General features: G+C 42.1%; 1 protein-coding gene across 1 annotated transcript; it reads right to left on the reverse strand.

Annotated features, from left to right (window-relative positions):
- Window positions 1-10,682: 10,682 nt before the first annotated feature.
- On the reverse strand, window positions 10,683-38,644 carry LOC308295428 (uncharacterized protein; the record flags this gene model as incomplete). Its single annotated transcript, XM_080738482.1, has 7 exons — window positions 37,950-38,644; window positions 29,934-30,009; window positions 29,062-29,213; window positions 26,093-26,351; window positions 22,946-23,038; window positions 21,961-22,087; window positions 10,683-10,834 (listed from the first exon to the last, which is right to left on the reverse strand). The coding sequence occupies exons 3-7, from the start codon at window positions 29,154-29,156 to the stop codon at window positions 10,683-10,685; spliced, it is 726 nt and encodes a 241-aa protein (XP_080594608.1). The 5' UTR covers window positions 29,157-29,213; window positions 29,934-30,009; window positions 37,950-38,644.
- Window positions 38,645-72,089: the final 33,445 nt, after the last annotated feature.

Genomic DNA, 72,089 nt, shown 5'->3' on the forward strand with positions numbered 1-72,089 from the left:
ATAGCTGAAGAATACGGGCCACGGCAGCAGCAACTCAACCCCGTGGAGTGGTGGTTATATATATTATCAGGGGGCGTCACAAGCGGGGGGGAAAAGTGGGACTGAGTTACTAGGGCCCAAGGTGGAGGGGCCTTCATTATTTTATACTTTAGGCTTTAGCTATTGAAAAATAACAGATCTACAAGCTCACAGCGCGGCACCGAGATGGGCGCGCTGCGAGCTTGTAGATCTGCTATTTTTGAAAAGTCGTGAAAATGTGTGCAAATCTTTGAATATATGTATTTTTTAAGCGAACATTTGTAACTCATATTTTGCTTCTGGGGGGGTCCCTGGAACTAATTATTTTGACTTGAGATGGGGGGCTGTGGCCAAATACATATAATTTTGGGGGTCCTTGACATGAAAAGGTACCACTGACATTAGAAACATAATAGGCTTTTCAAAAAACCTTAGAAGGATCTGAAATATTCAAAGACTTTTTGAGCGATTTTTCAAAAATAGCAGATCTACAAGCTAGCAGCGTGGCACTCTGTACCGCGCTGTGAGCTTGTACATCTGCTATTTTTCAATAGCTAAAGCACAAAATAATGTGTTCCCAGTTTAAATGGGTTAAACCCCCTTCCCCTGTGAAGAACATTCATGGGTGGGCCCTGCAGTGAATCCTTGTACCCAGGGCCCAGAATTTGATGCGACGCCCCTGTATTATTATGACTGATGGAGCAGCCATACGTTTAGGGCAAACATCTGCTCTGTGTGGAATCAGCTGTGTGTGTGTGTGTGTGTGTGTGTGTGTGTGTGTGTGTGTGTGTGTGTGTGTGTGTGTGTGTGTGTGTGTGTGTGTGTGTGTGTGTGTGTGTGTGCGCGTGCGTGTGTGTGTGTGTGTCTAGACTGCACTCTAACCCCAAGTCGTGACACCACCTCCGCAGGTTAAGATTGGACTGCATTCCTCATACCAGTGTCCTTAAAAACCTCCGTCCTCCTATAGTACACTTCAGTCATCACTCTTGCCAACGGTATACTCTGAAGAATGCCTCCATTGACCCCCATACTGTAAAACCTAACTTATGCTTTGAGAAAAGCGATGGCATATGTCGTGGTTTCGCCGAAAATACAGATCTGGATACGGAAGAAGAGATTTGGTGTAGAGGGAAAGAATTGTGGCACAAATACAGAGCTAACTCCGGTCAGCTTTATTGCGACCGACCGTAGGGATTGTCTTTGCATGATTTATTCTTGTGACGCACACTCAACGTGAATAATGATCTAAATAAAACATGTAGCGCATTGGAGTTTTGTCTGTGGAGAGGACCAGGCTAAAGCCGCGTAAGTAAATCAACCTGCGGGTCGAGACCCCCTGACGGTCGCCCATCGCCATCATGGTGTGTTACTGGTAAGTACAGATAGATAAGTGTAAGAGTCCAAACAGACAGTTAATGGTTAACATTCACCAGGTTAGCATTCACCAGGTTAGCATTCACCAGCGTTGGACCAATGGATCTACGGGAGGTTGTCTCCTCTCCACCTTAACCGAGGTGCTTTTTTGATACACTCGGACTGAAAGACCTGCCAAAAAAGTGACTCCCGAAAATAGGGCCCTATAAGTGCAAGAATGTGCAATTTGGAGTAGATCATAAGTGGTTCACTTCATCCTCAGTATGCAACATGAACGCCGCTGAGTCAGCAACGGAGGGGTCCACACCGCTCTGCTGGCAGTGTTGCCAGCTTGTGTGAGAGAAATAAGACTATAGGCCGCATGAGAACTTTAAATCTAAATGCAGCGGCTGGTTGAAAATAGACGATCTACAAGAAAAACAAAGGTGAAAAATTATGTGAGATGAAGAACAAAATATTAGAATGTAGGGTCACGTATGAAAAGAAATGAACAGTTTTATTCCAAAATGACATACCCCTCTGTGAAAATAAATGGCCACACATTGTACTCTGTTCTTCTATCAGCCACAGTCTGTCACTGTTCTATTCCAAGAGGAATCAGTGAGTTCACAACAGCCACTTTAAGCATTTTATAAGGCCAACCATGTTTTTAGAACAAAAATGACTCTCCAGATGATGTTTGGTTAGCCGTCAAAGTGACTGGAGGGCAGACCATGCTAACTAGCCACAATTAACAGCATTTTGAATTGAATGGTGGTTGGTTGGTGGCTTGTGGTGACATGAAAGTCGAGCACATTATGGGCTACTGTCAAAAGAACACATTAAAGTACCCTCACGCATGAAGCTATCAAAGTGCTCATCTGAAGAACTCCACTTCCAAGGAGAGTTGTTTTTGAGGGCAGAATCGTGTGTACATATTGACCGAGTTTCAGTTTACACATTTGTCTTTCATCCAAAATGGATGTTTTTCATTTTAGAATGAAACCCTTGAAATAACCATACATTTCTTGTAAACATTCTTACCAAGTAGTAGCTACACTAGTAGGCTACTAGTAATAGTTATACCAGTAAGACTCCCTAATCGGGAGATAAGCGACCGTTGGTCGCTTATCTCCACAAATAGGCCAAAAGTTTGTTTTACCAATTATCAAGACATACGGGCAGTTGACAGTTTGCCATGGTTACTCATTGAAGTTGAATCTCCATATATGGAGATAACCTACGCATCACACTAAGTCTGACCTCACCAGCCCATATTTGGGCATGAGCAACTTATGTCTCCATATATGGAGATATGATGACATCACAGTCCTCAGCCGATGATGTGGCGTGATGTCATACAATACACAAACGAGCCCTACAGTATAAAGGGGCAATTCTTGCCAGGAAAGAAGCATTTCTTCGACTCAGACCTTATCGCCAGGGTTGGCTTATAGCAGCTGTCGATAGGACCATATATGGATTCTGTTAGTGTGGATCTCCTAACAGGGCATCATCTGGGATACAATCCCTTTTATGCCCATATATGGAGATCCCTAACAGAATCCCTTTCATGCCCATATATGGAGATCCCTAACAGAATCCCTTTTATGCCCATATATGGAGATCCCTAACAGCATCCCTTTTATGCCCATATATGGAGATCACTAACAGCTAACAGAATCCCTTTTATGCCCATATATGGAGATCCCTAACAGAATCCCTTTTATGCCCATATATGGAGATCCCTAACAGAATCCCTTTTATGCCCATATATGGAGATCCCTAACAGAATCCCTTGTATGCCCATATATGGAGATCCCTAACAGAATCCCTTTTATGCCCATATATGGAGATCCCTAACAGAATCCCTTTTATGCCCATATATTATGGAGAAATCCCTGCTCTGAGTATCTGACATCAGTGTGATGTCACCTGTTTATGCCCATATATGGAGATCCCTGCTCTGCGTATCTGGTTGCTATGGTAAACAGTTGGTTGCTAGGGTAAAAAAACATGGATGCTATGGTAAACAGTTGGTTGCTAGGGTAAACAGTTGGTTGCTAGGGTAAAACCATGGTTGCTAAGGTGGTTGCTAACGTACACTAACAAACCAGCAACAGCAGACTGTTGCCACAGCAACGTACACAAAGGTTTGTGTACACATGTGGTGTGATGTCATACTGATGCAGAGATATGAGCAGGGCAAAGGTGTGACGTGTGACGGACGGACGGACGGACGGACGGCCGGTGGAAGTTTTCATAGTAAACTGCTCCCTTACGGTCGCAATTAACCAGTAAGACTCCCTAAATCGGGAGATAAGCGACCATCAGGTCGCATACACAAACTTTAGAAGGCAATGGTAGCCAATCAGGAGGGAATATGGGAAATGGGACAGAATCAGATCCATGTTGATGACATGACTTTAGAGATACTGTGTGTGTGTGTGTGTATCGCTTTGCGTGATTTTAGGGCAAAATCTGTAGGAGCAGTGTCCAAAAATGTGTTTTGCAAAAATCAGTCTGATGGTGGCGCTTGATGGGACAGATGCATGTTGATGACACGACTGTAGAGATACTATGCTTTGCGTGATTTTAGGGCAAAATGTGTAGAAGCAGTGTCCAAAAATGTGTTTTAAAAAATGCGCCTCATGGTGACGCTAGAAGAGGGCCATGTGAGAAATGATCGGTGGAGGTTGTGGTTTGCTAGCCAAGGATTGTGTGTGCAAAGTTTGGCATCGAAAGGGGCAACGGTGGCGGAGCTATGAGTAGGGCAAAAGTGTGACGTGTGACGGAGAGACAGACTGACTGACTGACGGACTGACTGACAGTCAGTGGAGGTTTTGATAGTAACGGTCGCAATAAATCATGCAGTGATCAGATCCAATATGGACGCACTGATCATAGTTGAGATTTCTCATCATATTTAATTCCGATCCATCTCCTATAGCTCAACTAACCTTTGAACCAGCAAAGCAGAGAGACATAGATGGAATGCTGCTGCCAACACTGCATGTTTATGGAATATTTAACGGCACCCGAAAGACTCAGTCTCTCCAGCTGTAAGCATCCCTCCCCAGCCTGGCCATGGCCTAATACTTCTGACAGCTACGTTGACCACTTTAACCCTGGTGTCCCAACGTTGGGCATGTCATTAACCCATTTAGAATTATTGAATGCTTTAACCAGTGAAAAATAGAAGATATACAAGCTCACAGCGCGGCACCGAGTGCTGCGCTGCGAGCTTGTAGATCTGCTATTTTTGGAAAAAGTCGTGAAAATGTGTGCAAATCTTTGAATATATGTATTTTCCAAAGCGAACGTTTGTAAATTTTGCTTCTGGGGGGGTCCCTGGAACTCAATATTTTGAGATGGGTGTCCGTGGCCAAATAAATATCAGTTTGGTTGGACCTTCACATAAAAACGTTTGAGAACCACTGACATAGTAGTCTCTCAAGAACAGACTAGCTGAGCTCCATTTAAGTGAAAAGGACCTTTTCTTTGACGATGGCTGGCCAGATTGCTGACATAGAAACATTGGTTTTTCAAAAAGAAGGATTCAAAAGTTGAGAGAGAGATGAAGCAGGGACCCCCACAACCTGTTCATGAATTCCATATAGTTTCATTGTTTGACAGCAGAATTATCAGTGTGTGTTGGATTCATGTCAGTTGTGTTTTCAGATATTTAACCACTTGAACCGTAAATACTTAATAAACTTGACTTTTCACTCTGTACTAGTCTGCTCTTTTTCCCCAATACACCAAAGCTATTTGCCAAAAAAGATCTACAAGCTCACAACGCCTCGTACATTTCTCAGAATATGGACACTGTGGTTCAAGTGGTTAATTTCTATCACTCAAAGATTTGGAGGACCCCCTGTAGTAACTCTGAGGACCCCCTAGCAGTCCCGGACCCCCTATTGAAGACCCATGGTTTAAGGCACGGATGTGCATCAGGTTATGTTGCTATATAGCCACTGGTTCTCAAACCTTTTCATGTCATGGCCCCCAAATTGACAAGTACTTGGACACAAACCCCCATCTGAAAAACATTTTTGGGTCAGGGATAACCCAAATGTACAAGCTCGAAACGAGGTACAAAGCGACACGCTGTGAGCTTGTATATCTGCAATTCTTTAAATATAGTAGTGGCTAAATGATTGGGAAACTGGGAAGTTTCCTGATTCATTATCTACCAGGTGCTATACCTACCAAGAACATGCCACCAGTGTTGATTTTGTCGACTCAAATTATGACGAAAAATGTTTGTCGTTGCGTTTTTTTCACTGACGAAAACTAAATAAAAACTAAATAAAAACTAAGCTGTGATGACTAAAACTAAGACTAAATATTATTGACAATTTTGTCAACAAAATAAAAACTAGACAAAAATGTTGGGGAGGGACTAGTGCTGAAGAGAGTCATTTTATGTTTTTTTTTTTTTTTTTTCTCAGGTGTTGCATGCTGAAAATAGCATATCGACAAGCTTGTGAGCTTGTAGATCGGCTATTTTCAGCACACAACCAAGTGTAAAATCGGTCATTACGATGCCATCAAGGCCTGCCAAAATACATTTTAGTTGACTAAATCAACTGTAGATTTAAGTCGCCATAAAATCGTATGATATTTAGTCGACTAAAATTAGACTGAAACTAAAACTTTTCAGGTGACTAAATTATGGCTAAAACTAAATGAGATTTTATTCAAAAGACTATGACTAAAACTAAATCAAATTTTGCTGTCAAAAACAACACTGCATGCCACAGTGTCCATCCATGATGAGCTAATTTATACTTGTCACATTTCAAACGAACTAGGGTTCATGTGGTCAAATGACACATGGTAACATGACATTTGATGTTATTTTCTCAACAATTTTATTTGGCAAATTACCAGATTCGACCAACCGATGCATTCCTGAAAGGCATTGTTTAGCCAAAATGGACCATTTCATTAACTTTTAAGAACCTAAAAGACCCTCCAAGACTTCACACCCCCAGAACTTTCCAGGGATTCAAAGAGTCCTTTGAACGAGTTGGACTCAAGTTGAATATCAGAGCAAACAACCTCGCCTAATTTTAGATGGCACAACACTGAATATTTGTCATAGGGTATTACCGCGTCGCCGTGAGCTGCTAAAACAAGCAAATGATCTTTGCTAGTTTGCAGAAGGAAATGAACGCCTGCAGTGAACTCGCGCGAACGTCGCAACTACTATTCGGGGGACACTTTAATTTACCCATGATGCAGTTCATATAATACCCACTGTGCTGCAATTTACTCAATCAAGACTTTAAGTAACATAATTTCCATTTTACAGTGAGATTTACGGTACTTCATGGCCTCCGGCAGGTATAGTGAGCTTTATGTGTTTGTGTCCCCGTTCCCTGTTGGCCGGGCCCTGGAACGTTTTTCTGTTTATGGCCTGCACTGCGATAACATTTTCCCCTCTGAATCACAGGAGAAGCTGTGTAACCGGTGCCACCCGGCTCAGCCCCCTCTCCCCTCGCCCGCAAACAGGACACTCTCTGTCAGTAGGGGCTATGCAGGCAAGCTCCCACACTAAAGTCCCTTTGAAATGCCAGTTTGTTTATTCTGGTGTACTTAATATGCAGTGTACAGCTTAAGAAACCTCAGATTCACGGGAAGGAAAGGCAACATCTTATGCGACGGTCCCGGGCCGGCCCATCACTTTTAGCCAATTGCTACTAAAGGTCTACCGCTGAAAGAGAGTGATGTATTTTTCAAATATTGTGCTCGACATCGTGTACATGGCTTTGAGTGTTTCCAAGTAGGGCTCCTTTGTTGGTTGTGTACGGTATGCAGGGTTTGATTTGCAGGGGGGGGGGGGGGGGGGGGATTGAAGCTTCCTCCTTTGATATCCTCTGGTCTTCAACAGGGGGTCCGGGACCCCTAGGGGGGTCCTCAGAGTTACTAATAATAATAGTACAGATATCTACTTCGTCCCGAGGGGGAAATTAAGTATTTTCAGCCAACTGATTCGCTATGCCCACAAGGAGCATGTGAGCAATTAGGGGACAGTCTTCTCAGGGACACACATCGACATTGCTACCCTGGCCTGGAATCGAACCTGGGACAACCAGAGGCTCTGGTTCCCCAGGTGGGCTCCCTAACCATTCAGCTATGCTGCCCCTACCACAGGGGGGCCTCCAAATCTTTGTGTGAACCACATCCTATAGAGCATCGCAGTTGAAGCCCCACCCCGTCCTCACTCTGGTGTCGGAAGCGTTTTCCTCATTCATTTCCTCCATAGACATTTCATAAAGTATTTATTTAAACATTTTTTTGCCTCGGACAAAGCCACCTCGGCTGGAGAGGAATCATGACAATATTAAATTTTTTTGACTGTGTACATCATTATTTTAAAAATTGCGGAAACTACACTCCCAGAATGCATTGCGAATGACACTTGTTTCCTGAAATATATCCCTTAAATCACGCTCAGTTTAGTTATCCAGGCCAGCATATGGCTTGACATGTAGTGACTTTCATCTCTGTGGACGCTCATATCGTCATCTTTAACACAGTGCATCATATTTGTAAAAGAAAAACACTCGTTCACGGAGTTCTGCTGAAGTGCAATAATCTGCCGGGCAGACAGGGAGCAGTAGCTACTTCCGTGGTAACCGCAAGACATGTGAAAGAAGAAGAAGCTAGACCAATCACAGACGTCGATTTCACCGGATGTACATGTTTAGCTGTATGGGAAATGCAGTTCTTCTCCGTGCGATCTTTAAAACGTGTTTTTACTAAAACTAGAGTGATTGCATACATACTCGGGGGTTCTACAGGAACATATAGAACCATTTTACAACCACCAGCCTAGTGGTAAGTGTACAATGAATTGCTACGACTTTGTGGCTGATAATGAAAAACCCTATGGTAAATATGAATGGCCAGCTTGCTTCCAACACCTCACTGTGATGCTCTATAGTGTCCATTATGAGAACTTTAGCCAAAAATATTCGGCAAAGAACTTTGGCGTAGAGGGGGAAAAGAGCAGACTAAGAGTGACATTTCAAGTTAAGTATTGACGGTTCAGGTGGTTAAATGCGTATCTGAAAACACAAATTGACATGAATCCAAAATACAATGATGATTGTGCTGTCAAACAATGAAACTAAATGGAATATATAAAAAAAAGTTGTGGGGGTCCCTGCTTCATCTCTCTCTCAGCTAGCCAGAAAATGTTGAAGACCGGTGGGGATGTGTTTTTATCCCCAGCTTGTGGTCAGACTCAATTAAAACATGTGCATTTCCTGTGTAAACCGATCTGTTTTTTGACATTTAATAATGTCAAAGTTTAACAATTAATTAAAAGGAAATACTAACCAATTTTAACAAGCTGAACCCCCATTTTGGGCAAAATGTAAAAAATAGCACAAAAAAAAAGAAAAGAAAAAACAGATCTAAAAAATTAAATAGCACATCTAACAAGCTCAAAACACATTGTGTGTGTGATATGACACTTCTTGAGCTTGCATGGGCTCTTTCCTCATTTGTCGCACAACAAAGTATATATAGGGCTAAGCAGGGGCGTCAATTGGGTATGGCAGGGGTATGCAGCTGCCATACCCTGGGTCCAGGGGGGGAAATTAAAAGTTACTTTTAAATATAAATCCATGAATGTCTCTTTGTCTCAAATGCAAAATAAAAAAAATGGTCACTTTAACTCAACCTCTGCCAAAAAACTACCCCTTTGTACCCCTTCTCTGCCATGCCCGAGGAACCCGAAGATTTAATAAGCTTTAATTAAAAAAAATGTTTTTATCGAAGCGGAACTAAAATAGGCCGGAACTAATGCTCCGTGATCGGTTTCTACACGGACACATTATTGAGCGGACCAGTTAACATTGAGACCATAAACCGGAAGCGGATGGTCCGTCCTCTATTTTGGCCCGTTAGCTTTCTGTGTAAACACCGCGGCTTACAGACGGAGAACTTATTGATCAATTGAAAAAAATTAAAAGGATTTGAGAAGCTGATGGAATACGCGAACACACGATGCATAGCAGTGTCCGATCACGCACGATGGGAACTGGATGAGCGCCCGCGTTAACAGGTAGGAGAAGCCAGCAGTGAAAGACATAGAAAAATCTTCGGGCTCCTCGGCCGTAAACTACGAATGAGTTAACAAGGTATTATAATTATATTCTCCACACTTGTATTCTCCCCATCTTGACAAAATGGTATATTCCCAGGTTCCGCAGGTCAGCTGCACAGGTGCAATGCATTATTGTTAATTGTGGCACGTTTACTAACATGCCAAGTTTAGCTGCACTTGAACAACCGTTCCAGGCTGCCATATCCAGCCCAAGAAACCGCAGAAACCTGGGTAAAACAACACAGACAAAATCAGTTTTCGCGAGGACTCCCATCTTTGCCATACCCTAGCTTTAGCTGAACTGACGCCACTGGGGCTAAGTGGTTAAGAAAATCCCTCCTTCCCCTTTTTTTTACACAAATCTAACCCTGGTGGTCTTGTGAACATCTTCGCTGCCAAACCCTAGTGTTTTGCCATGGTCTTGTAGAGCCGCGCTGTACCGTGACTCCTTCCAAATCCTTCTGACTGTAAAAATGCCTTTCCATGCAGGGGCGTCACAAGGGGAGGGGTGGGGGGGAGGGGGGTAAAAGTGGGACTGAGTTACTAGGGCCCAAGGTGGAGGGCCCTTAATTATTCCATACTTTAGCACCGAGTGCCGCGCTGCGAGCTTGTAGATCTGCTATTTTTGAAAAGTCGTGAAAATGTCGTGAAAACCTTTGAATAATGTATTTTTTTAAGCGAACATTTGTAACTCAAATTTTGCTTCTGGGGTGGTCCCTGGAACTAGATATTTTGAGGTGGAGGTTGGTGGCCAAATATCATTTTGGGGGTCCTTCACATGAAAAGGTTTGAGCACCACTGACATAGAAACATAGTTTTTTCAAAAAAAAAAAACTCACGATTTAAAAAAAATAGCAGTTCTACGAGCTTGTAGATCTGCTATTTTTCCAATAGCTAAAGCACAAAACAACGCAGTGAATCCTTGTACGCAGGCGGGCCCAGAATTTGGTGCGACACCCCTGCATGGCAAGGAGGAATCCAGATCCCCCCTCCCAAGACATGCGTGGGTGTGCGTATAATACAGCCTAGCCTGGCCATGGTGATTCAGCAGTAGTTTTGGGTTACACGTCGGGGAGGTTATGCAGCTTGCAGGTAGTTATCTCGGGCCCTGTACATACCTACCGCCTCTCGGGGGTTATGTCCCTCCTCCTCCGAATATACCTGCGCTGCCTGCATGCACACCTGCTCATGCCAGCCGCACAATGGCCAGGTTATTGCTCCGCGCCGCGGCGAGCTGTGCCGTGGGGGTCTGCGTCCCGTGCCCCCTTCTGTCATCGCCGCTATTATGGGTGGGTTGGTGGAATGCGCGGGCCACAGGTTTGCCTCTCGGCGGCTCCCCTGCTTGGGCAAGACGCCAGGTTAAACCGCTTAGGACGCCAACGCATTATTACGCGTTATTACTTTGACCATTGTTTCACACTTTAACTATTGAAAAATAGCAGATATACAAGCTCGCAGCGCAGCACCGAGTGCCGCGCTGCGAGCTTGCAGATCTGCTATTTTTAAAAAGTCGCGAACATCTGTGCAAGTCTTTGAATATTTTTGACCCCGATTCTATGAATGTCTTCTAAATCCTTACTGAGGTTTTTGAAAAACGCGTGATTCTACGTCAGTGGTTCTCAAACTTTTTTCATGTCAATCCCCATTTCAAAATAGTATGTGTCAGGGACCCCCCCCCCCCCCCCCCCCCCAGAAGCAAATATTTTGAGTTACAAATGTTTGTTAAAAGATTTGCACAAATGTTCCATGATTTTTTCCAAAATAGCAGACCTACAAGCTCGCAGCGCGGCACTCAGTGCCGCGCTGTGAGCTTGTAGAGCTGCTATTTTTTTAAATAGTTAAAACATTAAACAATGGTCGAAGTGGTTCAAATCTAGAGTGACCCGGATGTCTAAATGCAGCTGCCATACCCTCAGTCCAGGGGGGAAAATAAAAGTTACTTTTAAATATAAATACATGAATGTCTCTTTGTCTACTGTGCTGGTTATTACAGTATGTTGTTAAATTACAGTAAAATAACTACAAATGCAAAATTTCACAACATGGTCACTTTAACAAGGTATTATAATTATATTCTCCAGACTTGTATTCTCCCCATCTTGACAAAATGGTATATTCCCAGGTTCCGTAGGTCAGCTGCACAGGTGCAATGCATTATTGTTAATTGTGTCACGTTTACTAACATGCCAAGTTTAGCTGCACTTGAACAACCGTTCCAGGCTGCAATATCCAGCCCAAGAAAACGTAAACGGTTAAAAAAATAGAATGTACTTCTTAAAATAAATGTATCATTCCTGTTGCTAAGGTATGGCAACATGACTGGTGTCTTGCACGCGCACCTTCGCACGCGTGCAAGACACCAGTCATGTTGCCATACCTTAGCTTTTTCTGAACTGACGCCCCTGGTCTAAATGGGTTAAATGAGTCTCTTTTGTATGCGGGTGTAGGGCGGTCACACCTGCAGGGGGCCACGCTGGTAACAGTTCTCAGTGTTTTTTGGATTGTGTGCAAATGTGGTAATTTTTGTACACTCTCTGAGTTACCAGTAAGACTCCCTAAACGGGAGATAAGCGACCACCAGGTCACATGTATACACCGCTTTGCGTGATTTTAAGGCAAAATCTGTAGGAGCAGTGTCCAAAAATGTGTTTTAAAAAATCGGCCTGATGGTGGCGCTAAATGGGACAGATCCATTTTGATGAAAGGACTGTACACATACTGTGTGCCGCTTTGCGTGATTTTAGGGCAAAATCTGTAAATAGGAGCAGTGTCCAAAAATGTGTTTTGCAAGAATCGGCCTCATGGTGGCGCTAGAAGAGGGCCATGTGAGAAATGAGGGGTGGAGGTTGTGGTTTGGAAGCAAAGGAGTGTGTGTGCAAAGTTTGGCATGGATAGGGGCTACGGTGGTGGAGATATGAGTAGGGGAAAAGTGTGACGTGATGTGTGACTTGACTGACAGACAGACAGACTGACAGACAGCCTTTGGAGGTTTTGATAGTAACTGACGGTCGCAAAAAAATTACATTTCACTGTACTGTACATCAGAGGTCTTCAATGTTTTCAGGCCAAGGCCTAGTTGGCCTAGTTGAGAGAGAGATGAAGCAGGGACCCCCACAACCTCTTCATAGATTCCATATAGTTTCATCTTTTGACTGCACATTAAATCATCAGTGTATTTTGGACTCATGTCAATTTGTGTTTTCAGATATTTAACCACTTGAACCGTCAATACTTAAAAAACTTGACCTTTCATTCTGTACTTAGTCTGCTCTTTTTCCCCAATACACCAAAGCTCTTTGCCAAAAATAGCCGATCTACAAGCTCGAGCTTGTAGATCTGCTATTGTTGGCTAAAGGCTATTTTTGGTTAATATAAAAAAGGAGAAAAAAATGTTTCTATCACACAAAAGATTTGGAGGACCCCCTGTTGTAACTCTGAGGACCCCCTAGGGGTCCCGGACCCCTGCTGTACATGCGTCAGCAGCCCACAATGTATCAGCGGGATTCACTACAGGACTGGACAGAGTGGAAATACTTTTTCAAATGATTTTCATGGTTTCCAAAATAACTTGGGTAATTCTTTGGAAACTTTGGTAATTGCAAGAAACAAAAAAACTATTGTTACTCAGTCCTGATGATTCAGTGTTTAAAGGTGTATATAAGTGATATTCTTTTGTAAAATAAAAGAGATTATTTTGATTGAAAGTTAATATATTCTGATAGTAACCATCTGCTGCCATAAAGAAATAAATCATTCATATGTAAAAGGAACAACATCTCTAGTAACAACGTTGAACTACAGCAATATTTTATCAGATCATTTCCTTCTTAAGGGTTTATCAGAGTCTGCGGTGAAGAGCTATCACCTCAACTTTTAGGTGATAAGCTATCACCTAAAAATGTGATGGCCATCATAGTCACGGACTCACAGTGAAGTCCTATCACCGCGCCTCTGTGCCTCTAAAACCAGGGGCCACACTGATTGGTCTAGATCGACCAATCGGTGAACGGGGTGATGGGGAGATGTCTGAAAGTAAAAACAGAGGAGAGATGTGGCTAAGGACGTAATGTTGTAGTTTTCTGTATTTAAAAGACTACACCGCGGTGATAACCCATCACAGCAGGCTACACTATGATAAGGCCAGTATAGGTCTGCTCTATTACTACTTATGAATTAATTGAAAGGTAACTTTGACACCATTTCACATCCTTTATAGTTGTGCGGGCGGCGTGCACAGAACATTGTAGCCATGTGTTATGAGTTTGTATATCTGCTATTTTAAGTAAGTAAAAGTAGCAATACGACAATATAATAATGCTCTGTTACAAGTAAAAGGCCTGTGTTCATCATTTTACTTGAGTAAAAGCACAAAAGCATATTGTGTTCAAAATACACGTAAATACCCAAAGTAAAAAATACACATTATTCATGAATGTGCTCAAAATGCGACGCATGGTGAGCTTGTAGATCGTCTATTTTCAAATGTATCAACTATAATATCGTCACTGTCTGGCCAAAACCTCTTAACTATTTTTTTTTGTTTTTAGATTTTTTTGGCATAAATCAAGGCTATTGAACACCCTTCACACTTTCTGCCGACAACTCCAACTCCACCCGATTGGCCCTCTCTTTTTTCATAAATATGTGCTATTGAACATCCTTTACGTCTGTGTGTTGGTTTAAATAGTATTTAACCAATGAAAAGTAGTAAAAAGCCCTTTGGTCAAAACCTCCTAACTCCACTTGAGCTCATTTTGAACATTTTGGAGTTAGGAGGTTTCGGCCCGACAGCAGAGATATAGGGCTTAAGTGGTTAATGCATATTAAGTAATAATAATCTGAAAAAGTCTGAAAAGTAACTTATAACTACAGCTACAGCATCTCTCTGTCATTTTAGATGTTAGCTATACCAGTAAGACTCCCGAATCGGGAGATAAGCGACGGTCAGGTCGGCAACTTCATGGTGGCGCTGGAAGAGGGGCATGTGAGAAATCAGGGGCGGAGGTTGTGGTTTGCCAGCCAAGCACATTAGTAGGCCACTCAAAAATAGCAGTTATACAAGCTCATAGCGTGGCACAAAGTGACGCACTACGAGCTTATAGATCTACTATATACATACAATGTTGGGGGTCCCGACATGGAAAAGGTTTTGAGCACCACGGATATAGCAACATATTTTTTGCAAGAAAACTGTTAGGATTTAGAAGACATTTGTAGCATCGGGTCCTTAGGTCTTAATACAGGGGTCTTCAACGTTTTCAGGCCAAGGAACCCTTAACTGAGAGAGAGATGAAGCAGGGACCCCCAGATTCCATATAGTTTCATCGTTTGACAGCACAATCATCAGTGTATTTTGTATCAGATATGTATCCACTTGAACCGTCAATACTTACTAAACTTAACCTTTCAGTCTGTACTTAGTCTGCTCTTTTTCCCCTCTACACCAAAGCTCTTTGCCGAAAATAGCCGATCTACAGGAGAAAAAAGTTTCTATCACACAAAGATTTGGAGGCCCCTTTGTAGTAACTCTGAGGACCCCCTAGGGGTCCCGGACCCCCTGTTGAAGACCCCTGATTTAGAAGACATTTGTAGCATCGCGGCTCCCTCAGGTCTTAAGGCACAGCACTTGCGTGAGTGTATACTTTGATACTTCCCGCTAGTGACGGTGTGCAAAGTGACCTCCGCCTCCTCTTGGTCGCTGTTCTTCACCGCTGAGGTCAGAGGTCAGACTGGACGGCGGTGGGGGTGGAACAGACCGTGATGAGGTTTTGTCTGCCGCTACGCCACTGTTTGGTCTCCCAGCAGGTGTGGCCGAGGTCGAGGCCTTCTCCCTGTTCCTCCCTGAAACTAAAGACCACAGAAACCTTATCCTCGTTGTCGGCCGGAAACCTTGCATGTCCAAAAAACCTTCCTTTTTTTGTTATTATTTTAAAGATGGGGTGCCATGATTTTTTGCCCCCCTAAAACATGATTATCAGATATTATGATTATACTAGGAGGAAGATTCTTTCCAAAAAAGTGTACAGATAGAGTTAAAAGTTGTTTTTTATGTGACCACACCCACCAGTTCATTAATTATGCCTGGTTGTCAGGTGGGCGGTGACCCAGCTGAAGTTAGCCACACCCACAGTGTTGGGTGAATGATAAAAGGGGAGGGGATGATTATATGATGTCATTTAATCACTGTTTTTGGATCTGCACTTTTGACCCACAAGGTCAGCCTCCAGGAAGAAACCCCAAATACAACGGGAATACATTGTCAACCTCCTAGACACATGAAAACCAGAAAAAGTACAAAACTATGGCACCACCTTTTTAAAGAGGTTTTGTACTTTTCCTGTTTTGTAAGTGTCTATATGCCTGGAGTTAACATTACTCTAATAGACCACCGGGTGGGTCAAAAGGCCCAGTCGAAAAACACAGATTTAATGACATCATAAACTCATCCCCATCCCTTTTACCATACAGACCCAACACTGTGGGTGTGGCTAACGTCAGCTGGGTCATCACCACCCACCTGACAACCAGGCATACTTAATGAACTGGTGTGTGTGGCCACATAAAAACATACATTTTAACACTTTCTGTACACTTTTTTGGAAAAAGTCTTCCTCCTACTATAATCATAATACCTTGTGATCATGGTTTTTTTTGGGAGGGGGGGGCATCATGCTTGTAGATCTGCTATTTTCACTATACTTCTGTGCGAGACTGTTTCATGATGAATTATAGGGCTTTCATTTACCAAAACACGCCTACACATTTGAAACTTGGGAGGTACGAGGTTTCTGCCCGACAGTGACGTTATGTCACTGCACGTTCAGAGACAGTTTAACTGACACATTCACCTGGCTGGCACGCCACAGCCATGACATCACTAACCCACCATCAAAGGAGGGGTTCATCCCCAAAGATGACTTATTTCATTTCAGTTACACACCCCATGAAGCCTGGAATTCAGGAATATCTTGGTTTTTGTCGCATTCCAGAGCACGATAATTTGATGACCGGCTCAAAGTGTCTCCTAATGACCTATGACCAGTGATGGAAAAAGTACTCACATTTCTTACTTAAGTAAAAGTATGAATAATGCGATACAAAAGTACTCAAAATATACTTATGAAATGACTACTATACTTATGAAAGTATTGGCATAAAAAAGTACTTAAAGTCCCAAAATGTTTGAAAATAGCAGATCTACAAGCTCACTTGTAGATCGGCTTTTTTCAAATAGCCATGGTATAAAATAGGGCTAAAGTGGTTCATTTATGTGTTATAATATTATAATTTATATCTGCAATGTAACTAGTAACTAAAGTTTTCAAATAAATGTAATGGAGTAAAAGTACAATATTTGGATCCAAGATGTAGTGGAGTAGAATAAAGAATTGGAAATACTCAAGTAAAGTACAAATACCTCCAAATTGTACTTAAGTACAGTACTTAAGTAAATCTACTTAAGTACTAGTTACACCTATGACCCGGTTATCAAATTATTGGCTCAGGAATGCAGGGAAAAAGAAATGAATTGAAAGCTTCATGGCGAGTGTAACTGAAAGAAAAAGTTTTCTTACTACTCCTTCAAGACCTGACGTCGTTTCTTCTACATCAGTTAGGTCTCAAACCTTTGCGTGCCAAGGACCTCCAAATCGTAGTATATTTGGCCACGGACCCCCATCTGAAAATATTTTGGGTAACAATCTATTAATTAACCATATAAAAGGTTAATAGGTTCCTTATAAATGGCTTGTTAATCGTTAATAAAGTATCTTATAAATAGTTTATTAGGTGTTTATTAAGGTTGAATAACTTCTTTATTATCAATTTATTAACAAACATATATTAAAGTTATACTATGTAACTTTTTTTATAAAACAAATCTTAAAATTGTCCTAACTGTTAAATCGCTAACGTTTTAGAACACCCACTCCGTTATTTTCAGCTTCTAAAGCCTTCTCTTTATATGTTTTCTATGAGCCGTGAGGGGGGGAGAATTTCGAAAAATTACGTCATCTGCATCATCTGTATACGTTGTGTATACGTTGGCCAATCACATCGCGGATCATACACACATGATACACTACCGGCCAATCACAGCGTGTCTGCCGTCTCTTCAGGAAGTAGCCTCCCTCAGCAACAGTTGTTTAACCTCTTACTCCCCAAATCCTGGTCAGAAAATTACGTTCTACCCCTCTACGGATTCGTATCGGTCGCAGTGGTTTGCGGCCCGCTCCGGTGGTCCACGGCGGTGGTCCGCGGCGACTCCGGGCGAAAAACGGCCGAAAAAAGCAATACTACTGACCACTAGTTTAGCAACTTACACAGTATAGCTTTAAGGTTAATAAGTTTCTTATAAATGGTTTATTAATTGTTAATAAAGTAGCTTATAAATAGATTATTAGCTTTATTAAGCATATTAATAACGGTTAACTAATGTTTAATGGTACCTTATTTTAATGTGTTACCATATTTTGTGGCAGGGACCCCGAGAAGAGAAGATTTAGGCAAAAGTAACGTATTCAAATTTTCATTTTCACTTTCAAGATTAAAAAAAGTTCAAATCCAGATCTGCTATTTATTTATTTTTAAAGATATGTTTTGGGGTGTTTTATGCCTTTGTTGATAGGACAGTAGACAGATCTGCTATTTTTTTATAGCCAGGCTAAAACTAAAATGACAAATGCTTTCCAGATTTGAATGGGTGAACACATTCATATGGCAGCAATGACATCATTACTGTAAGTAGTGTCTGAAGTGTGTGTGTGTGTGTGTGTGTGTGTGTGTGTGTGTGTGTGTGTGTGTGTGTGTGTGTGTGTGTGTGTGTGTGTGTGTGTGTGTGTGTGTGTGTGTGTGTGTGTGTGTGTGTGTGTGCGTGCGTGCGTGCGTGCGTGCGTGCGTGCGTGCGTGCGTGCGTGCGTGCGTGCGTGCGTGCGTGCGTGCGTGCGTGTGTTTGGCCAATGAGTTCACGATACAGTCCACTACATAGAACTCCCTATAAAGGCAGAAGTGAGTATAGTGAATGAGTCGAAGATTTCAGACGCAGCCAAAGTCTCTTTATCCACTTAAACCCTGTATATACTTACTTTACCGGAATCCCCCCAGGACTCTATATTATATATCGTAGTTGTCGGGTGGAAACCTTGTATGTCCAAAACCGTTTGTTTTGCATTTATCACTTTTAAAATGATTTAAACTAGTGAAAACAGACGATCTACTAGCACACAACGCCTCGCACCGCGAGGCGTTGTGTGCTTGTAGATCAGCTGTTTTCACTACTTTGTATGATGAAGCAGTGCTTTACTTTGCGAAAAAATGTACACATTTGAAACTTGGAGATAAGAGGTTTCTGCCCGACAGTGACGATATACTAGGTTCCCTCCTGTTTTCGCCCTATGCTAAATAGGGTGAAAACTGCTGGGAGATAAATATAAAGCGAATGTTGCCACCAGGATAACAACACTAGTGTTCAAAGCTGGCACCTTCAACCTGGCGTCCCTTTTTTGGGCTTATTATAGGCGAGACCTGCAGTTTCGATGCCTAAAACCAAAGATTCTAAAAATGACTATTTGTTTATTTTCTATTTGTTACATTTTCTAACCTGACTCCGCCAGATGGTGGCAGCAGTGCGTACCGCCCTACTTTACCATCTGAGACCGCTCAGGGAGAGTTGATATCGATCGTAAAGTCCCAGACCTGACCAATCAGCGGCAGCTACGGGCGGGCTCTGAGCGGCTCTGAGCCAATAGAGTCTGACTGCAGACCACGTGGAAACCCAGGAGGCGGATTCTGGGTGTAACGTCATGCAGACAGGCCAATATGAGTGGTTGGACTTGGCACTCCCGGACTGTGATAGACAGACGGCCCCATCCAATCACCGGCTAAAGAATTTGAAAAAATGGCCCGCCCCTTACATCGGGTCTGCCCGATCAATTCCAGATGGTAGAAGTAGGGCGTTATGTGCAGTATACGCACTTCTGCCACCATCTGGCGGAGTCAGATTAAACATTTTCTGAATTACAAAAAAGAAAATAGTAATAGCAGACCTATCAAGAATCAAGAACTCACAATGCGTCACAATGTGACCTTTTCGATCTTTTTGCTATTCATTCTATGACATACTGTACAGGCTTAAGTGGTTAAAGATGGGGTGACATGATTTGTTTTCCCTCCTAAAACATCATGATCAGGTAATATGATTATACCAGGAGGAAGATTTTTTCCAAAAAAAAAGTCTACAGAAAGTGTTATGAATACACATAAAAAAAATATGTTTTTTATGTGGCCACAACCACCAGTTCATTAAGTATGCCTGGTTGTCAGGTGGGTGGTGACCCAGCTAAAGTTAGCCACACCCACCCCAGGGGGGTCCCCAAATTATTTTAAGGGGTCCCCAGATGATTAACTTAATGTGCAACATTGTTTTCTCACTCTCAGTAAACAAACCAACATAAAGTTTAAGTGTATAGACTAGAGGATATCATTATCTGCACATGTTTAAAGTGACAATTTAAAATGACAAATTAAACATTGGCCAAATTGTCAAATATATTAGAGGCAGAAATTGTGAAAATAGCCGATCGGCTATTTTCACAATAGAAGCGGCGTTGTGAGCATGCAGTGGATCGGCTATTTTCACATTATATAAATGTAATTCCTCAAATCTTAGTGCTCGTCAGGGTGGGGGCAGTTAAAATATGATTATTTGGGGGGGTCACGGCCTGAAAAGGTTGAGAACCACTGGTCTATTAAAGTAAAGTTAACTCCATAGACACATACAAAACAGAAAAAGCACAAAACTATGGCACCACCTCTTTAAGAGAGAAGTCAGTTCACTCAGAGACCATTTTGGAAAATGGAAACGTCCCAGAGCAGATTCTCATATCATCGTTGTTGGGTGGAAACCTTGTATCTCCAAGTTTCAAATTTGTACGTTCTTTCACCAAGTAAAGCCCTGCTTCATCATACAAGGCCGTCGCACAAAAGTAGTGAAAACAGCTGATACAAGCACACAACGCCTCGCGGCGCGAGGAGTTGTGTGCTTGTAGATCGGCTGTTTTCACTAGTTTAAATCATTTTTAAAATGATAAATGCATAACCACTACCTTAGATCCCTCATGCCCCCACGTGGCATCAGCAGGGGTGTCGCACCAAATCCTGGGCCCCGGGTACAAGGATTCACTGCGGGCCCCCCATGAATGTTCTTCATAGGGGAGGGGGTTTATTTACCCATTTAGACCGGGAACACATTATAGCGCATTCTATTGTGCTTTAACTATTGAAAAATAGCAGATATACAAGCTCACAGCGCGGCACCGAGTGCCGCGCTGCAAGCTTATAGATCTGCTATTTTTGAAAAATCATGAAAAAGTCTTTGAATATTTCAAATCCTTCTAAGGTTTTTTGTAAAGCCTATGTTTCTATGTCAGTGGTGCTCAAACTTGAAGGAACCCCAAAATGATATGTATTTGACCACGGACCTCCATCTCAAAATATTTAGTTCCAGGGACCCCCCAAAAGCAAAATTCTCGGTGCCGCGCTGTGAGCTTGTATATCTGCTATTTTTCAATAGCTAAAGTATAAAATAATTAAGGCCCCTCCACCTTGGGCCCTATAGTAACTCAGTCCCACTTTTCCCCCCCTTGTGACGCCCATGTGGCACCAGGCACGCTCACATGAGTTGTCCCCCAACTCGCAACATTCGCACAGAGGGACCACAATGGACATTATAAGCCTCCGGGACTTTTATTGTCTTCCTCCTTTTGAAGTATGTGTATAATTGTATTTCATTGCTTTCACGCCCTTTTAAAACAATCCTCTGTCGTCCCATTACACGGTCCCTCCGGTCATGTTACACTTGCTTGTACGGCATACTTGTTATACGAGGAACAATTTTTAGGCCTCCTGTTTTATTAGCCTTCCGGTGTGTTTAACTTTCAAATACCTGGAACGCGCCCGAGTCGCGTTAGATTTTAACCACTTTAACCATTAATTTTATGCTTTAACTATTGAAAAATAGCAGATATACAAGCTCACAGCGCGGCACTGCGAGCTTGTAGATCTGCTATTTTTGAAAAATCGTGAAAATGTGTGCAAGTCTTTGAATATCTTTGACCCGATCTTTGACCAGACTTCTAAATCCTTCTCCTAAATCATGTTGTTCTCAAACTTTTTCATGGCAAGGACCCCCAAAATTACAGGTATTTGGCCACGGACCCCCATCTCAAAATATGTTGTTCCAGGGACCCCCCCCAGAAGCAAATATTTGAGTTACAAATGTTCGCTTTTAAATAGATATATTCAAAGACTTGCAAAGAAAAATCTGGATTTTTCAAAAATAGCAGGTCTACAAGCTTGCAGCGCGGCACTCGGTGCCGCGCTGTGAGCTTGTATATCTGCTATTTTTCAATAGTTAAAGCGGTCAATAATCCTAGGCCTAAATGGGTTAACTTTAGCACAGGGGTTACCTATGGACAAAGCATTCTTGGAGTGGTGCTGGTGGTGGTTTGCCCTGGGAGCAGGTTGGAGTCTGGTGCAGCGGGGCAGGTGTCCCACGGCCCCTTCCTCCCCCTGGGATGTTAATGTGGACCTCACCTATAGGGATGTGACGATAATCATGATCAATAATCGTATCGTGGACAGTGTTGATTTCGTCGACTAAAATTATGACGAAAAATGTTTTTAAAAAAAGACTAAATATATTGACAACAAATGGCCCCAGCAAATGCCCACAAAACTGTGAAAAAACTGTGAAAAGTGATGACTCATCACTTTTCATCACTAAACGATCGTTTTCTGGGGCCATTTGTAGCCCAAGGAATGTTTTAGTGCAAAACAAATGCTTGCAATGGATTCAGCACCATGACAAACCCCTTGTTAGACCCCTCACATCCTACTTAAATACCCAGATTAAATACCCCAAAGTTTTTGGGGTATTTTCCTCCTGTATAGAAAGTCGATGGGAGCCCAACTAGATTTGGCCGCTGTGGCAACCCCGAAGGTCGCCGACTCGGGCGCCCTAGCTATATCATTAGAACATGCCCTGGGCTACATCTGTGCAAAATTTGGCGCTTTTAAACTGATTAGCAAGAAAAAACCCTAACGCCTCCGACTATTTGTATTCAACTCATGGATATAACAAATAGCAAAAAAACTAAAAGAACATTAAAATATAATCACGGTACCATTTAAACCCTCCAGAATTGGTCAAATGGAACTGGAAATAACTACTTGATACAGTCTTTTTTTTCACTCTGTCTACCAAATATCTTTGCCAAAAAATAGCCGATCTACAAGCTAACAACGCGCTGTGAGCTTGTAGATCTGCCATTTTTTAATGGATATTGGATATTTGGATTATCGCGATAATATCGTAAATCGCAGTTTCTTTTAGTCACAATAATCATCATGACATGAAATGTTCATATCGTCCCGTCCCATCCCTGACCTCACCTCACTCTCATGTGGAGCTGGCCGGCTGTGGCTCCTCCGCAGGTATGTCTGTCTGTTCGGGCTCTCCCTGTCGACGCTGCTGTCGACTCCTGCCTTGAATTCACACGTTTTATCACAGTATAGGCAAGAGTTAATTCACCATAAACCAGGGGTGGGCAACTTTGACGATGGAGAGGGCCCACTATATTTTCACACTCACTACAGAGGGCTACAAACAATGCATACACAGTCAAAAATAGCCAACATCGACTGCGATTTCTGGATTGGAATCATGAAAAGGATTGATTTAATTTCAAATGCATTTATGTTCTTATGTTAACTTTATGAACTTAAATACAAATACATTGGACAAAAAAAAGACTAGTGCTAGTCATTAAGCTACTATAGACTGAAGTAATTAAAGCGGGTCATGTTTGCACTTTGCATGTTTGGATTTCTTGATTTGGGTCTTTTTTGCCTTTATTGGATAGGACAGTAGAATGACAGGAAATGGGGGGAGAGAGACGGGGAGTGACATGCGGCATAGATCATCCGGATCTGGAATCGAACCGGCGACGCCGTCAGGCATCAATGCCTAAATGGCAATGCCTATGTGGTATGCGCCTGGACCAGTAGGCCAGCGGGCACCCCTTTATTAGTGTCAAAACATTTGCATGTTCTGTCAGGGAAGAAGATGTGATATATCACTTAGTTGAAACTGTCCTTTTACTGAACCTCCTACAGTAATGATCTTCAAAAGGGGGTCCGGGACCCCTAGGGGATCCTCAGAGTTACTACAGGGGGTCCTCCAAATCTTTTGAGTGATATATATATATATATATATTTATATATTAACCACTTGAACCCTAGTGTCCATATTCTGAGGAGAACTTTAGCCGAAAATAGCAGATCTACAAGCTCTCAACGTGAGGCGTTGAGAGCTTGTAGATCGGCTATTTCTGGCAAATAGGTTTGGTGTGGAGGTAAAAGAAGAGCAGACGAAGTACGGCGTGAAAGGTCAAGTTCACTAAGTATCGACGATTAAATGGTTCAATGCCTGAAAAAAACACATTAACACGAATCCAACACCAATCCGACTGATGACAGTGCTGCTGTCAAACAATCTATCTATGAAATTCTGCAGTACACATTTATACAACACGTGGAGGGGGTCTCTGCTTCATCTCTCTCTCAGCTAAGGGGTCCTTGGCCTGAAAATGTTGAATGAAGACCCCTGACCTACAGCATGTTGCCTGTAATCGCTATCTAAACCCTCCATGACAAGCCTCTATTGTGGCCAGGGACCTGCAACGCAGCCATCCAGTCAGTGAGAGAACACGATGCATTTCTCTTATTTCACTCACCGCCCAGTCGCCCGCGCAACATTGCGGGGCAACGACGACCCGCGGCCTTCTTGCTACAAACGGCACACGCATCCTCATCCTCGGTATGCGTTTAGCGTGAAATCACACCGGTTTACATTCTTTAATTCATTTGTTTATCAACAGCTGGAGAGGGGAAACCATTCGCTTTCTTCCTGCGCTGAAAGCACACGCTGTAGCCAATCAGGGAAGTATATGTACGTGACAACTGACCAGTCTCTGCGTGAAATGTTGAAAACACTAAATAAACATGGCGCTATGAACCCAGTGGAAAACTTGTGTTTAATAACAGCTATCGTGGGCCAGCATCTATGGAAACCATGCCCAAGTCTCACTCTCCCGTGACTCTTCCCCATTCTTAGGGCATGTGCCCAGGGGCGTCGCACCACATTCTGGGCCCTGGGTACAAGGATTCACTGTGGGGCCCCCCATGAATGTTTTAACCCATTTAGATTGGGAACATTATTGGGAACATTATTATGTGTTATTTAATGCTTTAACTATCGAAAAATAGCAGATATACAAGCTCACAGCGCCACGCTGCGAGCTTGTAGATCTGCTATTTTTGAAAAATCATGAAAATTAGAATTTTGACCTGATTCTTGTCTTCTAAATCTAAATCCTTTTAGAAAAGGTTTTTTGAAAATCCTATGTTTCTATGTCAGTGGTGCTCAAACCTTTTCATGTGAAGGACCCCCAAATTGATATGTATTTGGCCACGGACCACCCATCTCAAAATATTTAGTTCCAGGGGACCCCCCAGTAGCCATATTTGAGTTACAAATATTCGCTTGAAAAATACATATATTCAAAGATTTGCACACATTTTCAAGACTTTTCAAAAATAGCAGATCTACAAGCTTGCCCCTGGCCCCCTCCACCTTGGGCCCTAGTAACTCAGTCCCACTCCCCCCCCTTTGTGACGCCCCTGTATGTGCCGTTTGCCAAAGCTTTTTCCTATGCACTCTCGCACACTCAAGACTAACGAAATTATCTTTTTTTTTTTTTTTTTTTTAGATTTATTACATTCCAACGTGTCAACATCACTGAGAATGGAAGTGGGGGAGAGTTGAGGTTTTGGCAGTTACTATAGAGGTCAACTAGTATATGCACTGGAGTGACATAAAACAGCCACAATCATGCTGCTAATGGGGTATAGGCGAGCTGAAACATGTTCATTGTGAATGTTGATCGAGGACACGTCTCGTTCATTTTTTTCAATATCAATCTGCCTGTTCGACAATCTCTGCCTTTTTTTTCCCTTTCTTTTAAAAATAATGAAAATAGCAATAGACATTGTGTTCGCTATTTGTTATGACAAAGGGTATGTAGTTCTTAAAGGGATATTCCACTTTCAACAGGGAAACAAAATAACTACAAATGCAAAATTTAACACAATGGTCACTTTAATTCGGTATTATAATTATATTCTCCACACTTGTATTCTCCCCATCTTGACAAAATGGTCTATTCCCAGGTTCCGCAGGTCAGCTGCACAGGTGCAATGCATTATTGTTAATTGTGGCACGTTTACTAGCATGCTGCACTTGAACAACCATTCCAGGCTGCCAAATCCAGCCCAAGAAACCGTAGAAACGGGCAAAAAAATAGAATGTACTTCTTAAATGTATCATGCCTGTTGCTAAGGTATGGCAACATGACTGGTGTCTTCGCGCGCGTGCAAGACACCAGTCATGTCGCCATACCTTAGCTTTTTCTGAACTGACGCCGCTGTGCGCTGTTGTATAATAAAAGACCAGCCTAAAGGCCACCAGAGCTGACTGACCTTTTGGTCCAGTTTGTACTTGTAGGCAGCAGGGCGGTCCATGTGGGTGGGCCTCTTTCGTATCCTCTCCCTGACCGCGTGGAAGACTATGGGCTTGTTCTTCAAAACGAAGAAGGCCCCCCTGGCTGCCCTGGGCGTCTGCTGCCGCCCTGCTGGGCTGTCCCGGGACCCGGCGACGACCGCGGCGACACTTTCATCCACAGCAAACACCTCCTCCAAGGCCCAAGGAGCTCTGTCGGAGAGCTCATCATCTGGCCGGCTATTATGGGTGTAACGATACATTTAATAAGGATAAAATAAAATAAAAAAAGTCCATATATTGTCATTCCTAGAAACAAAATCCCTTTTATGCCCATATATGGAGATTTCTGATGTCATCAATCCCAGGCCGAAAACGTTAATATAAAGTCCATATATGTATATATGGATATATATTAATAAAGGATAAAATAAATAAAGTGTCCATTTACAGTATGGGCATTCCCAGATGATGCCCTGTTAGGGTACCCCCTTATGCCCATATATGGAGATTCCCAGGCATCAAACCCAGGCCCTAACTCGCCAAGGCCCTGCTTGGCTTTACTAATTAACATACGTTTTATGCCCATACATGGAGATTCCTATGTTATCCATATTAAGGACATTATTAAGGATATTATGTTATCAATATTAACTCATGTGCTGCCATGGCCGAGGAGCCCGAAAAAATCCCGTTGTACGGCCCTGAAATGCCCGAGGAACCCGAGAATTTTTGAAAAAAAAAAGAAGAAAAAAAAATCTACTTTTTTTTTTTCAAAAAAAAAATTTGGACCCCAAAAAATGTAGTAGGCATGATAGCGATCGCGAAATTGCATGTTTAACCCCCATAGCAACCCCATCTTTCAAACATGGCAGCCATCTTTGTTTACATTTTAGGAAAACATAATGGCTGCTATCTCATGAATGCCTGAACGGATTTCCATTCGGATGTTTTTGTTTGAAAGCTGTGAGCAATGTGGACACATTATCTAGGCATGGGTGTGCATGATCTGTGCACTATGAATTACATGGAAGTCTATGGAGACAGTTTGGCATATGAGAGTACGAAGGTATTGTTAAATGGCAGCAGATGAGTTAAGGACATATTTGGGAATGCCCATATTTGGTAATGTCATTGCCCATATATGGACATCATTTGACATAACATCGTTGACTATCATGCAGGGGTCTCCAACTCTCCATATACAGTATGAGTAACTGGTCCCATATACATCACTGGTCAGATGGCCAAGAATTGGCGTGACCTTGCCCTTTAGGGCGAGGTCGCATGTCACCCTGAGGTGTCTTACTAGTAACGATAGGATACGCATCACAATACATGGACGATATTGGTTCATTCATGGCGATACGATACGATTCGATTCAATGATTTAAAATCAATATAGTAACTATTTAGCAAAGAAATGAAACGCCGGTATGTGTGAAACATGTCAATAGTGCAGGCTTTTTAAGGGAAAACTCCATGGACATTATATTTCAACACATATGGACAAACCTGCACCCTGACATGAACACAGAGATTACACACATTTATCGATAGACCAAGAGTAGCTATATGGAATTGAATTAGTAAAAAAAGACCCTCTTTTTTATTTTCCCTCTTAAAATTGCTAAATACAAGGCAAAATACTTCGTTTCCATACAATCGATTATTCGCATTGCAAAAACGATTCGATACCGATTATCTGCATTGTAAAACGATACGATACAAAACGGTACGATATTTTTCTTTTGTCTATCGATATAGGACAGGGGTGGGCAACTTTGATGATGGAAAGGGCCACTATATCTCCTCACGCCAGAGGGCCACATTGCATATTGTTACTGTCAAGCAAAAACCTCTTATCTTCAGTAAGAGTAGCAAAGGTAGCCTATCTACAAGCTCAAAACGTGTCGCGCTGCAACGCATCTTGAGCTTGTAGATCGGCTATTTTTGCTACTTTTGAGTTGGAATCCTGAATTATCTTTTGTTATTTTTTAATTGGAATCCTGAAATCTTTTGTTTGCTTAATTTCACAAGCATTTAGTTATACGTATGTAAACTTTATTAACTTAATTACAAATACATTGGACGTAAAAAAATGTAATACTACCAGTCATTAAAGTGGGTTTGCATTTTTGGAATTGTAACAGCTGAAATCAATAATATAAGTTAATATCAGTATTCTGATATTAACCTGAGGGCTGCATTAACTCATACAGTGCCGCCGGCCACAAGGGGCGCTAGAGTGCCAGAAATTTCTCCATAGACCTTCTCTCTAGCTTCCGTCGACACTGTCCCAAGTGCCTTGGGATTTCACTCCAGCCAATGCTATGGGTGACGAGAGGAGGAAGCTAGCTGACACGTAGCCAAAATGCTAACCCATTTAGAAGCCCGATCTAAAGCTATTTCAGTCGCAAAAAACTTTTTCTTCGGGTCTGGGAACACAATCCGGAGAAAATCCTGTCTAAAGATGTGATTTATTATTGGAGTGGGCGGCGCGATGCGGCCGTTAGCGCGACTACGGCCCGTGTATGGCCGAGTGTTGGCCTGGACCATGGATGGACGTTTAGACCGGGGCTTCGCTGAGGCCTCCGATTAAATAATTCATTTTACCCTGGCATACATCGCGCCGCCGACAGTATATATTAAGGTTTTTTTGGGGGGCTCTAAACTTTATTTTAAACCATTTTCAATGGAATAAATCGTCGGACCATCTAGCGTCTCTCGTTGGCTAGCGCTGGACGAGCAAGGACCACCCACGTTGCTCCAAGCAGCTCGGGGTAAGTAAAATAGCAAATAAAATATTGTATTGGATTGAAATAAAGCCGAACTTGTTCGGGATAGGCACTGTAAGAGTTAAGTGAAGGTCGCCAGTTGCCCATGTATGATATAGGAGGTAATTTCAAATCGATTTTTCAATTCAGTTACTTTTATCGTTACACCCTACCGGCTATGTTGGGCCGCATCATCAGGACACACCGGGGCAGCGTCCCGGGGCGATGACCTCAGGAGGCCGCTCCTTTCTTTGCTTCCGCGGGACATTGATGGGGTCAACTTGAGCTGAACTCTCTTCCTCAACGTCCCGTCTTCCCATCTCGTCTGTGACATACAGGAACAGGAGCTCATGCAACTGTGTGTGGGAATTCACTTTCAAAGGGAGTGGAGGAAGAAAATAAATGCTGATCGTCACCAGGGACGTGCTGGCCATTGGGAAAAGCAGAACAACTCCCGAACGGCCGGTTCATTCCCGGCCGGTCCAGGCGGCTATTAAGAAAAAATAAATAAATAAAATGTCGGCCTTCGTTCCATTTTGGGGGCTGGGTGGCCAACAAAGTAAATCATCACAGTCGGGCAGAAACCTTGTATCTCCAAGTTTCAAATTTGTACATTTTTTCGTAAAGTAAAGCCCTGCTTCATCAGACAAGGCCGTCACACAAAAGTAGTGAAAACAGCAGATCTACACGCACACAACGCCTCGCGGTGCGAGGCGTTGTGTGCTTGTAGATCGGCTGTTTTCACTAGTTTAAATCATTTTTTAAATGATAAATACAAAACAAACGGTTTTGGACATACAAGGTTTCCACCCGACAATGACGAAATATAACTCATGTAATTGGCCCACTGGCTTGTCAGTGTCACTTGTCATGATCTGAAATGGCAAATCTTTGAGCAGAAGCGCTATAGAGAGAGGTCTCTCTCTATTGCGCGCAATGAGGGCCTCTCCAACTATTTTTCCCGGGCTGAATCAGGGGCCATGTCCCTGGTGTGGGAATTCACTTTCAAAGTGAGCGGAGGAAGAAAATAAATGCTGATTGTCACCTTCTCTACAGGGTTGTGCAACTCTTTAGGAGGCAGGCAGATGAGCTCTTTGACGGCGACCTGGCGAGAATTGGAGCTGTAATCAGAAGAGAGAAATACCGTAATTGCTGGACTATAAGCCTCACCTGAAAGCTAAATTTAGAACAAAAAACAAATGTTTACATATATAAGCCGCACCCCTGGTGGCCGTTAGCAGTAAAAATCTATATATAAATCCTTGTTAAAGACCATTGTAAAAACTAACTAACTGGCCGTTAGCTGTAAACTGCAGGTTTCAAAACATGTGAAAAAAGCTGCGGCTGCAGGTTGGGGGCATGTATGCCCAGGCGAAAAAAAAATATGCTTAGTATATTTTTTGAAAGTATACTAAATATGCTTGAAACATACTTAATAAAAATATAATTTAAATGTGCTAAAATGAAAACACTTAAGTAGTACTTAAGTGTACTAAAATGAAAACACTTAAGTAGTACTTGAAATTAAATGAAAATATACTTTACAAGTATACTAAAGTGTGTTGTCTAAAAGTATACTAAAGTGTATTGTCTAAAAGTATACTAAAGTGCATTTTCTAAAAGTATACTAAAGTGTATTTTCTAAAAGTACACCAAAAATACAATTGGAATATATTGAAAAAATATATTTAAAATATGCTATCAGTGTATTAGAAACATACTGGTCTGAAGTATACTTTTTAGTTATTTACTAAAATTGTACTTCAAAGGTATTAGTACTTAATATACTAGTCTGCAGTTTACTTTTTAGTACTATACTGCTAGTGCACTACAAGTATATTAGTACTTAATATACTGAAAGCAGTTCGTAAAAATAATTTACTTGAAATGTACTGACAATGCATTTGGTACACATTATATACAGTATACTATGTGTAACAAATGCATTGTCAGTACATTTTAAGTAAATTATTTTTACAAACTGCTTTCAGTATATTAAGTACTAATAGCATTACACTCAATCAACAAATCACCTGTGTAACCATTCAAAACAGATATTAAACATAACCAGATGTGTGTGGCAGGAACTTGTGTACAACTCTTTGACAAGGTTTGTCATTTATTTTCAATTTTAAACACAAAGTGCTTGCAGTGCAAGTCAGCAGAACAGAGCTTAAACAGTGCTCTAGTGCAAAGAACATAGGTATAGTGAAATTACAATATTTATTTTCTTTTATAGTATAACATCAGTAACAAAAGCGCAGAAAAAACTCTAGAGCTGCCAAAGATTTAGGACTTTGTAGAAAAACTAAACATTGCAACATCAGTAACAAAAAAAGTACAAACGAGTCAATGAAAATGGCTTACAGATTAAGGCAAGACTTGAGATAAATTATGTAGGCCTTTGGCCAGCTTGTGGGTTTGTTCAGTTGTTGCACTTTCTTCTTACCTCGAATCTCTGACACTCAAGCATAAATTGAAGGTCAAACCATCCAACTCTAGAAATGTCTCCCCGTCTGATTTTGTCATTCTAATCAATGGACAAAATGAATGGTAATTATTTTTTTAAATAAATAAAAAATAAATAAAACACTCCTAACTACACTTGTATTTGTACACAATTTCAATTTCAACTAGATATTAAGTCACCATACCAAGTTTGATGAGGCAGTAAAAACATTTTATTTTCATATCCCGAAAAGGTGATATTTTTGACATATACCGTAGTTGGTTTCTGCCCAATACCAGATAAATACAAGTCACAGTAATTATGTTGTGATGTTCAGTGACACACTGTTTGACCAAAATCATTACCAGTAAGACTCCCCAATCGGGAGATAAGCGACCGTCAGGTCGCAGCGTGAATTTAGGGCAAAATCTGTAGGAGCAGTGTCCAAAAATGTTTTTGAAAAAATCGGCCTAATATTGGCGCTATATAGGACAGATCTATGTTGATGACATGAGTGTAGACATACTGTGTACGGATTTGTGATTTTAGGGCAAAATGTGTAGGAGCAGTGTCCAAAAATGTGTTTGAAAAATCGGCCAGATGGTGGCGCTATATGGGACAGATCCATGTTGATGACATGAGTGTAGACATACTGTGTACCGATTTGCGTGATTTTAGGGCAAAATCTGTAGGAGCATATGTCCATATATGTAGATAACCTACGCATCACACAAAGTCTGACCTCACCAGCCCATACTTGGGCATGGACGACTTATATCTCCATATACGGAGATGGCCATATATGGAGATACGATGACATCACAGAGTCCACAGCTGATGATGTGGCGTGATGTCATACAATACACAAACAAGCCCTATATAAAGGAGCTAATGATGCTCTGTAGGAGCATCATCAGCTGTCTCTGTGATGTCATCGTATCTCCATATATGGCCATCTCCGTATATGGAGATATAAGTCGTCCATGCCCAAGTATGGGCTGGTGAGGTCAGACTTTGTGTGATGCGTAGGTTATCTCCATATATGGAGATTCAACATTCCAGGTGTAACTATGGCTGCCCGTATGACGTGAGAGGTGGAGGTTGTGGATTGGCAGGCAAGGAGTGTGTGTGCAAAGTTTGGCATGTCTTGGGGCAACGGTGGCGGAGATATGAGTTGGGGAAAAGTGTGACATGACGGACAGACTGACTGACTGACAGACAGCCGGTGGAGGTTTTGGTAGTAAATGCGACCTGACGGTCGCAATTACGTCATCATCAATGATGCCATAGGCATTCGAACAGTGACGATAATTTGGATAAATTGTGTCCTGTGCATGCCAATAGAGCAGGCTACACTACCCAGCAGCCGAGCTAGGTGTGGTGAGTCCAGAGGGCCTAGTGTCTCTAAAAGTGACACTACTGGATAATAGATTTGGGGTATTTGATTCTGTACACTTGCCTATCACAGCTTCGACCAATCTTTGGTCCAGTTGGGACTTGGGTGGTTTTCCCTCTGGGCGCTTTCCTGCGAAGTTTGAGTTTCTGAGGACATCTCTCCCAAAGACCAGTTGGCAGAGCTCCTGGGTGAATAGACACTTTGGACCTGTTGAGACGTTCAAACTTCGTCCTTGGCACTTGCACATTTGAGTTTGGGAGGTAGATTTGTACCAGCAGGTCGGATGTAGAGGGAGATATCTGGCCCTGCACATCAGATAGGGAGACAGACAAATAGTTAAGTGCTTAATAACACATGAATTAACACATGAATTATCACAAATTACAAAGGTCACTTGCCTAAGGCCTGATTTACACTGCCAGACAAATCCAGTCTGAATTCGATCTGTGTCACATCAAGATTGGAATCTGATTTGCTTAAAATAGTCTAAATGCAGACAGGTCACATGAAATCCGATTTTTACAAACCACATCCAGAGGTGGTTTCAAATCTGATTTATAAAGATGTGTTTGTCTGAATGCACTAATCTGAGCTATCGAGCCAAGTCACATATCAAACTGTCCAAAACGTCATTTGCAGCGCGACCCGAGCACCACTGATGTCAGTACAGAGCGCGAGAAATGCATTTTGATTTGCATATGTTTTACACTACAGAAGAAATGGCGAGCAGCATTCAGTGGACAGACAGAAATTCAATGCCTTCTAGCACTTTGGGGGTATGCCTCAGTACATGAGAAATGTACAGGAACAATTAAGCATGGCAGAAAATGTAACACCAGCACCTAGCACAGTCTTGCAACCGAGAAAGGGCGTCATAGGCATACCTGGAAACTGAGCTACACTTCCTAACCGCCTGTCCACTGTAACAAGACATCAGAGACACATACTTCCCACAGATCAGAACCACCCAAGGAGAGTTTGAAAACATGACCTATGATACTAAAAAAAAACTCCCATACCTGCTGGGTGAAATAAAACAATGCACAAACACAGCAACAAGACGTGTGAGCTGCTGTGATAGGAGGATATCAAATGGAACATAACCACCTTAAAGACTACTAATCATTGTGTATATCCATGTACTGTCAGCATTATGAAACCTTGATACATAAAACTGTGGTGTGGTGTGAGTGTGTGAGTGTGAGTGTGAGTGTGAGAGAGAGAGAGAGAGAGAGAGAGAGAGAGAGATTAATTTGATCAGATATCCATGGTTCTAGTGACTGATATTGGCCTTCTAAAGCGTGATTCTTTTTAGGGAAAAAATTAAATACAATAATGAATTAAAATAAAATGAATATGAAATATCTAAATACTGAATCAAGCAACTTTAAAACTGCATGGGGTGCTCACAAAAAAGTGAAAACCTTAAAATAACTCCCATGTTTGAAAGTGAAATATCCCTTTATCTCTTGTAAACAATTATTTTAGAACATTGTATTCATGGGCACATTACATGAGGAACTTAAATATTCTGAACACAAAAAGTGCAACCCGTTTGACTCGACACAATTTAAAATGTGCACTTGCACTCTCAACTTGAACTCAACTTGTGTGTTATACGAGACTGTGGAGATTACATTTTGCCTATTGGGGCTGTTGCCCCATTGTACTGTTGGTTCTCAAGTGCTACCATGTTCCTACCTCGATCACAAGCTTCTGTGAACCACTTCGACAGAGCCTTCCCTCCTCCTTCTGGTGGCTGTCCTGTATGGGCGTCTGGTGATTTTCCGATGGCCTTATAATCCGAGAGAGAGAGACAGAGAGAGAGATACATTTTCAAGCTCTCACTGAAACTATAACATGCTGCTGTTCAACTATTATGTATAGAACTGACCACAAGAAAGGTCGGTAAAGTTATTATTGCTGCATATTGAGGATTCTTTGCTGAAAATGATGTGATCCCTGATGATGTTTTCAGTGGCATGCTTCTACTTGTGTACATCACACATCAAACTTTTTTGCCAAACAGCATTTAAAGTTAGAACGACAAAAGGAAAGTTCATGGACATTTTTGAGAGAGAAAATAAAAGTCAACTTTACCATATAGAACATAAAAAATGCAGGCTCGGATTCTCGGAAGGACCTCTTACCATGTCCCAAGATTGGATACCGTGAGGAACACCATCCTCCTGGTACAGGTCTAGTGAACTGCCAACTGCAACCATGCCAACCTGAGTATGATAAAAGTCAAAGGAAGAAAATGCTGAATTTGGGGTTCCAGTGGGGCGGAGGTTTGCAGTTAGGATGCTTGATCTCGGTATTCCACTGGGACTGGGGGTCCTACTGGAACTCGGGTTCCTACACATAATTCTACATTTCAAAATGTTAAATTTTCTGTATATTTTTAAAGGGGAAAAAATCGAATTCCATACTTTACATACATGTGGCTCACTCTCTGGGACACAGTAGTCAATCCATGGCTGTTCATTCCACAGTGAGGTGTAGGTCACTTGACAAAACATATAAACAAGTAACTTTAAGCAGTAGCTGTGGGCTAGACCACTAGACAATGCATGTCAAACAGCTCATACAATATATGAGAAATATGCAGCCTGAAAAGGTTGAGAACCACTGCTCTAAATATTCTGACAACATAGACATATTGTACATTACTGTTATGCCTAGCCAATATTACACTGCAGCTTTAGCAGAGTCAGATTTTAAACATTTAAGACTTTTAATAATACCATTCAGAATTATGTTCAAGTTGAGACCAATTTATCAATAAACACCACCAATTACTAAGACCGAATTATATAAAGTCTACACAAAAAACAAGTGTACAACTAAATAAATGCAACTATGGGTGCATGTATTTTATAAGGTGTATGCAAGGCATTGTCCCACACAAACATATCCAATAACAAGGGCAGCAACACATTCTTGAGGCTTTCAAAGTAAAACATGTTCATCTTTATGCAGTAAAATATTGACACTACATATCCATGACAACTGACAACTGCCTTTAGGCAGAACTGTACATTAACATTCACACTTTATTATTCACTGCTGATGCTTGATAGTTAAAACCAGCCAACACAATGTACAGCAAAATCATTTTAGTATTAAACATACCAGATTAGCGTTGAAACACACACATACTGTATATAATTCATTCAATTACTGGTGGTCCCCGGACCACTGGTTTAAAACCAATGAACTAAAACGACTAACACTGGCAAAAGTTATCAGTTTGCTAGCATTAGCACTGACTTCACCTCGTTTTAAAACATAAACAACAGACAGCAATCAACACTCGATGTGGTCCCCCAGCACGTGTAGATAGATAACCATAGGTATAATATCTAGACTGGTTGAAACAAGCACATTTAGTCCGGTAAAGAATGAAGGGAAGGGAGGAACAAACTATGTAGTTTGTTCCTGTACTTACACTCACTGTTGCTACCCCTCCGTCTCCTGGGAGTGTATTCAATCCAGGAAATAGATCGGGATTCGGGGAATACAGCCGTTATTGGTTTTATTCCAGTTCGTTTAATCCATGGAGGTAATAAAGGTTTAAATACTTTACTGGGAGACGAGCGTTGCTAAAGTGTACATACGTTAGCGCGCCTGGTAGGCTACGCTAAATTCAAACAAAGGAAGACGTCACTTCCGGACGTCACAGTCACAACGCAGCACAACCAATCAAATGTCCCCTTTCTGTCACATGGGCAATCTTGCACCCTGGGACTTGTAGTTCACTATGGCATTTATCAACCAAAACATTGTCTGTATTACTTTAGTTTAGAGACAGGGACATTATTAACATTCTGTCACAGACATCTGTATTCTTTCATTACGTTGATACATTTAACACTTTGAGATTTGTTTCAAATGTTAAGTGCTATATTTATAAAATGTATTCTTATTCTTATTCTTAAATAAATATAAATAATAACATAATGAATACAAACAAATAAGATAAGCCTGTGGAATTGTAGGAGTTGATGAGGCATTACATTTTAGTCTGACTCTATTCCACAGATATTGTGAAAATAGCAGATCTCCCAGCTCACAATGCCTCACATTGTAAGATTGTAGATCAGCTATTTCGAAATGTTTGCCTCTTCCTTATTACTTTACAATTTGATAAATGTTTGAGCAGTTGTCCATTATAGTCAGTGGAAGTTGGTGTTCTGTTCCACATACAGTCATAGATGCTCTGCATGACAGAGACTGGTCAGATTTAAAGTCCTCCGAGATTATTGCTGTCCCAGAGGACTTTACAGGTAAATCTGACGCCCACACTCCAGGTAACTTCAGCTATAATAGTAGTTGGTAGTTGCGAATAGGTCGCTGTTATTGTGACCTCACCATGAAAACCGGTGCATCTTGTCAGAGGCCGGGTTTTATTTTTCTTCCTAAAATAAAAGTCTGGGTTTCCGAGGCTAGAGGCCGGGTAACGCCTCATCAGAGGCCGGTTAACATTACTTTGTTGTGACATCACATTGTTGACCCATATTTGGCAATGCCCATATATGAACACTCCCAGATGATGCCCTGTTAGGGGAACCACTTAACTCATTGACTGCGCCGCCACGAGTTTCCCGAGTTATTCTCGTTGTCTGAGGCTGCGACGCCCGAGTTTCACGAGTTGGGGCTGTTTTCAAGGTTTATGCAAAAGTACACTTTCCTCTAGCCTGTGACAAAATGTCATGTTGCTATGATAAAAGGGTGGTTAAAAATCACACATCAAAGTCAGCTTGTTTGAAAACAAAGGAGAAATCGACCTCCCCATGAACCCAAAGTGAACTCATTTATCAGGACACGGCTCCGCCGACACAGTGCGGCGCGGCCGCAGCAGTGGTGGTGTCAGACAATGAAAACAAAACAAGCAGATCTTCAAGCAGACCATTCTGCATGAATCAAAAACATTTTCACTTGAAAAGCTGTGACCTGCTGCACTGAGTCACCCTAACCCACACACAGCTCCATATACACGCAAAAAAGTTCAAAGTCTCTTCCTACAAAAGTTTACCAAAACAGCAAGACAACAATGGCTACATCAGAGCCTCGTAGCAACCGCCCGGCCTCTCAGGCCTCTCTATACCAAAACAAGCCAACACAAACACATCAACAACACAGCAACACCTCCCCGATGAAAGCATTCACAAATCAACACTCAAAATGTTATAAAAGTTTCAACATGAACTTACCTCAGTGTGAGGAGGAGAGCGTTGGTGTAACACACACATACAGAGAGAGAGACAGACAGATAATTCCAGTGCCGTTTAGTGTCCAGTAGATCAGTAATCCTATAGTTTCATTCGTGTAGTTTTCTTTTTTCGTTGTTTGTGAGCGGGTTTCATGCCCACACCGCGGAAGCCTAAGGCCCCGGCCGGGCGCAGCAAGCGCCCGACGGCTAGCCATGGTTCGCCGGTCGCCTCTGGTTCTGGTTCCCGTCGCGAACCAGCCCGATCCTGCACTGGACGCGGGCGAGGTATAGGGCCTCCATCGAACCCCGGTCAGACCACCATGGATTCCTTTCTAATCGCCAATTTGCCCCGTCCGGAGACGGATACGGAGTACGAGACGGAGGAAGAAGAGGCGGCGTCGCCGTCCCAACAACACACACCGCGGGCAGACACGGCTCCACTGCCCGCACTCCTCACGCCGGAATCGGTGGCTCGCCGTCCCGCGAGGCCACGCGAAGAACGCTCTGCCATGCCCATGTCGCCGAGAGATAATATCGAGACTCACTATCTCTCCCAGTCCCAGAGTGAGATGTATGTATTATCCTAATCCATATCATTGATCCATTCAAAAACAGCAGATAGCAGTCATTGCAAGTTCACAGCGCATCACTTCGTAGCCTACTTTCCTGAGCTAACTTTCGCTAAATTATTCACTCAATCAAATGATGAGGTCCGTGTCCGAGGACTTCTCCTCTCCGATGCAGATGATGTCATCGGCAGCACTGGTGATTTTGAGTGGCACCCCCCGGAGAGCAAAGATGACTCTTTCTTTGCGCGTAAATTGTGCACATGCAGCACACATTGCGCGCGTGCACACACACACACACACACACACACACACACACACACACACACACACACACACACACACACACACACACACACACATGGAAACAGAACTTTTCATTCAATTTGAGGAGTAAATCATTTATTTTATTTTGGTATGCGTTTTCAGAAGCTGATCAAGGAAGTGCTTCTCTGTCAGGGACACAGAGACCTTCAAGCAAAGGAACAGGCAAAGGTAAGATAAAAATAATGATATTTTATATATATATATGTGTGTATATATATATATATATATATGTGTGTATATGTATATATATATATATATATATATATATATATATTATATGTATATATATGTATATATATATATATATATATATATACACATATGTATATATATATATATATATATATATATATATATATATATATATATATATATATATATATATATATATATATACATATATATATATATATATATATATATATATATATATATATATATATATATATATATAAAATATCATTATTTTTATCTTACCTTTGCCTGTTCCTTTGCTTGAAGGTCTCTGTGTCCCAGTGCCTGACAGAGAAGCACTGGTGATGGAAGCACTTCCATCACCAGTGCTGCCGATGACATCATCTGCATCGGAGAAGTCCTCGGACACGGACCTGTACACATCATTTGATTTTGGTGCCGCCTCTTCTTCCTCCGTCTCGTACTCCGTATCCGTCTCCGGACGGGGCAAATTGGCGATTAGAAAGGCATCCATGGTGGTCTGACCAGGACCCGCGTCCAGGGCAGGATCGGGCTGGTTCGCGACGGGAACCAGAACTAGAGGCGACCGGTGAACCATGGCTAGCCGTCGGGCGCTTGCTGTGCCCGGCCGGGGCCTTAGGCTTCCGCGGTGAGGGCATGAAACCCGCTCACAAACAACGAAAAAAGAAAAAGAAAACTACACGAATGAAACTATAGGATTACTGATCTACTGACACTAAACGGCACTGGAATTATCTGTCTCTCTCTCTCTGTGTGTGTGTTACACCAACGCTCTCCTCATCACACTGAGGTAAGTTCATGTTGAAACTTTTATAACATTTTGAGTGTTGATTTGTCAATGCTTTCATCTGGGAGGTGTTGCTGTGTTGTTGATGTGTTTGTGTTGGCTTGAGCTTCACCGAAGCCATTGTCGAAGCCTGGTGCACCCCGCGACCCACCCAACCCCTCTGGCCCGATTCTCGGACTGTGAGGAGGTCAGCCCATGTCCCTGAAAAGATACCGCCCAGACCACGAAGGAGAAACCCTACAAGGGTCTGCTACATCTGCAGCAAAATACACAAGAAAAGGAGTGAGACCTCATTCTACTGCCATCTGTGTCTTGTGCCTTTGCACAGGAGGCTTTGTTTCGAACGGTACCACGCAGAGATTGACTATGAGCATGCAAGCGGTGCTCGACGTCGATGATAGACAGACACATTTTGATGACATGAGTGTAGACATACTGTGTACCGATTTGCGTGATTTTAGGGCAAATTCTGTAGGAGCAGTGTCCAAAAATGTGTTTGAAAAAATCGGCCTGATGGTGGCGCTATATGGGACAGATCCATTTTGATGACATGAGTGTAGACATACTGTGTAGCGATTTGCGTGATTTTAGGGCAAAATCTGTAGGAGTAGTGTCCAAAAATGTGTTTTGAAAAATTGGCCTGAAGGTGGCGCTAAATGAGAGCTCCATGTTGATGACATCAGTGTAGAGCAAGTATGTACCGATTTGCGTGATTTTAGGGCAAAATTTGTAGGAGCAGTGTCCAAAAATGTGTTTTGCAAGAATCGGCCTCAAGGTGGCGCTAGAAGAGGGGCATGTGAGAATTGATGGGTGGAGGTTGTAGTTTGGCAGGCAAGGAGTGTGTGTGCAAAATTTGGCATGGATCTGGGCAACGGTTGCGGAGATACGATGTGACGTGCAAAAGTGTGACGTGTGACGGACGGACAGACAATGTGCCCATTACACTGTAAGAAAATATTGTTTTGTTTCAGATCATAAAGTAAGCATCTCATGTAATAAATAAAGAGCTGTGAGTAAAAAAAATTAGTTGTTTGCTTGAAAAGAGACCATTCACAAAAACGTATTTTTCTCCAGTTGTTATTCTGAGAGGGCTTGGTTTTGGTGAAACAAGGGTTTTCAAATGGCTATAACTAAAGAAGTGTACATGATAAAAACATAATTATTTTTTTCTGTGGAAACTAGAAGTTATCCTCTTTCCTCTGGGCCATGGCATGACATAGTCATCATTAGACAGAATTTTAAAAAAAATGGTAAACATGGTAAGAAATCAAGAAATGCTTGGCAACCTAGCTTGATAGTTCACTTTTAATGGTGGCAGTCAATGAGTTAACAGAATCCCTTTTATGTCCATATATGGAGATCCCTGAAAAATAAATTTGGTTTGCAGAACAACAGATGGGAGATGGGAGACAGGTTGTCGTATGCAAGTAGATAGGAATCTCACCCTCCTCAAATTAGTATGGGATTACACTCTCCCTCTTCCTCGTATTCGCCATAGCTGATTTGTGAATTATTCATAATGGTCTGTCTGTCTGAATATATTTATGCATGTATTTATGTGTGTGTGTGTGTGTGTGTGTGTGTGTGTGTGTGTGCGTGTGTGCGTGTGTGCGTGTGTGTGTGTGTGTGTGTGTGTGCACGTCGCATGTGCATATCTATCTATCTATCTATCTTTGTGAAAATATAGATGTAATTAGTATAGTACAGGGGTAGGCAACCTTAGGATGATCACTGGCACACTGGTATATGTGTGAGAAAAGAGTTTTCTTTGAATTTAAATATTTAAAATAAATTATCTACAAATATCTACATTCATTCAAACTCCTAACTGTGACTGGGGACAGTGAGTGGAGAGGGAGTCTAAAGATCATTACATACTGATGTGCAAATATCTCCAAAGAAAAATAAAGGTTATATATTATGGACAATCAAAGTTGGAAATATTACATTTTTATGTGGTGTCATAATTAGTGTTGCCCGATCCCGATCACGTGATCGGATCGGCCGCCGATATGGCCGTTTTTATAAGATCGGAGATCGGGAAAAAAATATCGATTTTTTTTTTTTTTTTTTTTTTTTTTTTTTCAATTTTTTTTTTCTGGGAGTACTGAAAGTTACAGGTAAGGTGAATGCGATATGAAATGTAAGCTTACCATAATCACAGTAATCCTTAACTCATTGCATGCCAGGCCCGATAGTCCCGAGATTATTTTAATGTCTTTCCCTGCCAGGCCCGATAGTCCCGAGAATTTCCGCCATTTTGAAAAAAAAATGTTTTTTTTTTTTAATGTTTTTCAAAAAAAAATTTGGACCCCAAAAAATGTAGTAGGCATGATAGAAATCGCGAAATTGCATGTTTAACCCCCATAGCAACCCCATCTATCAAACATGGCAGCCATCTTTGTTTACATTTTAGGAAAACATAATGGCTTGTATCTCATGAATGCCTGAACGGATTTCCATTCGGATTTTTTTGTTTGAAAGCTGTGAGCAATGTGGACACACGTGGTGCATTATCTAGGCATGGGTGTGCATGATCCGTGCACTATGAATTACATGGAAGTCTATGGAGACGAGAGGCACCATAGAGTACGAAGGTATTGTTAAATGGCGGGGAATGTGTTAATCATTTTCAATCATATTCAAGGGCTTTTGGAGAAATGAGACAGACAGCACTGCAGAGGGAAGGTGATTGTGTCAGACTCTGTGTCCAGCTGGCAGCTGATGCCAATAAGTAGTAATTGGCCCCTTGTTAATGGATCAAAGGAAGGCAATTATGTCTCTCTGCACACTAGCTGCTACAGATGCATACTTTTCAAGCAGACTGGTTAATTGGTTCTTAACTTATTTTGTTTCAACTTTAAAAATGGCCAATGTTTTACCATTTTTTATATAGTTTGTTGATAATTTTTTATGTTGTAATGGTCTATTTTATTAAATTCTTTGAGATATTAAACGGGTTTTAAAAGTCCTTAAATCGTGACTTCACTGCCAAATTTCAAAGGCCACACCAAAGGTCCGCTGCACAATGATTGAGAAACACTGCACTAGTAGGCCTATATCACTATACACTACTCATAAGCTTTGTTTTTAATTTGTTGATTCAGTGCTGCACTAAGTGATAGAATGAATAGAATTTTTTTTTCTTAATGCCTTGCCAAAAGATCGGATCGGGAAAGATCGGGATCGAATCGGAAGCAATAATATTTGATCGGTATCGGATTGGGAGCAAAAAAACCCTGATCGGGGCATCCCTAGTCATAATTAAAAGTAGTGTTCATATAGCACACTGCACAATCAAGGAAATTACAACATAGCACTTCATGTCAAAAGTGTTGCTGACCCCTGGTATATTAGAATGAACCTAAGTGCATGACTTATGAATATACTGTTAATTAATATTTTGTATATCTGACAACAAATGTATGTGAAGGAGAACTTACTAGGAATATATTGATAAAGTACTTAAAATATAATAATTAAAAATATATTTTTATTTATTATATTTTAAGTATAACTTACAATGAATGCATGTTGAGGAGAACTTGCAATGAATATATTGTTAAAATACTTAAAATATAATGATTGAAAATATATTTTTTATTATTCTAACTTAAGTATGTCTTATAATAAATGCTTGTTGAGGACAACTTGCTATGAATATATTGTTAGAATACTTAAAATATATTGATTGAAAATATATTTTTGATTATTCTAACTTAAGTATGTCTTCTAATAAATGCATGTTGAGGACAACTTGCTATGAATATATTGTTAGAATACTTAAAATATATTGATTGAAAATATATTTTTGATTATTCTAACTTAAGTATGTCTTGTAATAAATGCTTGTTGAGGACAACTTGCTATGAATATATTGTTAGAATATTTAAAATATATTGATTAAAATATATTTTTGATTATTCTAACTTAAGTATGTCTTGTAATAAATGCTTGTTGAGGACAACTTGCTATGAATATATTGTTAGAATACTTAAAATATATTGATTAAAAATATATTTTTGATTATTCTAACTTAAGTATGTCTTGTAATAAATGCTTGTTGAGGACAACTTGCTATGAATATATTGTTAGAATACTTAAAATATATTGATTAAAAATATATTTTTGATTATTCTAACTTAAGTATGTCTTATAACAAATGCTTGTTGAGGACAACTTGCTATGATTATATTGTTAAACTACTTAAAATATAATAATTGAAAGTATATTTTTTATTATTATAACTTAAGTATGTCTTATAATAAATGCATGTTAAGGACAACTTGCTATCAATATATTTTTAAATTACTTCAAATATAATAAATAAAAATATACTTTTAATTATATCTATTTAAGTTATAATACAAGAAACCATGATATGAATAGACTTTTAAAAAATACATTTTCAGACTATTAGGAATATATTTTATATTTAGTGCACTTACAACAAATGTACTAAATTACAAATTAAGTTATGTTAATTTACAGTATATTTTTCAAAAAATATAATTACAGTGCATTGTCATCATATTTATTGCTAATGTACTAGATATGAATTGGGGAAAAATTTACTATAAATATGCTTGGACCCAAGTACAAGTATACTCCTAACATACTTTCTGTGAAAAAAGTATACTTAAGTACAGAAAAAATATATTATTTTTTCGCCTGGGTGCAAGTGGCGAAATATGTATTTTTAGACACAATAAGCCCATTCCCAAGATACACCGCAATCTTTCATGGGCAGATGTGACTTATAGGGGCTAGTGTAAATGGTAACAAAGAAATTGCCGCCTTATTGTGTCTAAAAATACATATTTAGCCACTTGTACGCATGGCCCCAACCACTGAAATCAAAATACTAAAATCGCTAAAACAATAGAAAGCAGTAAATGAAAACATTTTAACACTCATCCCTGCTTTTCTCTAATTACAATCTAAAATATGAACCCTTGTTGTAAAAAAACACAATATCCCCTCTCTTTCACGTGGAATTCACTATCATAGTGATAGAAAGGAGTACATCTTTACGTATATACGGGTTGGGGCAATATGGAAAAATACAATATCACAATATTTTCCCAAGCTGGATCACGATACACAATCTTTTTTTTTTTATATATAATTTATTTCACCCAGTGCCAATTGCCTATGTAATCCTGGGCTCTGCTCTCCCTCTGCCGCGTCTGGGGAGACAACGGACTGACCTCATGCTTCCTTCTATGCATGAGGAGTCCAAGTTGCTTCTTTTCACCTGACAGTGGACATTTCCCTGGTTTGGACGTAGCGCGTGGAAGGAACACGTTTTTCCAACCAGTTCCTTTCCCCTCCATCAGACGCCCCGGCTGGCCAGGGGGAGGCATTATTGAGACCAGGATTACTGCATCACGATTCTTTTTCATGTAAGTTTTTATGGTTATTTTTTCAAGTAGTACAACTACCTACAGTACAAGGTAACAAAAACTAAAAGAAAAAGGAGCAACAGACCATTTAGACCAGTGGTCCTCAAAAGTGGGGTCCAGGGATTCTCTGGGTTCCTTTTGGGAGGTCTAAATTGACCCTTACAAGTATGTAACTCTGACAGTGTACAAATGAAACAAAATGGACCCTTACATTTGGTTTCATTTGTATACTGTCAGATTTAAGGGGAGACCTTGACATTTTAAAGTTTGAGAACTACTGATTTAGACAAAAATGCAGGTTTAAATGAATTCTGCAATGAATCTCTGTATTAACAATTCAACAGGATTTTTCATAAGGCTCACGATATACGATATCTCCAAAAAGGCCTATCGTGGAGACATTATATCGTCTCAACGATATTTATCACCATATCGCCCACCCCTATACGTGTACCGGTACCGGTATTGCCACGGCTCTGGGTGGCTCTGAGCCTCGTGCTCCTCGTCAAGGAGTTTCACTTGAATCCATTGCACCGATTATAAATCGCTCTGGATAAGACTGCCAAGCTCTAAACCAGGGGTGGGCAACTTTGATGATGGTGAGGGCCACTATATTATATCCACCTTCACTCCAGAGGGCCACAAGCTCTTTTGAGCTTGTAGATCGGCTATTTTTGCTTCTTATGAATTGGAATCCTGAATTATTTTTTGTTATTTCTTAATTGGAATCCTGAAATGTAACATTTTGATTTAATTTCAAACGCATTTAGTTATATACTCATGTTAAGTTTATGAACCTAAATATAAATACATTGGACATAAAAAAATAAATTTTAATACTCCATACTAGTCATTAAGCTACTAATATAGACTGACGGAATTAAAGCAGGTCATGTTTGGAATTGTAACAGCAGAAATCAATAATATATCAGTATTCCGGTATTAACCTGCGGGCCGCATTAAGTGAAGGTGGGGGCCGCATGTGGCCCCCGGGCCGCCAGTTGCCCATGTGCTCTAAACCAAATGTACTGTAATACAGTAATAACACTGTGCACCAACCTGGTTTGGGGTTGGCACCGTGGGGTGTAATGAGGATTAGTAACCCACATCATTAGCGATCTCGAGGACTGCGACGCAGTCCTGGGCAATGGCTTAATCTGGACGGTACTGAGCTGGGAGTCAAAATCAGAAATTATGAAGAGCAAACAGCTTTCCATATACTCTAAGTCACATTGAAAACAACCTTTTCTGAAGGTTTTCCTAAATATCCTATATTGTTTAAAATATCCGAACTTTCGTATGAACTTCCTATACATTTAACAGGGCTATATAACTGTTATCTACAACAGTGGTTCTCACCCTGTGGGTCGGGACCCCCAAGGGGGGTCCCCAGATGATTAACTTGATGTGCAACATTGTTTTCTCACTCAACAGTAAACAAACCAACATAAAGTTTAAGTGATAATAGAGGGTATAGAGGGTGATTCTAAAGTGACAATTTAAGGACTTTTTAATACCTCTAAAATGACAAATGAAACATTGGCCAAATTGTCAAATATTAGAGGCAGAAATTGTGAAAATAGAACCATGTTATACAAAGTTTTATGCCTCAACTCTTAGTGCTCGTCAGGGTGGGGGGGGGGGGGTCCCCAGTTAAAATATGATTATTTTGGGGGTCACGGCCTGAAAAGGTTGAGAACCACTGATCTGCAAGTAGGCCCATATTGCTGTGTAGATTATTCCTCACAATCTATATCACTGTATGAAATAGCAATAATGGCTTTACAGTCTTATTAAAAAAATAAAATTGTTGGCAAATGGAAGTAAATAACAATTGTTGAAAACAAGAACTGGAAATTGTCACATAAATGTTTATCATAGCCTACGTACTTCTCCAGCCCTGTGTAGAAAAACATGACTATCCTTTTTATCAATGCAAAAAAAAAATAATAATAATAATAACCGACCTTGACTACCTCCTTGAGGTCTTGGCTTTTTTCAAGACAGGTTGGGGTAACTGAGCCGTGGTCAGGATAGTGGCCATTTATACTGCATGGAAGCACATAATATGTCATTTCAGCTGTTGATATGTCTCAACCATATTCGTCGCTGTCGGGCAGAAACCTCGTATCTCCAAGTTTCAAATGTGTATGTTTTTTCGCAAAGCAAAGCCCTGCTTCATCATACAAGGCTGTTGCACAAAACTAGTGAAAACGATAAATACAAAACGGAAAGTTTTGGACATACTGTACATAGTTTCCACCCGACAACAACCATATGTATATGTTACAGTATGTTTGGGTAACTCAGGACGGTAAGAGTAAGAGCGCTTGTTTTGTCGTTCACCACACACTAATCACCACCAGATGGCGACGCAGCCATTCACTAGTGCAGGCGCTGACGTCACTCGTTTGCGACTCTCTTTCTTTATTTACTAGCCTAGCCTAGCCTAGCCTAGCCTAGCCTAGCCTAGCCTAGCTTAGCCATTAGCTCCATTGTAGTCACTTGGACAGGGCGTTTATCGTGGGCTTGCCCAGGCCTTACGGCCTGGGCATAAATATAACGATTGCATTCACCACGGCTTCGTAACTCGCGCGGCGCGGCCCTGGCCCGCTCTTCGCGGCCACTCGTGCCTGCGGCGCTCGGGGGCGAAGAGCAGGACCAAGGTCCGCTGGCCTTCGCGCCGCTTGCAATGTCGTGGACAATCGAGCAGCTCCGCCTGGAGGACGTTGTTGTGGCGACCGCTTGCTCCGCCCCGTGCGGCACCACGAGTGCTCCGTTTCTCGACCGTCCTGTTTCTCTAACAAACCGTGACATATATATAAGAATACCAGAAGAGTCGCCGGAAAGAAACTCGCCTGAGCTGATGGTTTATGCCTTTTGATTGATTGATTGATTGAGGTATTTATTAGAAGTTTTGGATAGGAAAAGGTACAGTTTCATGACAGTACAGTTCACTGATACAATGTAAACTAAAAGGAAACTCGGTTAAGGCAAGGCTTATTTGTTATTTTCTATTGAGATCCTTAATATAGATAGATACCTTTATTATCCCAAGGGGGGAATCTGTAAACTATGCCTAAAAGGTTAAACCTAACTTTATTCCTAACCTTAACCTCAGTAAAACAGTGCCAAAACCTAACCCTATTCCTAATCTTAACCTCAGAAAGATATGCCGTAATCCTAAAGTTATTTCTAACCTTATACTCAGTAAAACAAATACAAGAATAAAAATCTCTGCGAGTTTCTTTTTCCGGCGACTCTACCGGTATATAATAATAATCTTCAGAATAGGGGAGGGCGATATGGAAAAATACAATATCACGATATGTTTCCAAGCAGTATCACGATAGACGATCTTATCGTGATTCTTTTTCATGTTCGTTTTTATGGTTACTTTTCAAGTTACTTAACAGTACAACCACCTACAAAAACTAAAAGAAAAAGGAGTAACAGACCATTTAGACCAGTGGTCCTCAAAGTGGGGTCCAGGGACTCTCTGGGTTCCTTTTGAGATGTCTAAATTGACCCATACAAGTATGCAACTCTGACAATATACAAATGAAACCAAATGGACCCTTACGGGTCCAGTCAGAGTTAAGGGTAGACCTTGACATTTTCAAGTTTGAGAACTACTGATTTAGACCAAAATGTAGGTTTAAATTAATTCTGCAATGAATCCCTGAATTAACAATTCAACAGGATGTTCTATATTAAGGCTCCCTCGTTGCATCACGATGTATACGATATCTCTGAAAAAGGAATATCGTGGAGATATTGTTTCGTCTCGGTCTCAACGATATTTATCACCATATCGCCCACCCCTACTTCAGAATGCAGTGTCCTCATCCACCTTGGTAAGGCCCAGCAGGCCTGACTCTGCTGGAGCTGTTGTTGCTGTGCGAGGACAGTGAACTCATCAGCCCTGATGGCAGTCTGGAGGCGCAGCTTGACATTGAGAGAGCCCCCGTGTTCGGTCCACTCTGATGCATCCACAACACTGAGGGTTGGAAGGTCACCGGCTGCTCGTGTGGGAAGAAAGAAGCAGAGGTTTTATGTAAGGACAGGGGTCTTCAGTGTTTTCAGGCGAATACCAGAAGAGTCGCCGGAAAACACACTCGCCTGGGCTGATGGTTTATGTCAGGGTTCCCCAATAGGCGGCCCGTGGGCCATTTGCGGCCCGCGGGGGGCTACTGTCTGGCCCTCACCAACCCCAGTAATAATGGTGGTATTAGAGCAGCAACAACACTAGTATATCGTCGTTGTCGGGGTGAAACCTTGTATCTCCAAATTTGTACGTTCTTTCCCAAAGTAAAGCCCTGCTTCATCGTACAAGGCCGTCGCACAAAAGTAGTGAAAACAGCTGATCTACAAGCACACGAGTTGTGTGCTTGTATATCGGCTGTTTTCACTTTTTAAAATGATAAATGCAAAACAAACGGTTTGGGACATACAAGATTTTCACCCGACAACGACGATATCTGAACTGTCGCTGGAGTAGCAGGAACGCCACCGGCATCGCCCCCTGCAATGCTGTGGCCCTCGGCTTGGTACCCTAGACATAATTCGGCCCTTGGGGAAAACTAGTTGGGGAACCCTGGTTTATGCCTTTTGATTGATTGATTGATTGATTGATTGATTGATTGATTGAGGTATTTATTAGAGTTTTGGAAAGGAAAAGGTACAGTTTCATGACAGTACAGTTCACTGATACAATGTCAACTAAAAGGAAACTCAGATAAGGCAGGCTTAATTGTAGGGGTGTAACGATACATTTTAACAACGATACGATACACATCACGATACATGGTTAACAATACTATAAATGGATGATATTGGTTCATTCATGGCGATACGATATGTTTCGATTCAATGATTTAAAATCGATATAGCAACTATTTAGCAAAGAAATTAAATCTGTGTAAAATGTGTAAAAATCTATTATTATGAAATTAAACGCTGTGATTATCTAGCAAAGACATGGACATTATATTTCAACTCATATGGACAAACCCATCTTGACATGAACACAGAGATCACAAAATAGGCCTGCATTATAAATTAACCAATTATGCCAATGCCATATTTCAAATCTTGAAAATAGGCCATCCAATTCACAAGCTCACGCAAAACATATAGTTTGAGGCGACACAACATGAGATTTATTTTTCCTTTTATTCTTTTATAGATTTTGGGGAATTTAAAACGAAAATGTACTTTGTAAAGCAAGGAGTCAGCTACTGTAGCCTATACTTTAACTCAAATAGGCCTAAAAATGAGAAAATAAAATCACTTGTAGTTCATTGATTGATTGATTGATTGAAGGCTTTATTAGAAGTTTGCATAGGAAAATGTACAGATTCATGACGGTACAGTTCACTGGTACAAGGTCTACTAAAAGGAGATCCATGAAAAGACTAAGCTTATTTCAACAGGAAACCATTAAAGTATCTCATATAACATTGAATGACAGACAAATAGAACACAGTACTATGCAGTAGATATGTAAAGAAAAAAAGAAAACAGTAGGTCTATACAATCAGTAAGTACAGTATATACAATATATACAAGGAAGGGGCAGGTAACAGTAAGTCTAAACAATCAGTATGTACAGTATATACAAGGAAGGGGCAGGGAGGGTAGGGTTGGGCTAGGTTTTTACCAGTTGTGAACGGCTGCTGCCTGTAAGTGGTTCAGCAGCCTAATAACCAGTAAGAATGCCTATAGGCCTACTTTGATTCAAGTAGGCCTACTTTGATTCAAGTAGGCCTACTGGGGTTGAGTATAAAAGAAAAGAAAAATCTGACACGAGCAAAAATGTTGAGTAGGCCTATAATATATAGAGACAACATTTTTTACTGGTTGTGCAATAACTGTTTTTTGTTGTTGTTGAAAATATCTGTTTTATTGAGCTGGCAGCTTTAAGTTTGTTTCCTATCGGTGACATTGTTAAAGTAGGCAACAACAGGTCCTATTCTGTTCATGTGTAGGGTAAGCTATTCATATTCAAATAGGTCATGTTGTTGGGACGGTAGCTACGTGGTTTGGCTGCCAAACAATATTTCCCTGTAACTTTTTTTCAGTAGCTTTAGGCTAAACATTAGGCTACTTGCAACTTGCACAGCAAACTTATAATGTCAGTTCAAATGTTCCCGTTCCGCCGAAGGTCTAAAACCCAGTGGACTGCCAACCTACCTGACATGTGTAAAACAACACGATGGTCAGATGTTAAACTATGGGCTCCTCTTCCAGTGTGTTAATGGCTAAAATAAATCAAAGCCATGGGAAAAGACTGGAGCTCACTTCATAACTTCTACAAGCACCTTGGTTAGGACTTCAGTTGCTAAGCAACGTAGATACATCCATCCGGTCTGGATCGCCTCCTGCTGTTTGGTTTAGCCTATGAAAAATACCAAATGTCAGCCTAAATGTAAGTTTAGGGGGAAATGATTTGATTTCAGTTCACACTGTGGAATATAGCCTACTAGCCTAGGCCTACAAGTCATATTATGACGGGCTAATTACTGTTTAATTAAATTAGCTACCTGCAGATAACTCAAGATGGAAATTTGTAACCTACCTACCTCATTCTTTAGTTGCCGAGTAATAGCTACCTTTTCGAATGATGTAGCAGCTTATCTATTCTATTTTTAGGTGATAGCTTGACAAAATTGCTATTATAGCATTTTTTATTATTAATGTATATCGCCTAGCCTAGCCTATATATTTCAGGGGTGTATTATTACTAATGATGTTAGCCTAATGGTAGGCCTACATGGTCTTTTAATGAATAAAATACCATCTAAATATTGTAACATATTATTCATCAGCAAGGGTTAAGAAAACGGTTGTGCAGTTATACGTGCAGTTAGCCTATAATACAGCTGCATGCCTGCTGCTCTAAACACCAACTTCCTTCAACAGCTACAGTATGTGGAATGGAGGGACTCAATCATGCCATCTGGTGGCTTTAGTAGTGCATTACACCCATGATGGCCCAATTGATTGGACGTTGCTTGTGTTCAAATGTTCAAATTATCTTTTGTTGTTTGTAAGAAATACATACAAAGGAGTCCTTTAAGTATACCCAAAGGTCCACTTTTTTCTGTTTTATAACAGTTTGAGGTAAGGGGCGTGTTTTGCCAAACAAAATCCACAAAACATGAATGCAATGTCTGATCTATCTACCTCAAATTGTGTGAATCACACATTGAGGGGCCTCCAAACCATATTTTAAATATTCCTATTTCAGAGAGCCTTGCCCGCCCAGTTTACAACATGAGGAAGCAGAATGCAGCCAAGAGCCACCATTTAGTTGCATTACTGTCTAGCACTGGGGCACTATTTGGAGTGGTAGTAGTGATGGTAGTGATGGTAGTGGGGGTAGTGGTGGTAAGCTCTTTGCATTGAGGAAGCGGAGGTGACCACTTACTATTAATTACACATGTCACACTGGGTGAGCCGACCATCACAAATCCATCGTCGCATCTAAATGTCACATGATCTTTATACCCATAAGGGGGTGGAGGATCCTCATATCGATTCAGATTGGGGACATTTGGCGTTGGACAAAGGACCTTTATACATGTTGGAGGTACCGGATGGAATTTCCCATCAGTTTCACAGGATAACCGTTTCGATCCATTGAGTGTGAAGTCCTTTTTACACGTGTATGTCACGACATGTCCATATTCATACTCCTCTTCCACTGGACTGTACTTGGCATTTGCAACCGTTGGTGGCGGGTAACATTTAACCACTTCACATCTTCCGAGTCTGCCTTTCCACTCACCATCAGCTCCACAGGTCACTTCATTCCCACCTACCAAATAGTAACCAGTGTTGCAAGATAACACTGCCTTGTCACCAAACTGATTCCCGTCAGGATAATCTATCATTCCATTATCCGGATCACCAAGGGAGCCGCAAGATCTCCTCTCACACATCATGTTCAAAGTAGGCTGCCAGGTTCCAGCGGTGCACGTGTACTTCCGAGTGCCTCCCACCATTAAATAGCCAATCTCACAGTCAAAGGTGACTTTCTCTCCGTGTGGAAAGGTCACTTTACCAATGTCTTCGCTACTCAGAATGGTGTTAGGCCCTGCAGTAGGCCGGGGACAGTCTTGAGCCTTAACAGCAAGGCCAAAGCTGCTCATTGCAAGCAAGTACAAGAGGCCCACAAGGACCATGACGTCTATGGACAGGGTGTGGTTGGGTCTCATGACTGATGTTGATCTCTGAAGTAGATGCTGTGGGACTATAGGGTTAGAGGCTAGAGCACTTAAAACCTTCACTGAATGACAAAGGCTCTGTGAGTGTCTACTTGTGCGTGTCTACTAGTTTATTGACATCAGTCATCTTATGATGTCAGTATGACATCAGCACCAGTTTATGTCTATGACATCATTACTGTGATGACAGTAACCCTTGTCACAGAGTACTTGGAAACCTGACTTGCTGCCCATAATGACATCAGAAAGCAGCTGTCACAAACTAACTAGAGTAAATGTTGTCCAGGGGGTTCACCAAAGCTCACTCCCCGTTGCTACTTGTGTGATACTGCAAAAATCAAATTTGAAATATGGAAATGCAAGGTTTCTGCTCCACAGCAACAATATAACAATATAGTACTGTATGACATGATGTATATTATACAAAGAAAACCAGAAAGAAAGTAGACATGCAGTCAGATTTAGAAATAAACAAATCTAGAGCTGATCTACAGTATGAAAGGTTGGACAACATGATCTTCAGTGCAAGCATCTCTACAGTATAAAAGGTTGGACAACATGATCTTCAGTGCAAGCATCTCTACAAGCTGCTTTGATGCCAGAGGCTCATTGCTCACAAAACAGTTTCCTTTACAGTAGAGAATCTGTATCTGAACACATCATCAACAATACTAAGGAAACATTTAGTAATGAGTCATCATAATAGTTTATATAACAGTTCTTACATTCCAGACTTTTTGATGGTTTCTTTTGGGTCCAGGAGATCCCATTTCATGGCCAAACCTTAATTCCCGGGAGTACCTTGCACAGGTGTTGTGGCTGGACGTCTGCTGGAGTGCATTTAACCTTTATTTAACCAGATAAAAAACACATTGAGACATGATCTCTTTTTTGAGTGTGACCTGGCCAAGAGGCAGAAATAGTGCGACGATTCGTAAGGATCAAAGCGAGTTCAGGGGGCGGTCCCAAGGGAGCGCGCGCGCGGAGGGGGGTGGGTCACTAGGTCCTGCCCCCCCCCTTACCCATAGTTCTTAGGGAAGTCAGATGGTGGGACTCAGTCTCGTTGCATAGCACTGCTACTGCTACCACGCTGCTACTACACGCTGTTTCTCTGCTCATTCCACTACCGTGTTAACTGTCGATGAGGTTGGTTGAAGTGTTAGTGTTAGGTTGTGTGTTACTCACCATGTTCAGCATGTCCGCGGCGGTATCAGACGAGGAGGGAGAAGTCTTCGACGAAGCGGAAGTAGAGGAGGCGATCCCGGATACCGGTGTTCCGGCGGCTCAGCTGGGGACGGTCGTTCCCCCCACCCCCCGCAGGAGTATCAGGCTGAACCCGCAGACCCCGCAGATAAAAATAGCCGACTGGCCAGTGAACAAAATACTGGAGGTGTTGTATGCAAATGGGCTGTCTGCCCCCGCCGGGCTTGACCATGAAGGCTTGTTTCAGTTCCTGGTAGAGGCCGAACGAGCAGCTCAAGTGGAGCCACAGACATCCGGAACACCCAAAGCCAAAGCCCGGGGAAAAAGAGCGGCGAAAGTCAACAATACCGGCCCAGCAAAAAAGAAAAAGCCCGCAGAGGGCAATCCATCCAACGAAGGGGCGCCCGACAACGGCACCCCCGCAGGCACCGTGGATCCCACGGTCCTGTTAGCGCTGACGGATATCAAGAACGCCTTGTCCGGGATGAGCCAGCGCCTCGACTCGCTCGAGGCAGGAAGCGAGGCGGGCCCAAAGACCGGAGTCATGGAAGCAGCCATGCATTTGCCCTCCGACATGCACAACCTGCCACGGAAGAATCTGGGAACGGCCGTTCCCGCTCCAGCCACAGGATCAGCGTTCCTGTCCCCAGCCGCCGCCATCCCCGACGCGCTGCGCAGCCAGATCCTATCGGGTAAAGTGCCGTTTCTCTTTGCTTGCTGGTTAGTAAGGTTAGCTGTTTCTAAAAATGCGCTGCTTGCCTCGACAGGTCAGGACGTAAATCTGGTGAAGATTCTGCTCTGCGCGGCAGAGTCCTCAGCGGACCGCTTTGTGGATTGCGGGGACTTTTCAGTGATCCTTAAAGATAGCGACCCCAGGCTCTCCAGAATCTTGACCCTAGCAGAGTTCATTGTAGCATTCGGTGTCTACAGAGACACTATGTGCGAGATATACCCAGAGCGCAGAGCTGAGCTCGATGCGTATTTGTCCATAATTGCCGATATGGCGTATACTTACGGGGGAGGGCTGTTCTATGAATATCACAAAAGTTTCTCTTCCAAATCTGCAATGCATATCCAGCGTTTCAATCAGCGGATCGACTGGTCCGTCCAGGATCTAAGCTTGATAAGCCGCCATTTCTCAGCCCATCCCCCTTTGTCCTGCTCGCTGTGCAGCTCATTCAGCCACAGAACCGAGCTGTGCCCCAAGGCTCTAGCCCACGAGGCACCGACCAAGCCCACCCCAAGCGGCCAGCAGCAGGCGAGGGGCCTCGGGCTTCAGGCTCCAGCCTTTACGAGACAGGTGCCGTACGATCCCAATCGTAAAGTTCCCATATGCATTCAATTTAATGAGAACGTATGTACCTTTCCACATTGTAAATACATGCATATTTGCAGTTGGTGCGCGGACAACCATCCCCGGTCGGTCTGTCCCAGGAGGTCTCGCCCAACGCCCAAGAGTGGGAAATAATTAAAGAGAATCACCCATCAACTCCCGTGGATGTCCCGGCTCTTACTGCTGCTCTTTCTGAACACCCAAACAGATGCTGGGTTAAATATTTGATTGTGGGGCTAATGCGGGGGTTTTTAGCAGGGCTATGCTGGCTACCAAAAACATCATTTGTGTGTCCAAACCTCAGGTCTGCGCTGGCAGAGCCCGAAGTAGTTGACGAGCTCCTAGGGAAGGAAGTTAAGAAAGGTCACTTAATCGGTCCGTTCGCTAGGTCTCTTTTTAGCCTGTTCAGAGTCAGCCCGATAGGAGTAGCGACAAGGAAATATTCGGGAAAAAAGCGCCTCATATTTGACCTGTCCGCGCCCCATAACAGCCCCACTCCTAGCATTAATAGCTTGATTCCGCTAGCGCCGTTTTCTCTCTTTTACGCATCAATAGATAACGCTATTCAAATGATCAAAAGTGCGGGGCCGGGGGCCTGGCTGGCAAAAGCGGACATAGTGGATGCATTTAAAGTGATGCCTCTCCACCCCTCGCAGTGGCACCTGTTCGGAATTCAATGGCGCTCTAAATTCTATTTTGCGGTTAAACTGACCTTCGGGTGCCGCAGCAGCCCGAGGATTTTTGACACTTTGTCAGAAGCGTTGTGCTGGGTTCTGTATAACGAGTACAAACTCCCTTTCGTTTTGCACCTGTTAGACGATTTCCTCACTATTGATTACGCGTCGGCGCCTCCGGCAAGGTGCATTTCCATTGTACGTCATGTTTTCAATTCTCTAGGCGTACCATTATCCGAAGAGAAAACAGTGGGGCCGGCGACTCGCATCGAATTTTTGGGCATTATGCTTGATAGCGTGCGCATGCAGGCGGCCCTACCAGCAGAAAAATTGGTGCGCATTAGGGGACTCGTAAAGTCTTTTTTAGACAAAACACAGGCAGCAAAAAGGGAATTATTGTCTCTCTTAGGCCATTTAAATTTCGCTATGCGCATCATTCCCCAGGGCCGCTCCTTCGTTTCCCGGCTTATCGACCTGTCAAAATCAAAAAAGGAGATGAAAGACATGATAGAGTTAGACGAGGGGAGCCGCTCGGATCTTAAATTTTGGGCGCTTTTCCTAGAGCAGTGGAACGGTATTTCGTTTTTCTATAATTCAGAGATAGAATCACCAGAGTCTATGCAATTCTTCACGGACGCAGCCCTGTCCGTGGGGTTCGGGGGTTATTGCAACGGGGAGTGGTTTGCCAGCAGGTGGCCAAAGGAATTTAATGACTTACCTTCTGTATGTAAATCTACTGCTTTGTATGAGATTTATCCGATAGTAGCGGCAGCATCTCTCTGGGGAGGCGAGTGGGCTCGCAAACGGATATGCGTCCTGTGTGATAATGAAGCAACGGTGCAGGTCATTAACAAGGGCCGCTCGTCGATTGCTATGATTAATAAATTTGTAAGACGCCTTACCTGGCTATGCCTCCAGGGTAATTTCATTATTCAGGCAGTCTTTATTCCGGGGAAAGAAAACAGCATTGCTGATGCGCTGTCCCGCTTTAAATTCCAGGAGTTCCGCACGCTGTGCCCAGGAGCGGCGGAGCTCGGCTGGCAAGTTCCAGCTTTCTCGGAGCTGGTACTGGATTAGGCCAGGAAAGGCCTCTGGCCTACCTCATGGATGCTGCCGCGAAGTACATGAGGAAAGGGCTGGCGCCCAGTACAATTAAAGCATATGATTCTGCATGGTGGTTCTTTCGTTCTTTTTGTGCCAGGTTCACATGTCCCCCCCTCCCACTTAATATTCCCCTGATCTGCGCATTTATTGTACACTCGTATGAGTCTAGGAAATTACAGGCCCCTTCTATCAAGGCGCTCATTTCGGGCGTGCAATTCCACCTGCGTTGCCTCGAACCTACCGTCCCAAGCATTTTAAGTAATCCGGCCATCCAGCTCCTGCTCAGCGGTCTCAAAAAAGATCAAGCACAAGGCAATGACCGCAGATTACCCATTACTATCACGGTGTTGCACGGGATGGTGGGGAAGTTAAGGGGAGGCATGTATTCTCAGTATGATAATCTCTTGCTAGAAGCAGTGCTTCTAATGGCTTTCTATGCTTTTCTTAGGTGCGGGGAATACACAGCAAACTCACTGGCTTTTGATCCAACTAGGGATCTCTGTTTTTCTGATCTATCTATGCAGCCCACGCATTATACCATTCTGCTAAAGCATTCAAAAAATGATAAATTTAGTGAAGGCACCCCAGTCGTGGTAGCAAGAACTAACACTGTGTTTTGTCCTTTCACCTCCATGCTCAAATACCTGGCGGTCCGCCCGATGTCTTCGCTGAATGAGCCCCTGTTTCGCACGGACGGCGGACGCCCAATGACGCGCGCCTGGTTCAGCACCAAACTGAGAGAGATCTGCCAAAGCTGCGGCCTCTCACCGTTACTCCACACTCCACACTCCCTAAGGATTGGAGCGGCTACTACGGCAGCGTTGTTGGTGCCCTCGGCTACCCTTAAATCGCTGGGCAGATGGTCATCGGCGGCCTACGTGCGCTACATCAGATTCTGCAAACCTGAAATCCTGCACGCACAGAGACTGATGAGCAATCACGGGGCCCAGCTGGAGTAATCAAGACGGCAATCGAACAGACTCTCTCCGATCAGCTGTGAGGTCGCGGCGTCATCGATAGGGCGTGGGCTGTTATCTATACAGGATTGGCATTATTGATAGGTGTGTTCGTCATGTTTATGCATCGCTGCGAGTTATAAATTCTATCATGCAAAAGCTAGGTGGTTGCTGGGGTGTTAGTTAGGTAGGATGTGAAGCTGTATGACGCTGTAGTTATATGAATTAAAGGTTTCATCGCTGCTTTTGGTTCTGCTGTCTATATATATATACGTCCATGTTGCTGCTTCCGCTTTCTCTAGGGTGTTTAGTATGGCTTCAGTCAGATTGCAGTATATAGTTATAGTCAGCAGTACCACCTTTCCTCACCGTTGGGTTCGGTCTGCAGCTGCTAACATTCTTAATTATTAAATTATTTTAGCAGTACTTATAGCGTTTTTGGCAAGCTGCCAATATCATTGCTTAATATTTTGCTTAGTAATATTGGCTAGCACTGGCATGGGATTCTGAGATTTTGGCGTGCTTTGGGGGTTTGTAGTTTTGGGGGGTATCGGGCCAGGGCTCGCTGTAATTAGATTATGCCCTCGATGCTCATGGTAACATGAGGATCGTGGGTTCAGCGAGCCATGGCCCGAGGCAGAACCCCATGCCAAACCATGCTAACTTAGGCTATAGATTCTATGCTGTCTTATAGTAGAGCTAAGGTAGACTGCCAATACTATGCGCTTAGATATAGGCTTAGATTCTATGCTGTCTCTATAGTAGGGTGCTCAATATGCCATGTTGTGTGATGCTTGCTTTCTGCTTCATTCTGGTCAATAAAGTATATCTTAACCCAAGTGATCGTCTCCTGAAATAGTGCGACGATTCGTAAGGATCAAAGCGAGTTCAGGGGGCGGTCCCAAGGGAGCGCGCGCGCGGAGGGGGGTGGGTCACTAGGTCCTGCCCCCCCCCTTACCCATAGTTCTTAGGGAAGTCAGATGGTGGGACTCAGTCTCGTTGCATAGCACTGCCCCGCCACCACCCCAGCGCCACCTTCAGGTTCTGCCTTAGATCCCCCTCGGGGGGTATCGGGCCAGGGCTCGCTGTAATTAGATTATGCCCTCGATGCTCATGGTAACATGAGGATCGTGGGTTCAGCGAGCCATGGCCCGAGGCAGAACCCCATGCCAAACCATGCTAACTTAGGCTATAGATTCTATGCTGTCTTATAGTAGAGCTAAGGTAGACTGCCAATACTATGCGCTTAGATATAGGCTTAGATTCTATGCTGTCTCTATAGTAGGGTGCTCAATATGCCATGTTGTGTGATGCTTGCTTTCTGCTTCATTCTGGTCAATAAAGTATATCTTAACCCAAGTGATCGTCTCCTGAAATAAAGAATCACACAATCCTTGCTTACATACAAGACATCACAACACAAATAGAACATCCATGATAAACAAACTGATACCTAAGAACTCCAAAAATACAATAAACTAGTTTGCAATTCACAGGTAGCAGTACACGCACAGTGTGCACAATGTACCCAAAGGAAGAGATCACAGAGCAAATTAAATACAGGTCTGAACAAATGCAAGCGTTTGTAGATCTGTCTAGAGTGATTCTCTTAAAACTTCTCAAAGGAATTAACACAGCCAATTTGAGTCTGGACTGAAGGTCATTCCATGATTTCTTGTGGTCATTTCCGACCATAGTGTAACATATTTGTTTTCAAGGACGAGGACGGTAACTAGGGACTGTCCTTAGTTTGACTAACCACTATTTTCGCACATATTTGACCCAGTAGAGGAAGGCCCAGTCTTCATTTTACTGAAGTTATTTGAACCCATTTGATTTGGTGTAGGAACCCATTGCGACCATGGTAGAGTATTTTTGCAGGTCTTTCAGTCCGAGTGTATCAAAAATGCACCTCGATTAAGGTGGAGACAACCTCCCGTTGGCCTGACCAGGTTAATGTTCACCAGGTTAGCATTCACCAGCGTCGAGAGGTTAGCATTTCACCAGGTTAGCATTCACCAGCATTAGTTTTACTGAGGTTAGGGTTAAGGTTTAGGTTTATGTCTATCTCCGTCCCCTTTGTGACTTTCGGGACCTCCGCGCAGCCAATCACAAGCGTCCTCTGCCTTAACCCAGTTGCTTTTTTGATACACTCGGACTGAAAGACCTGCAAAAAACACTCTTGCGACCACAATGCTCTTTATGCTGTCGACCCCCCCCCCCCCCCCCCCCCCCCACGCACCCACAACCTTCCATATGAAAGGCCTATGATCTAATAAACCGCTACACTAGGGCGGACCCTGACTTGACAACAATTTTTTATTTTTGTGCAGTGCAAACCGCTACTACATCAGGCTTTGTCTGTGTGTGTGTGTGTGTGTGTGTGTGTGTGTGTGTGTGTGTGTGTGTGTGTGTGTGTGCGTGCGCGCGCGCGCGCGTGTGTGTGTGTGTGTGTGTGTGTGTGTGTGTGTGTGTGTGTGTGTGTGTGTGTGTGTGTGTGTGTGTGTGTGTGTGTGTGTGCGCGCGTGTGCGTGTGTGTGTGTGTGTGTGTGTGTGTGTGTGTGTCTGTATGTCTGTCCGTCCGGCAAAGCTTCACAAACTTTCAATATTCAGTTGTTTTTCTGTGGTCTGGGTATATCTGAATAATTAGGCACAGAAAAGTGGTGTGATTGGCCCCTGGACTTTGATCCCGACGCCTCTCATCTCGTCCCAGCACCTCCCCTCTCTTTCTCCCCTGGAGGGGTGGAACACAGGCGAAGATTGACAGACAAAAGCCCTCAACAGTGACAAAAGTATAGGCAAATAGGTATTTTTTTCATTGCAACTCAAAAGGCCTTAGAATAGAACACACAGAGCTCGCTGGAGTGGATTTTTCAATTAAAACCTTTTAATACACGTTTGAAGGACCATGATAAAGACTTGTCGTGAGACCTTTAAAAGTCTAAACCCCATAAAATAGTCACTATAGTCAGTCAACAGAAAGAAACATTTTAACAACCACTCTAATTGTATGTTATATTGTGTTAACATTACCATACAGTTTAGACAAAATAATTGTATTCACTATTCTTACTTTTTTAACTACTGCAACTTTACGCCTACCTTGTTTTAACATGGGGTGGATTGTTTAGCCGAGCTAGACACTACTGAATACAAGTCAGGTGGGCATCTATCACAGAATTGTTATTGTTGCTAATTGTTTTTAATAAAGTCTTATTTTCTCCACAGCAGTTATTTCATCTACGGTAGTTATTTGTATGCCTTTAGCAACATGCACGGTGTGAACACGCGTACAGCATTATCAGACTTAATTTTATCTTTCAATTTTCTTGTGTCGACTGGATAGCCAGATTTTGTTTTGTATTTGTTGCAGCAATTGTAGAACTATTAGACTTTACCTGTCAAATGTTTAAGCATGTTCTAATCATGCATAGGCCTACTCTCTATGCATTTCCTTCTTTTTTTTGCATTTTGGGAAAAAATAGGCAATTTAACAACGAAGTGCTCGCTCGTCTGTAGGGGGCGCTGTAGGACGCGCTTTGGCATAAACAGCAGATAAACAGTCAAAGATGTAGAATGAGAAGAATAAATAGAAGTACGTCACTGCCATAATTATGTTTGATTGCTTGCTTGTATCGCCTGGCGCTAAAGATGAGTGCAGCACATAACGCCAACAGGGTAAACAATATTCGTTTGATCTATGTTCATAAACCGTGACATTCTCTCAAATGAACACACACGGACGCGTGCAGCTGCAATGTAGTGGACTAGTGGTACTATAGAGTTGTAGAGTGGCCACGTAGAGCGAAGACAGTTACAGGCATGTTTTAAGTGACTTTACCTGGCCATATACATGACCGTCATGTTTCCACCTGAACTTGGCTTCTCGTGAGGTAGACAGAGCAACGGTTTGGGCTACTAAACGTCAGATTTCAAAAGATAAAGTGCTTACCCAAGTCTCATTTCGGTCAGAAATGATGCCGTTCAACCAGAATTACATGCCGCTCCCCGGATTGTTGAATAAAAAGGATTTTTATCCGACGGATTTCTGCTTTCCATTGTATTTCCTGGTTTCCCCAGAGCCCTCTAGTGGAGAGGCGCGAGATGACGCGACTTTAGAGGCGAAATACAAGGGAAAACGGGATAAAAATACTTTTTATTCAACAATCCGGGGAGCGGCATGTCATTCTGGTTGAACGGCATCCTTTCTGATCGAAATGAGACTTGGGTAAGCACTTTATTTTTTTGAAATCTGACGTTTAGTAGCTCAAACCGTTGCTCTTTGTCTACCTCACGAGAAGCCAGGTTGAGGTGGAAACATGACTGTCATGTATATGGCCGTCATGTATTCAGGGCTGATAATGACTAGCACACACTTGTCTTTACTCTACACGTTAGAGTAACGGTTAGACTTCTCTAAAGTTCTCACACTTTTTAAAGAATTGTTTTTCTTAAAGCAAACCGTTTTGAATCAGAAATTTGCATTTTATTTTAATAGGATGTTGACTCTGCAGGTGTCCTACATTGTGGGCTCAATGTTGCACAAACCCTAATAGGCCTATATGATTTGAACATGCTTCAACATTTGACATTTAGGGCCTAAAATGTATACTATTGCTACCAAAAAACTTAACCTGACTGTCATTGATTGGCTGCATATTAACATTGGGGGAATTAGGCCTAGCTCTGTCTTCCTTCACAGGTGTTGCCACTGATGAAGGCTCTGTTAAAGCCACACAGTGGCTTTCAAACTTTTGTTAATTTCCCTTAACTTCGTCGTCCAATTCAGGCTCATTAAGCCAAGAGGCTTAATGAGCTTGATGAGGCTTGGAAGAGGCATGAAACCATGTGACTTCCATTGGGAATTAATTGGATTCCACTCTCCCCCCTCACCCCCTTAGAACGAGGAGAAGACAAGTCACCTTAATCTGTGTAGCCAGCCTAACAGGTCACATGACTAATTAAACAAATCAGATTCCAATCTGGATGTGGCTCCGATCCGATTCAGGCTGGATTTGGCTGCCAGTGAGTGTGAATGGGGCCTGAGTGTACTCAATGGACCTGTAATTAGCCATAAATTATAACTTCCAGCAGAGGGTGCTAATACTCGGACGTTTTGTCTCTCCTGGAGTTATAAGCCAGAGTCATATGGCTCTCGCTGGATGAGCCCCAACGTCCATACTACGCTCAAAACATGTACATATCAATAAGTTGCTCACCGATCCGTCGAAACAGCGTTATATCTACCGGATCGCCCACTCGTTGGCATGTGTTAGTCCATATGTTTCTAATAAATTAATGTTTACTAAAACTTCTCTGAGACTCGCGTTTCCTCGTCGGAATGTTTCCGCATATAGAGCGCTTCAGAACTACAGAACGTTGGAATACTTCCGCATACAAAAACGTCATGTCCTAGTATGAGCAAATCGCAACGGCGATCAACGTCACGTGATATGTAGCCTCGCGTAGCCAGGCTTTTACTCATCTCGCGTGATATGTTCGGCCATTTTACCCAAGCAGTTCAAAAACAAGGAAAGCGATGAGACTCAAAGAAGTTTTAGTAAACATTAATTTATTAGAAACATATGGACTAACACATGCCAACGAGTGGGCGATCCGGTAGATATAACGCTGTTTCGACGGATCGGTGAGCAACTTATTGATATGTACATGTTTTGAGCGTAGTATGGACGTTGGGGCTCATCCAGCGAGAGCCATATGACTCTGGCTTATAACTCCAGGAGAGACGTAACCTCCGCATATTAGCACCCTCTACTGGAAGTTATAATTTATGGCTAGACCTGTAATGGTTCAATTGGTCCCATTTGTACACTCAGTTAACTCCCGTTGGCCAGTGGCCACAGAGACACAAGGGCGCCTACAAATTCACGCCCCCTATTGTGACAGCAGCCCCACTTCGGGTAAGGGAGAACGCTGTACTGCAGCTGCCAATGCAATCCCAACGAGAGGCATCGTGAAATATCATAATTTGAGTGGTTGACTACTGAGGCCGTAGCGTTTTATTTTTATTTTTTATGTGTGTTCTAATAGTGTCCCATGTGTTTTTAATTTATCTGTCATCTTGATATACTACCTACTTTAATATACTTCATCAGTGAGTCAAAAGTGCTTAGTTTAATTGGTCGCATGGTACACGTCATGGACGCATCCCTTGAGGTTTTCAATACCCAGATACTCTTGTCATTATGTAACCCATTGGCAAATTAAATGTGACACACATGTATTTAGCAAACAAGAAGATATGTTGACAAAGCCGGTCCATATATCTGGAAACATATTTTTATTTAAATCAATATTGTCTTCAGTTCGTGTAGGATTATGTTAATATTAGGCTAACCACAGTTGAATTGCAATGACTCTCTATGGGCTGGCTTGCAGTACACTGTTCTACCTTACCCGAAGTGGGGCCGCTGTCTCAATTGTGGGTGTGAATTTGTAGCCACCCGTGTCTCTATTTGGAACAATGAGTGTCCCTGGACCACATTGTGAGACCCACCACTGGTGTAGCAGAGTATTTCCAGTTAGCCAATGAACATGCACAATATGGTGCAGGGATTGACACTAAGGTCTCAGAGGCACTTGCCCATCGGGCAAGTACAGGTCATGTTCTACTTGCCCAAAGGTAATGCCCACTTGCCCGAAAAGTCAATCGTCCATTATAAAATGATAGGTACAATTTTACCGCTCAATTTAACACTTATTTCTTTACTTTCTGGGGCTGTGCGATAAAATGTCATACCTCAATACCTCCAAATCCAAATACTTTAGCTATGATTGAATATGTCTATGGTTTCACACTTGTTATTTTATATTTTTAAATGTAGCAACAGTAAAAACAGCACATTATAGGTAAATAGTGCTCTTATTTTACATTCCACAGAGCAGAAGGCACAGCGCACGTTCAGGTGTTTAGACAGATATCTCGTGTTGTGTTTATAGACATTCGTGTCCCCTCTCAAATGAGCACTTGCCCTGTCGGGCAACCTGAAAGCCAACTTCACCTGCCCTGACGTTTTATTTACCTGCCGGGGGCAGGTGGGCAAGCCTTAGTGTCAATGCCTGTGGTGCCATGGCATTGGTCCAAAATCTCATTGTTCCTACATCCCATTAGTCAGAATCTGGTTAATCTGGTGGAAAAATACTATGCCTAACCCTAACCTCAGTAAAACTATGCCTAAACCTAACCTCAGTAAAACTATGCCTAAACCCAACCCTAACTAAATTCGGACTAATGAGATGTAGGACTAATGAGATTTCTCCAAATCTTTGTGTGATAGAAACGTTTTTTCTCCTTTTTTATATTAACCACTTGAACCCTAACGTCCATATTCTGAGAACTTTAGCCAAAAATCTACAAGCTCACAACGTGCGTTGTGAGCTTGTAGATCTGCTATGTTCGGCAAAGAGGTTTGGTGTAGAGAGGAAAAGGTCAAGTTTATTAAGTGTTGACGGTTCAAGTGGTTAAATATCTGAAAACACTAATTGACATGAGTCCAAAATACACTGATTGTGCTTTCAAAAAATGAAACTATATGAAACTGGCCTGAAAAAGTTGAAGACCCCTGGTCTATGGCTGCTGTGCATACTGGAGCCTATTATTGTGAGCCCCTCAATTGTTAAAATGTTTTTTTACGAATTTGGGAAATTGTCTCGAGTAACCGTATATTCATGATTTGAACATGCTTAAACATTTGACATTTTACCAAAACCTAACCTGTCATTGCACCAGTCGGGTGTATGGAGAGACTTTAAAATGGTTATTATTTACTTGACTTGTGTTTTATTCTGTCTAACCTACCAAAGCCGCTGATGCGGGTTCAACAAGAGCTGATTGTCATAAACAGCGACTCGGAATGTGACGAGGAAGGAGAAACTAACGCCTGTGACCAATCGGTCATCATCATGGACACCCAAGTAGAGAAAAGCAAAGGTAACCTAACCTTTCTGTCCTGCAGTATTTTGTTGATTTATGTATACATATGCATAAATGTGTGCATGCGCATGGTGGGGCATCGACATTACTAAATAGAGGGGGAGACTAAACATGGAAATGCTTGAGAACTAGGGGTGTAACGATATAGTAACTGTATCGAAATATCGTTTTTAACTTAAAAAATCGAATTATATCGAAATGAAAACAGCTAAAATCGAATCGTATCGTTTTATTTTGTATCGTATCGAATCGGCAGTGCAAAGAATCGATTGTATCGATTCTACCTACATGTGCATTTTATTTAGCATTTTTAAGAAGAAAAAATGTAAAGGAGAGTTTTAATTACTTTTCCTTTCCATATAGCTACACTGGTCTATCGATAAATGTGTGTAATCTCTGGGTTCGTGTCAAGGTGCAGGTTTGTCAATATACAATGTCCATGTATTTGGCAGATAATCACTGTGTTTACTTATTTATATCCAAAATAATACATGTTTCCCTTAAAAACCTGCACTATCCACACCTTTCACACAGATTTAATGTCTTTGCTAAATAGTTACTATATCGATTTTAAATCATTGAATCGAATCGTATCGTATCGCCATGAATGAACCAATATCGTCCATGTATCGTATCGTCAACCATGTATCGTGATATGTATCGAATCACTATTAAAATGTATCGTTACACCCCTATTGAGAACCACTGCTGTAAAGAAGTGTTTGTTTAGCTTTTCCAGCGCAGGCTCAAAGGGTGGTGGATGAAGACCTGGTCATAACCTTCTCCCAGCGCGCTGACATTCTGCCCCATGCGCGCTACGACTGTCCTGTTAACCCCTTCAAGTGAGTATTACTCGTGCTTCCAATGAATGGACTAAACTCTGATCCTCTGCATTGATTGATTACTTTATTGTAAACGGCACATGGTACAGTCAGACATTATAAAGGCTAAAAGGAATAACACAATAACGTCCTGGAGACTGGTTTCCATTGCGGTCCCATGTGTATATATACTCCCACTCTCACACAATGAAAATGTTCACTTGGCAGTGACTGCCACCTCCTTTCTATGGGGGAAAATGTGTTTACCTCCCTTTTATTGTGGTCTCCTGAAAGATGGCTTTTCAGGCCTGTATTGAAGAAAGCAGTGATACACATCCTTTAATGGAAGCGTGTCAGAGCATCATGTCGGCATTCTTTAGCTCCTCCTGAGTGAGTACCGGTAAATGTTCTGTCCATACATTTGTCCTCAGGCCTACAAACAAGAAGAAGGTTCCCATTAAGAAAAACGTCCTCATATGTGAGCAGTGTTACTGTTTCATCTGTGACAAACTAGCTTCTCAGGTGGGTGGAATTTCTTTTGCTTCCCCTTCCCGATTCCGACCATAATATGTGCATTAGTCGATGCCAAGTACCCGTTCGATACCAGTGTGTAATTTACTGGTCCATTTGGTTCCATTTGTACACTCTCAGAGTTGAGGGTGTCCTTGAAATTCAAAGATGTGAGAACCTCTCAGAATAAATGCCCCCAAAAAAGCTATTAATAATTGTTTAAGTACAGCTACAAGTTAGTAAAATAATAATGTAAATAGTACAGTAGAGTATCAACTGAACCATAAATTGTGTGGTATCAGATTTGCATAGACTGGCATACTCACCGATGCCAACATTTTGGGCAGCTTTTCCGATACTGGTATCGGAACAACTCTAGTTAACGGTTGGTCTCACAGTACCCAGACAATTACGCTACCCTATATTCTTACCCTCCTCTTTGCCTCCTACGTCAAAGATTTACAAAACTATTGAGCATGAGCACTTTTTCATGCCAAGTACATTTTGAATTCCAGACTTTTATTTCTTGTAAGCTTGTTTGTATTGATTCTTTTACTTATGTCATGTCACGCACCAACGTTACTTATGATACAGTAGGTCACGTGGTCTCCCTGTAAACCTTCTGAAACAGGCAGAGAGCAGAGCGAGAGGCAGCAGGGCCTCGCACTGACCAGGGAATTGAGGAAGTGGCCTCAACTTAAAATAATTACTACAGAAAGCTGCTCGAGGTGTCCGTCCGTCCGTCCGTCCGTCCGTCACACACGTCACACGTCACACTTTTGCCCTGCTCATATCTCCGCAACCGTTGCCCCGATCCATGCCAGATTTTGCACACACACTCCTTACCTGCCAAACTACAACCTCCAAGGACCCCCGGAGCTCCAGGGACCCCCAGCTCCCTCGGGGACCCCCAAGTGTAAAAAATGAGCACATATGCAAAAATTACCAAATGACCACCCCAACGGGGCTGCTCACGGGGCATTCCCGGGGACCACCCACTCCTGGTGCTCCAGAACGGATGCAAAAGTGGTGGCGCCCCCAGTGGAGGACCCCCTGCCACTGCAGCTCACATAAAATGCCGTAACTCGGGCTAGGAGCGACCGGGAGAGCCGGGGCCGGTACCTATTCGTCCGCCTTGGCGGCGCGAAGACCCCACCCCTCATTTCTCACATGGCCCTCTAGCGCCACCATGAGGCCGATTCAGATTTTGCCCTAAAATCACGAAAATCACTACACAGTATGTCTACACTCATGTCATCAACATGCTCAGGAAGATTTTGGAAAAACACATTTTTGCTCAATTTGTGGAGATAAGTGACCTACGGTCGCTTATCTCCCGATTAGGGAGTCTTACTGGTGTATTTTAATTGTAATTCTGCTCATATAAAATATATGTACCCAATTGAATATCTTAGTTACATCGATATCGTCCACATGAACTAGTCTGTTCATGCTTCATTATAATTCTCAAAATCGCTGTGAGCACCGTACAGCACCATATTTGTCACGGTCAGTGAGCACCACCACCATATGTGTCTGTCTATTGGTTCCTCCGCCCTGGCTGGAATCCAGCCTCCAACCGCCCAGCAGCGGGGGTACTAATCCACCCACTACCATAGCGAATTTTATCATTTAAACAAATAATCCAAACTAACTACTTGACATGAATTTCTTTTCTATACAGTATTTTTATATATGCACAGATTTAGTAATAAAATGCTTTTTCCTGTAAGGCTACTTCCTGGTCTTTCAAATAGTGCAGGCAAGGGGAGACCGACCAACCGACCGTACAGTACATACAGTGAAGTACAGTAGAGGCGCGCCGTGACGTCATCAACAATATTAGCCAATGTGATAGCCTGATTTATCTTCTTTCTTTTTTTTTGGCGTGTCATCACAGCTTCAAGTAAATCAGTGAGTACTTCTTCCTTCACTGATGCTGTGGTTACGGTGAACTCAATCCAGCTGCTTGTCTTGTGTTTCCAGTGTGTATGGTGGTCAGTCAGAGAGGCCTGTCACTGCAACAGCTATAGGAGTGTCTACTGGAAGGGTCTCAGAGACGCCCCACTCCTGGCACTGAAAGACTTTAACATCACCCCGTCGGAGATGGACACTCACCTCCGAGGCGCCGGTCTGTATACCGTTACAGTTCTAGTCACACATAGGGTTGGGATCCGACATTGAGGAACAGAAATGGGTTCCATCACATTTGAAACTTTTCCGAAACTTGTTACATAGATCACACTGTCAGAGCTGGTATGTGTCTCCTATACAATTACAATACTAGTGGTTCTTAAACTTAAAAATGTCAAGGACCACCATAAATCTGAGGGGGTTGCAAATGGAACAAAATGGGTCCCTTTGGTTCCATTTGTATCCTCAGTTACAGACTTCTGACGGTCCGGAATCGGACCATCAGAGTTAAGTGGGAATCGTTAAAAGTAGTACACACGCAAACCCACATTACCATGATTAACCCTTCCATTGTGTTCGGGGCATTGTTGACCCGTTTTCAAGTTTAAATAGGTAAAAATTACCCTTGACATTTATTTATTGGAAGGAGGCTTCATGATATCCTCAAACAAATCATTTAACACAGCAACATTAATTGTCATCATTTTAGTTAATTCTTGGGGTCTGTAAAATAAAGTGACACTTGACAAAGCAGACAAAGGTCAAAGGGTGTCTTCTTTTTCACTGTTTCACAAATCTCACATTAGGACTTAACCATCCATATAGTAGGGTACATCAGCACCCGAACGACATGTTTTCGAAACCCCAGTTTTGTTGGGTCCATTTTTAGCCCAAGGAATGTTTTGCGTGCAAAACAAATGCTAGCAATGGATTCAGAACCATGAAAAAAACCCTAGTTAGACCCCTCACATTAAATCAAATCTATTGATTGATTACTCATGCCATGGAGAGTAGAGTTCAATAATATTTTTTGGTTTTTGTCACATAACTAAGACAACAATTTTATTCGAGCAAATTTACCCCCATTGATTCCAGATGGGGACCTTCGAAACGGGTCCCCATCCGGAACGAATGGGGGTAAATTTATTGTTATCACATTTTTGTCTTAGGAATGCGACAAAAAACTAAAAATATTATTGAACTCTAGTCTCCATGGCGTGACTAATCAATAGAAAAAAAGGCATTTTGGAGGTGAACTACTCCTTTAAAGAAGATTATTTGGGGGGTCTTTTTTCCTGTATAGTAAGTGAATGGGTAGGTGCAAGAAATCATTAAAATTAAACCCCATGGGACATTATTTGACCCGCCCACAAGAAGAAAACATAACTAGACAAAAACATGTCGTTCGGTTGCTCTGGGAGCCTCTTATCTATTTTTTTTTTCAGTCATAAGATTTCATTGTGCTTTATTCCATGGTTTGTGTAGGGGTGATGTTGGAGAGCTTCAAAGCAGAGCTGACACAAAAGTACTTCAACTTCTTGATGGGACGGCCCTCAACAACACAAGAACATGTGTTCATCTATGAGTGAGTATGAAGTGTTCTTTTTGGGTTGAAAGTATGAAGTGTTCTTTTTGGGTTGAAAGTATGAAGTGTTCTTTTTGGGTTGAAATGGCAAGTATTGTTTCCTGGAATAACCTGACCAAACGTCCTAGTGGCTTCTTGCCATTGTGGTCCTATATATTCAATTCATCAACATGGCATAGAAAATTAACAAATAAATAATGCATGTCATGAACAAATATAGACACTATGTACAAAGGAAAAACTGCAGCAGTGAATGACCCTAGCTTTGATGGGAATTTGCATTAACCTCCCCCTGTAGTCTCCTGATTTGTTTTAATTAAAAGATTTTGTAAGGGCATTAATCAGGGCATTCCACATTTTGGTAGTAGTAGAATGAGGATTTTCCCATGTTTGTATTACATTTGGGTCTTGAGTTGTACCAGATCATGGTTGCTCCCTCTAGTGTTTTGGCCGTCACTGTAGAGACACAATCTATCATCACAATCATTCCCCTGCTTGCATGGGATTATGTTCTTAGCGAATAGTTAATCAAGACGCCTGTTTTTCTATTTTCTT

This window comes from Nannobrachium achirus (genome assembly GCF_963921795.1).
Source record: "Nannobrachium achirus genome assembly, chromosome: 12".
Taxonomy (NCBI): domain Eukaryota; kingdom Metazoa; phylum Chordata; class Actinopteri; order Myctophiformes; family Myctophidae; genus Nannobrachium; species Nannobrachium achirus.